Source organism: Canis aureus, chromosome 38 (genome assembly GCF_053574225.1).
Source record: "Canis aureus isolate CA01 chromosome 38, VMU_Caureus_v.1.0, whole genome shotgun sequence".
Taxonomy (NCBI): domain Eukaryota; kingdom Metazoa; phylum Chordata; class Mammalia; order Carnivora; family Canidae; genus Canis; species Canis aureus.
The window spans coordinates 6741624-6813712 of record NC_135648.1 but is presented as its reverse complement, the minus strand read 5'-3'; the positions used below and the strand labels follow the sequence as shown (position 1 = coordinate 6813712).

At 43.1% G+C, this 72089-nt stretch overlaps 2 long non-coding RNA genes across 2 annotated transcripts; one reads left to right on the top strand and one right to left on the bottom strand.

The window, feature by feature from the left end:
- The first annotated feature begins 16280 nt into the window (after positions 1-16280).
- LOC144307211 (uncharacterized) lies at positions 16281-33036 on the top strand. Its single transcript, XR_013374145.1, has 4 exons — positions 16281-16368; positions 22402-22444; positions 31511-31569; positions 31719-33036. It is a non-coding gene; the product is annotated as an uncharacterized LOC144307211 (long non-coding RNA).
- Positions 33037-60979: 27943 nt separating this feature from the next.
- LOC144307317 (uncharacterized) lies at positions 60980-66525 on the bottom strand. Its single transcript, XR_013374207.1, has 2 exons — positions 66195-66525; positions 60980-61220 (listed from the first exon to the last, which is right to left on the bottom strand). It is a non-coding gene; the product is annotated as an uncharacterized LOC144307317 (long non-coding RNA).
- Positions 66526-72089: the final 5564 nt, after the last annotated feature.

The window sequence follows — 72089 nt, the reverse complement described above, 5'->3', positions numbered from 1 at the left end:
AATAAAAAACAGTTTGGGTCAATCCTGTAAGTTTATGTTTTATTCCTGTTATTGCCCATTTCTTTCACATTTTATAGTACGTGAAAATATAAAATATAGTACTCTGGAATATTTTTAAGGGCCTTTCTACTGCTTTAAATTTTTTTATTGTAATATTTTTAATTTCTAGAAGCTCTTACTGCTTTTCTGTTCTTTTATCATAGCATCCTGTATTTGGCTTATGATTACAGTATCTTATCTTTATGAAAATATTCCGTGGTTTTGTTTGTTGAGGTCTTTCTGTTCCCTGGAGAACTATTTATTTTCTCCAGGAGGGTTCTTTCTCTCATTTGTATTTTTGCTGTTTCCTGCCGCTTCTTTTATGTTTAAAGCTTCCTTCAAATATCAATGATCTTTAATTTTATGTTCATATTTAATTTGGAGGTAGAAGTGATTGTCAACTGTTGAGTTTCTGCATAAGGTGACCAAGGGGTGAGGCAGGCTTTTCACTGGGGGACTTTCAAACGTTAGGATTTTCTCCCAAGAATTCTTCAATTTCCTGCCTAGGGACAGGGAGCAAAGGATAAAGCAGGGCTTAGTGTGTTCTGGGAAGGAAGAGTAAGTGATGCTGAGAGTTACAGGGTTCAATAGGCAGATTCACTCTTTCTCTCTTTGGCCTCCACCCCTCCCCTTGGGATCTCCCACTTCCTGGGAGAGGGGTAGTTTGCAAGGAGATATGTAGTCACCTGGCTGGTAAGGGTGGGAAGGGAATTTGGGGGAGGTCTAACCTGTCTGCAAAATAGCTCACAGCCATTGTCTTCTCTTAGGCATACTCTCTGGAGTATCTGTTGGGTGGATCGTTCCTCAGACTCCTCTCTGCAGATGCTGGAGTCTAACTTCTCCATTCTGCTTGGGCAATGAGTTCTCCTCCATCTATGAAAACTTGTTGATTTCTGCTCTTTTTATCCTTCCAGATTAATTCTTTTTTTTTTTTTTTAATTACCTCACAATCACTCTGGTGGACTTTCTGGAGGAAATAAAACAAATTCAGTCAATTTACCTGATTAATGTGAAGCATTGCTTTCTATCTTTGTTTCAAAATGAGCATATATGGTGTTTCTAATGGAGAAAATACCCTTTAATTATTTTGAGAGGAAAATTTAAAATCAATAAGGGAAAAGAAAGACCAACAACTACATAGAAAATGAACAAAAGAATTGACAGGAGGTTCACATTTAAAGTTTACAAGTGGTCCTTAAAAGTGAAAAGATGCCCAATTTTACTCATAACAGGAGAACTGCAATTAAAACTACACCTAGATACCATTTCCCCACCATTTTCTCACTGGAAACATCTCACCAACATATAAGAGAACAACTGTGGACAAGGATATGGATTAACAGGAACACTCATGTGTTGATAGTAGGGATGCAAAATTTATAAAATCTTATGAAATGCTTTGGTGGTCTCTTAAACAATGTTAAATATAAATGTGCCACAAGACCCGGTAATTCTACTCATAGGAACCTACCCAAGAGAAATAAAAATATACGACTATTCAACAACTTACATGTGAGTGCTCAAAGCAGCATTATTCATAATAGCCCAAAAGAGAACAAACCAAATGTCCATCAACCAGTGAGTGGATAAGCCAGATGCAATAGGTCCATGTGAAAGAATACTCTCATCAGAGAGTATAGGAACAATAAAAAGGAACAAAGTACTGGGGCACCTGGGTGGCTCAGTCAGTTAAGCTACAGCCTTCGGCTCAGATCGTGATCCCGGGGTCCTAGGATCAAGCCCAATGTGAGCTCCATATGAGCCCCACATCAGGCTTCCTGCTCAGCGGGGAGTCTGCTTCTCCCTCTCTCTGACTCTGGTCAATCTCTCTCTCTCTCTCCCTCTCTCTCCCTCTCTCTCTCTCTCTTTCTCTCTCTCTCAAATAAATAAATAAAATCTTTAGAAAAGAAAGGAACAAAGTACTGATAAATGCCACAATGTGGGCGGACATCAAAAATGTTATGCCAAGTGAAAGAATCCAGACACAATAAACCACATATTATATGATTCCATTTATGTGAAATTTCAAAAAAAAAAAAAAGGGCAAGTGTCTAGAGATAAAAGGTAGAGGAATATTTGGCTGTGGCTAGGAGTGCAAATGGAACCTGGCTGCACACAGGCACGCAGTTCCTTTTTGGGGTGATGGAAACGTTGTAAAATGAGGTTGTGGCAAGAGTTGCACAACACTGAAAACCTACTTAGGATCACTGAATCTTGCATATAAAACAGGTGCATTTTATGGTATGTAAATTAGATCTCAATAAAAGGATGAAAGGAAGAAAGGGAGGGAGGGAAGGAGGGTAAAAAAAAAAAAATCCCTGAATTTAGCACTCTAAAAAGCCAGGAATCCAACCACAAAAGTCACTGCAGATCTAAAGTTTCTGGCTTGAGAAGAAACAAAGAACTAAACAGAAAGAGAAAAAAGAAGTGTTAAATATGCATACTCCGGGGTTTCAGAGAGGAGAGAGGCCTGGGTTTCTCTTATTTTGGTCCCCAGGGAATGGATTTATTTAAAATAAAATATAATACAAAATCATGTTTGGCTAAATTATAGCAACACAGTAGAATATGCATAATTCAGATTAAACCAGCCCCAGTGTGAGTCAGATAACAAACCAGGGGAATTATTATGCTGGCAAATAAAAAAGATGAATGGTATAAGAAGCGTCCTTTTTATTCATTTTGAAATAGATCACAGACTAACTCCCAGGGAACTAAATGAAATTTTAGAGCTGATTATTGCAATCTATACATGTGGAAGGTACTGTGTAATCAGAGGCTGATTTGACTTTGCCCCCTCTTTGGGGGAGAGGTTTTGAGGAAACTGATAAGCCAACCTTGGCTTGAAATATTATAACAGAAAAAAAATGTAGGAAGTTACTTAGCAATCTAAAGGACGGAAAACCTTCTTGAAAGAATACACTTTGCAGAGAATCTGAGAGACTGGTTAGCACAATGATTGCTCTCTGATGCTTATCTCGGCACAACCAGAAGAAATCATCCTGCTGGCCAGCTCCCACTGCTTTTACGAGAGGTCCACATCATGACAGGGTCTCTCCTAGATCCCCGTTAGGAATGATGTCGCCATCTGATTTTCCTGTTCCGTTAAAACTAGAACTTTTTCTTGAGCTTCTCAAATCCACCAAACGGCATCAATAGTTAAGACCTGGGCCTCTCATGTCTGATGACTGGATTCTCATCCAGCTGCACTCCTTACGAGCTGCATGTCTTCAAGGCAGCTACTGACCTTCCAGTTTTTTCATCTATAACATGGGGAGGGACACAAAAGCACCTTCTCATTGGAGTCGGGGGATGGTTTTCGAGGTTAAATGAGAAAAAGCAGGCAAAGTATATAGACAGGCACCTGGCACCTAGTAGGGATTTGGCAGTATAGGCTAGGATTTCTCCCCAAAGAAAATCATTAGCGATGGCTAATATTTATCACTCACTACTGTGTGACAGGCATTGTGCTAGGCACACATCGGTCACTTAATCTGCCTGACGACCCACAGAGGTGTTTCAATCTCTGTTTTCAGAGGAGAAAACAGGATCAAGGAAGTTAAGTGATTCACCGTAGCTCACCAAGTGAGTACAGACAAGCGATTTGACCCCAGGTCTGTTTTAGACCAAGGGCTAGCACACCTCTTAAAGAGAGAATTAAAAATTTAGTCATTAGCAGCCAAACCTGACCTCACAGGACTCTCCAGTAGGAGAATGTAATCCAATAAGGTAGGATATTTTTGTGGAAGCCCTTTGATGAATCAAGCACCGGAAAATACAATGATGACCCGACATAGACCCGTGACCTCAATTCGGAGTATCTGAGTGGGTTGCAGGAAAGAGGCATGTAAACATATCATGTTTGGGGGAGGCAGAGCAGAAATATGTGCTAAAGAGAAGCGCGAGAAAGGGCCGTGGGAGCACAGAGGAGGAAGCAATTAATTCTGGCAGAGAGATAAGGGAGGACCTCAGGGAGAAGCTGCAAATGAGCCTTGCCAGGAAGCTTGCATGGATTTTGATTAGTGGAGGAAGTAACAGGCATTCTAGGCCAAACAAAGGTGAGGCATGAATGTCCTGGGTGTTTGGGGGATCTAGCAGGTGGTTGGTGAAGGAGACTACCAGAAACCTGGACCGATGTAATAGAAATCGAGGCCAGAAAACTGGCAGGGGTTAGGGTAACTCATGAGGTCCCCGAATGCCTGTTTAAAAGATTGAACTTTATTAAGAGGTCAACAGGGAGCCACTGAAAGTTTTATGAAGACAAGTCTACCATCGCTGCCTCGGAGGTGGTCGGTAAGGCAGATTGATGGAGGCAGGTGGGGGAGAGACTGCAAGGAAACAGCACACCTCGTGCTTCCAGGCAGCTCTGTGCTAAACAATCCCCAACACAAACATTCATGTGCATCGCAGACTAAACATTATTTTCCTGGCTTCCTCAACGGAAGCTGCTGGGGAGGGAGTGGAGATGTGGGTTGGAGTCTCTGTCCTTCCTAAAAGCCTCCAGGGCAGGGATCTTCTTGCCATTTTTTGCAGAGCGTGGCTGCTCCGCAGAGAGAAGGCCAGGTGGGGGCAGATCTGAGGTTCCTGCCCTTTCAACCAGAGCCACTGCCTTCGGTAGGACAGTGAGGACCGCTCAGGTCTGTGTCTTCCATTGACCGCTGTGTCCTCAACCCAACACAGTGTCTGGCACAACGGTAGGGGCTCCACATTTGTTCAATGAGTGAACAGATGGGTGGAATTGCTTCTGAGATTTTATTTCGAAACAAAGACTCAGTGGAAAGAGGAAGAAGGGGAGGAGACAGGAGAAGGTTTGAAATGCCTCTTCCAAATGAAAATATTTGCCAACTTTCCAGTGATCCCATGATAGTTTTTGATGAACCTGAGAGGAAGTCCTTTCTTGTATCTGACCTAAGTATTTTATTCCAGAGCATAAGCCCTTTCCCACCCCCTTTCCCTGCTCTTGGTAGAGACAAAGAAGAAATCATCACAATAATCTTTTGCTTAGTGGAGGCAAATTATAAACGTGTTTCTTGTCATTGTTATTGCTTTTGTCTTTATCAAACTACTCTAGTTTATCAAACTACCCAGAGCATGCATTGTATTCTACGAGCATGATCATTTCCTCCAGGAAAAGATGCTGGGAGAGTGGTGGGGTGGGAGGTACCATGAGGCCAACCTAATTAGAAATTAAGACAACATGGTGTATTGGAAAGAGTGCTGCCTGAGTAGCTGGTTCAGCCTGCAGTCCAGATCAGTCCATTCCACCTATCTGACCTTGACTAATTTACTTAACTTTCCTAAACATCTGTTTCCTCTACTATTAAATGAGAATACTAAATAACGCCTACTTTGTATGATTGTCTTGGAGAGTAAAGCTAAGGTACGTCAGGCACATAGAGGTTCTTACTAAATGGTAGTCATTCTTCTAGTGAGCACAGGACACCAGAATGGTCATATCTCTTCCCATCAAAATTAATTTAAAATATTAGTAAAATGTTATTGAAAAATAACAAGTGATTTAAAACAGGAACAATTGTCCTACACACGCGCACACACACACACACACACACATGATTTGTAAACTCAAAATTTGGAAGAAATTTTGGTTGTCTTAGAACACCTAAGAATCATTATTTGGTAGCACCCATGGAAACCTAGAAGGTAGGGATTGAAAATGAAAATGGAAATCCTATGGCAAGTGGGTTCCTAATTTTAGCCTCTGGAGATACACTACAGTAATTGCCTCATTACCCAAACTCTTAAAGGAGGGCCAAGGAATGTTGAAGTCATGGTAGCATTCATTCTCTCATTCATTCTTCTGAGTACTTACCCAGGGCCAGTCTGATGAACCACAATGTTCCTGAAAAGTGAGAGGCCCCCAGGAAGAAGAGAGCCCAACTACCAAGGGAGCTCTAACTATTTCAAATGAAGGAGAAACTGTAGAGGATGAAGAACCATCTAAAGCAGCCAACATTCTAGGTAAAATTGTAAAACTCTGGCAGTCAGTGTGCATTTCTGTTCCTGTTCTTTTTGTGGTACTCTGTGGCAGATTGAATAAGTGGCCCCAATCTCTACCCCTCCATGTGTCCATGGCACTTGTCAGTGTCCTCTCAATCAGACATAAGCATGGCAGAGACTTGAAAAGCACTTGCAAGCTAAGGCTTCCTATTGAAAGGTAAGAGAAGAAATGGCTCAGACTGGTCCCAAACCAGCCTGCTGGTCCCAGAAAGATGACACACGGCAGAGCAACATTGGCTCCAGCAGATACCCACTGTGAATTACAACCAACCAAATTTGGCATAGTCATCCAGACCAGTGCAGCCTAGATCGGCCAACATGCAGGTCAATGAGGACAGATGACTGTTGTCCTATAAATTTGAGGGCAATTAGTTATACACTGTGGTTTGTGGCAATTGTTGACATGTACACACGACCATTCACTTAAGAGAAATTCTGCTCTGCAGAAAAATCTCTGCAATGCATTCAAATTCCAGCTTGAAACATGTCTGCTAAAGCTTAAAAAATACCCCACATAAAAGCTACACATTTAAACTGGGATCAATGAATTTAGTTAGAGCAGTGACTTTCTTTACGTGTATGTGTGTGTGTGTGTGTGTGTGTGTGTGTGTGTGTGTGTGAAGGATGCCAGGAGGGGTACGCAGCACAGAACCCTCTCCTTTCTTTAAAAAAAAAAAAGTAAATATATATATATATATATATATATATATATATATATATATATATTCATGAGACACACACACACACAGAGGGAGAGACACAGGCAGAGGGAGAAGTAGGCTCCATGCAGGGAGCCTGATGTGGGACTTGATCCCGGGACTCCAGGATCACACCCTGAGCCAAAGGCAGACACTTACCCGCTGAGCCATCCAGGTATCCCCAGAACCCTCTCCTTAAAGGGATTCTTCCCTAGAACCTCAATGTGAAAAACTGATTTTAAAAATACCAGAAATTTGCTTGAAGATGAGATATCCTCCCCAGGCCCCTGAGGTACAGTCTCCAAACTCTAGAGCAGTATGAGGATAGTTGTAAAAGCATAAGCCTAAGTGAGATTTTTATTTGAATTTTTAATGGTAGAAGAATCATCAGCTCTGATTGGGTTGATGCAGAATGAGGCTTTAGAGGGTTTTGAGATCTGAATCTGTTGGACATACCATCTGGACTGCAAGAAGCATGAAGGTGAGGCAGGGGGTGGGTTCTGGTTCTCAAGAGACCTGGCATAGTATATCTATAGTGATGGGTTGTTAATTAAAACAGAACTGGCGAGTTTCTATAGTTATAAGGAACAAGTTCGGTCTTCAGGCCACCTTATTCTATAACTGGTTAAGTGATTAAGTGAACAAGCCATTTCTTATAACAAATACGTTTTATAAGACTGTGTAACAAACTCCATTACTGAAGGTTATATCCCTCGTGGTTAAGCGAAAACTTTGTAGTTAAAACTTAGTGGCTGCTGTCCCTCTAACTCTTCCTCTTTGTTTTTATCCACCCCTGACCCTCTATTCAGTACTAATGCTCTGGATGCCACTCAATGGAGCAGAGCCAGGTAGGCATTCATGCTGGAGGGGCCTAAGGGTAGACTTCAGAAATCCAGAGTCAGATGTCAAATGTCAAACAGTGTGTCCATACAGGGAAGTGTCCTGGCATGAGGTGTGGAAGCCCAAGTAGGGGGAGAAGGACATTCATGCATGGGGATAGCCTGCCATGAGGTATCAGAACCCAAGGAGAAAGAGGATATCATCAATCCAGAAGGGCAGCGTCATGTGGAGTGGCAGGGCCACCCTGCTCGTGAGTATGGTGACAAGGGTATCAACACCTGGAGGAAGTTGAGTGTATGTAGGTTGTCAAGAAGTGGACTGGAGTAAAAGTTTAGAACCATTGAGAACAGTGTCCAGATACTTGGCTTAGGGATTCAGAAGCCATCCACATGAAAGGCAAGGAAACAGTCTAATGTTGAAATCCAGAGTCCAAGTGGTGAGGAGGTCAGTGTCCCCATGAGGTGGGGGAGGAGCCAGGATGAATCAGTCTGAGCAGGGTAAGGAGAGCCTCCAAGAAGAGGGACACCTGGCATGGCGTGTCAGAACCCAAAACAAGTAAGAAAAGCATTTATGCTTGGGGGCAGCCTCAGCAAAGGCAAGATGGTGTAGATATCCATGTAAGGAGGTGGCCTAGCATGGAGGGTCATAGCCCCCAAAGGGTGAGGAGGATGTCAAAGGGGATGTAGTCTAGCACAGGATTTCTGAATTCAAACTAAAGAGGACATCTTTATGGGAAAGATGAGTGGGATGAGGGGGGCAGCAGAGTGGGAAAAATAATACAAGAAGGGGAGTTGATGAAGGGCGCCTGGTGACGCAGTCCATCGAGTGTCCAACTCTTGGTTTCAGCTCAGGTCATGATCTCAGGATCATGGGATCAAGACCCACCTAGGGCTCTGCACTCAGTGTGAAGTCGGCTTGGGACTCTCCCTCTCCCTCTGTCCCTCTCCTCCGTGCACGCACACTTGCTCTCTCTCTAAAAAATAAATGAATAAATCTTGGGAAACAAAAGGGAGTTGATGAGAGAAGTAGCTATATTAAAGGTCATGGCAGCCAGGTTTCCATTGTTGATGGAGGGAGTTATAGGGTAGTGGAAGGAGGAAAAGTAAAAATCAACTCCATAGTGTATGATGGGATTTAGAGTTATTCAGATGCACAGAAGTATTTTAATAAATGAAAATAGTTATAGAAATAAGTATGAAAGAGAATGTGAGTAGAGATGTATATATTAACATACATATATCCCTTCTATCTGTCCTCAGAAGGGACCTGGGATCAGTGATACCCCAATTGCAATGAATACGTCTGGTACCCAGAACTTGATTTCTAAAAACTGTTCTCCACCAGAAGGAACCAGAACAATGAAAACATGACAAGAGGATGCAGAAGTGGGCTTGGAGGGATTTGCACCATCAAATTGAGGACAATTTGTACATTAAAATAAATATGGGTCTTGATGGATTACAACTGATTGAATATCATAGTCTTCCATGTACAGATATAAATAATCAGATCCTTTGAAAGATGATGAGAAATGAGATATTTACATGGTTTTGTAGTTTTCCCCTACTAAATGCTTAATAAGTTTAAAAGGGGGAAAGGATAACTTCTCAGTGGAGAAGTCTGGCAGACACTGCCTTAATCAATGATTAGAGTAACTCACTAGCAATGGAACAGATAAAAATCGTCTGCCACTGGATGAGAAAATGCTATATGAACACAGCATCACTTCTGTGATATTCATGCCAAAAATACATAATCTGAATCTAGGTGTGAAGGATCATCAGATCTAAATTGAAGGTTATGCTCCGATTGGCCTATTCCCTGGGTGGCTCAGTTGGTTAACGGTCTGCCTTCGGCTCAGGTCCTGATCCCGGGGTCCTGGGTTCAAGCCCCGTGTCAGGCTCCCTGCTCAGTGGGGAGTCTGCTTCTCCCTCTCTCTGAGCCCCTCCACCCTGCTTGTGCTCTCTTCATTCTCTCCCTGCCTCTCAAATAAATGAATAAAAATATTTTAGAGAAATTTAAGGATCTGAATGTCAGGAAAAGGCTAAGGAACTGTTCTAGACAGAAAGCTAAAAAAAAATCCATGATGATCAAATGCAGTGTGTAATTCTGAACTGGACGCTCTCACTGTAAATGACATTACTGAGCATCTGGGAAGCTGAGGGCTAGATGGTAATATATTAATGTTCATTTCCTTATTTGGCTGATTGAATTAAGGTTTTATAGAGTATGTTCATTTGTGGGAGATACTTGAGTAATTGGACGTGATGGGGCAACAGATTAGCGATTTCCTTTCAAACAGTTCAGGTAGGAAATGTCCTTTATTCTTTGTGTGATTAGTGTTCCAAAATAAGAAACATTGAACACAACTTCATGGTTAGGTATGATGGAGAATCTCCTACTGCGGGTCAGTAAAAGTTAAAGAGAGGAGTCAGAATCACCGAAACATCATTGAAAAGAAGACCCTCGCCCCCACTGGCTTTTGGCAAGAGTCTCTCAGGGCTTTTTGTTTTCTCTGCTTCCCCACTCACCAGACTGTAAATATCCTCCATCCTGCCCTTGTTCATATCACCAAGATAGCACTCGCTGTCTGTCTCCGTATCCCTAACAAACAAAACAAAACAGAAACAGACCCATAGATCCAGGAAACAAGCTGTCAGTTACCCAAGCGGGGAGTGGGGCGGGGGGGGGGGTGGCGCTTTGGGGTGGGCAAAAGAGGTGAAAGAGATTAAAAGGTGCAAACTTCCAGTGATAAAATAAAGAAGTTATGGGGGTGTAATGTGCAGCATAGGGGATAGAGTCAATAATATTGTTACAACTTTGCATGGCGACAGATGGTAACTAGACTTCCATGGGGATCGTTTCCTAATGGATGAAAATATCGAACGCTGTGATCTACACCTAACACTGATGGGATATTGTATATCAGTTACACTTCAATTTTTTAAAAAACGCATATATTTACCGACTCAGCCCTTAAAATTCTTATTTTTTTCCCCAAAGACTTATTTATTTATTTTAGAGGTGGAGGGAGGGACAGAAAGTCAAGCAGACTCTGTGCTGAGTGCGGAGCCTGATGCAGGACCCTGAGATTATACCCGAGCTAAAACCCAAAGGTCGGGCCTTAAGCCACTGAGCCACCCGTGGGTCCCTTAAAATTCTTTTTGTTGATGTTCCCTGACATAATGTGGATGTGGGGGAGGTGTGGGGAGTGGGCTGCTGAATTGTAAGGTCAGAGTCATTCCTGAGAAGCTTGGCACCAAATCTCAAGGGAGAAGAAAGACGGGTGAATAGTAAGGTGGGTGCCCTGGAGTTGGGAGAGAGGCATGGCAAAGCAGACAAGGGCAGGAGGTGAGTTCGGGCCTCTGCCCGTCACCACAGCTTAGCTGCACTCCCTCTCACAGAGTCAGGTGTGAGATGCAGACAGGGGCTGAGCTGCTTCAATGAGTCACATCGGGCCAAAGTGCTGTGTTGAAGATACATTTGAAAAAATAAAATGTCGAAATAACCATTTCTCTTGAACAGAAAGGACGACGTCATGTAGCCTAGTCCAGTTTGGTCTCAGCCTCCAGGAAGTCTGAATTCAGAGTTATAGCCAGTGGGCCCTCCCGTCACCTGGCCTCGACCTCTTCTTTACAGACGCAGAGAAAAGCCAGAGGACAAGCACTTCGAATCCTCCCCAGTTCCTGTTCCCCTCATCTCCACCCAGGAGATTTTCTTCATATGTGCCTCCTTCTTGGCTGCCCCCTCGTCGTCTAACATGAAGTCCTCCACCTGGGTTCGGAATCACCTCTACTTCAACTGTCGCCTCATTTCCTAGCAGCCTGTGTGTGGTCTGGTGGCCACTGCTTTTCCACATTTAAATTTCTCCCTTTTGCTAAACTGAATGAGTATTTTTTTTTCACTTGCCTTTTCTAGAGTTTTATATTATCATGTTCTCCTTGAATCTCTTTACCTTGACTTTTACCTGTCCTCACTACTCGATGGATGGTTTAGCTCCTTGTCCTAGAGCTCCTCCTCCTTACTCAAGGCTATATTCTCATCTTGTCTTGCTCCATCCAGATTCCATGCACATGCTTTGGTCCCTAAGGGATCTACAGTTGGACTCCAAGTGAGCTGTGTATCCCCTGAAAGTATATGTAGATATTTCTATATATATGCATTTTCTGATGAAGATGGCTTTTCTCGTAGTCTCTAAGGGGTCCATGAAAACACAAAGTTAAGAATTCTAGAATGTGCTAATGGCCCACCATTTAGATTTTCAGGTCAGACTCCTCACAGAGACCCATACATACATCCAGCAGGCATCTCTAAAGCAACATGCCCCAAATGGAACTCATTCGCTTCCTATCCAAAACCCTCCCAGGTCCCCTTATCTCAGTGAACAGCACTATCACCGACTCAGTTGTCCCAGTAAAACATCTTAGTGTCACTTTGGACTTTTCTCCCTCTCTCTCTCTCTCTCTCTCTCTCACCATTCCCACATCCAGTCGAGCTCCAGGGCTCAACGTTTCTTCCTCCTCAATACCTCTTCCATCAATCTGCTTCTCCTCATCCCTTGGACTTAAGTTCATGTCTCTCCTGATTCTGAGTCACTATAGCAGCCTCCTATTTGCTCCTGCCATCAGGTTTGTCCCTCTGAACAGTATCATACTACAACCAGAGTGACCTTTCTAAAATCCAAATGAGCTCATTTTCTTCCTGCTGTTTGCAACTCTTTCCCCTCCTTTTTTTCTAACTTCATTTATATATATATACATATATATATATATATGTATATATATATGACTTTGTGTGAGTTGAAGGTATACAACAAAATGATTGATACACATATATGTTGTAACATGATGACCCCAAATATGGTTAGTGTACCCATCCATCACTTCACACACTTGCCTTTAAGTGTCTCCGTGTGTGTGGTGAGAACATCCAAGATTTACCATCTTAGCAACTTTAAGTTATACAAGACAGTATTTTTTTTTACTTTTTTAAAATTTAAATTCAAGTTGCCAACTCATAGAATAACACCCAGTGTTCATCCCATCAAGTGTCTTCCTCAGTGCCCATCGCCCCATCCTCCTCCCACCTTCCCTTCCGCTAACCCTTTGTGTGTTTCCCAGAGTTAGGAGTCTCTCATGGTTTGTCTCCCTCTCTAATTTTTCCCACTCTGTTCCTCTCCTTTCCTTTACAATCCCTTTCATGATTCCTTATATTCCACGTATGAGTGAAACCATATGATGATTGCAACTCTTTAAAGTAGTACTTTCTCTGGGATCCTGAGTGGCTCAGTTGGTTAAGCATCTGCCTTTAGCTCAGATTATGATCCCAGGGTCCTGGGATTGGGCCCCACATCAGGCTCCCTGCTCAGTGAGGAGTCTGCTTCTCCCTCTGCCCCTGCTTGTGCTCTCTTGCTCGCTCACTTTCCCTCAAATAAATAAATACAATCTTTAAAAAAGATAAAGTAGTACTTTCTCATAAGATAATGTCTAAAGTTCCTACTGTGATAGACATCACAAAATAATGTGGCCCCAGGCATCATTTCATCTCCCATCCCTTCACCACCCTCACTCACCATTTTGGGCTCTATGGCCCAATCATGCTCAGCCATTTATAGATTCCCAAAAGATGCTGTCATGTTGCTAAATTCTGGGACTTCGCACACATTTTTGTTTAATGTCTTTATTTCATATTAGTTTTTTTTAAGTAGGCTCCATGCCCAACATGGGGCTCGAACTTGCGACCCTGACTGAGATCAAGAGTCACATACTCTACTGACTGAGCCAGCCTGGTGCCCCAATTCACACATATTAACCTCCCAGGACGTCCTGGACCTCTGCCTTCACACCCAGTGCCTAGCGCAGTGCCTAGAATGTTGATAGGCTGTGGTGGCTTAATACCGTGTCACCTTGGCTCAGCTGGAATGATCTTCCCCAGACTTCATCTCTGTATGGCTCCAGGTTAGAGTTGGACAAAAGAGAATTTACACATTTGTAAGGCAGAAGTGCAGCAGCAGCAGTTTTGCTCCAAAGGTTACCGTGAGATGCTGACTGTGAGGTGTGGACGGAGCCCAGTGTGCCCTGCTCTTCTCCTCACCACACACCACGCTCTTCCTCCCAACTTCCATCCTGCCGACCAATGGCAATCCAGGCCTACATCAGGCTGTGAGTTCACAGATACTAGAAGACAGCCTTCCAGAAACACCAGCTTCCTCTTATGGTCCCACTGCATGAGCGGGATGCGCCTCACATGGAGATTTCTCTGCAAGCTCTGACTTGCCCATTCACACAGGCACCCCAGGAGGGCGGATGAATAACTTCTCTCTGGACCTCCGAGTCTGCTTTTCTGACCTTTACTACCCCCCTCTCCCTCCACATGTGTGCAACAACTAATCCTCCAGTAAGTAAGTTCCTCATTCCTTAATGAGCTCCTTTGGCCCTGCTCCTTTGATTGGACCCACGATTTTGTTGAATAGTTAGCCTGGGTACATCCTGGAGTTTGTCCTCTCTGCCAAGAAGCTTCTCTCACTTGGCAACAGTAAGGGTCTCAGTGAGGACGAAGAATTCAGAGACTCTTCGTGGCTACCCCCTTGTGCTCACCCTATAAGGTGCACTCCTGCATCTCTGCCCCAAGTGAGGAAAACCTGTTCTGATTCTCAGTGTTCTTTATAAGGAGAGGATCTGCGTGGCCACCTGGACTCCTTACCATCTCCTGACTCTGCCCTGCAGATAGCTTGTCACTCCCTAGGAACTCCCCACACCTCTACCCTGCAGGCTGGGGAAAGAAGAGACATGGTTGTGCTGGAGACCATTTTCTTGTCTGAAACTACCCTGGGGAGATACCCTTCAGGTCCATGTGGGTTCCCAGAATATTGTTTTTGGGAAGATTTGGCCAGCACCCAACCTCCTTGTGGGTAAGACAAGGTATCCACTCGGAGCTGGGGATGGGTCCTGCCTTCAAGCCAAGATGAGATTCTTTAACCCTAGAGGCAAGCCTTAGGCATGCATGCCCTGCAGGAGTGGAAGGTTCTGCTGGCTCCCACCGCAGAGGCTCAGTTCTATGCCCTCTAACGCCCCAGTGCCAGCTCTGCTGAGGGAGTAAGTAACTCATCCTCCCCTCCAGAAGCATCTCTGCTTGCTTGTGAACCTCTCACCCCCACTCTGCCCATGGTAGCTTCCACAGATGGTACCCACTAGGCCACCATACTTATGAAGGCACTGTTAGAGATCGTGAGCTCCTTGAGGGCTGGGGCTATGCCTGAGGGCCCCTTGTTTTCCTCCCAGCTCTGGGGAGGAGATAAGGCAAAGATGCGAGAGAATAAAAACTGGTTGGAGATGCTGGAATAGAAACAGAATGGACAAAACAGCAGGGAATCCTAAAACCATTAAGTGATGTCTGGAGACATTTGAATGCACTATCTCTTGATGAAAGCAGATGTTCTGTATGATTTGGCGATCCACTGGGTGTTTTTGAAAATGAGTAATAGACTTCAAGAAGAAGTGTTTCTCAATTGGAAAAAAAGTCCAGCAGAGCTTTTGGGTTTTATCTGAACCCTACAGGGGTAAAGTGAATACAAACTGTCCCCTACCTCATCTTTCCCATCTCTAAAATAGGTTAATTCTTATCTATTGTCAATTAGCGCAGTGAGGCCATGATTTCAGTTTTATCATTTTAAACTAAGTTTGACAGCAGCATGCACACAAACCCTTTGTTTCCCCACCACAGCATTGTGATGCCTTCATTGTCTCTCACCACCAGCAACGAGCCTCTCAGGTTCGAGAATCCCAGAATAAGCTCAAAATTTTTTTTAAAGATTTTATTTATTTATTCATGAGAGAGAGAGAGAGAGAGAGAGAGAGAAGCAGACTCCGTGCAGGGAGCCTGACGTGGGACTCGATTCTGGGTCTCCAGGATCATACCCCGGACTGAAGGCAGTGCTAAACCGCTGGGCCACTGGGGCTGCCCAAGCTCAAAATTAACATTCAAGGTGGAATGCTCTAGTAAAAAGCATATTAATATTGAAACCAGAAGAATCCATTGAATAGAAAAAACTGGAAACAGTACTCTAAAATTCCATGCAGCCTTGTCTAAAAAAATGATGTGTCACAACATGGAAGTATATTCATGGTATTTGTTGAGCAAGAAAAAACAAAAATAAGCGGATAGAAAAAATAAAAAACAAGTCATGGAATACTATGTCTGGTACGAGCCCATCTTTGAAAAGAACGAAAAAAGAAAAGAAACAGAAAGCGCCATACATTACATAAATATAGAGAAAAGTTCAGAAGTTTACGTATTAAACTGTAAAGTGGGAGAGATTAGTTTTTAGTTTTACATTTTTTTGTATCTTCGAATTGTATAAAAATATGTACAATTTTTAAGCATATCATTAAAAATGAAAAAAAAATGAAGTTTTTGGGAAGGGGGTAGAAGGGCAGGCAAAGGCCACAGAATTTTGCAGGGCGGCAAGTTCAAAGAAGACAAAGTGCTTCCATCAAAGAGAAGGGCTGACAGCCGAGGCCGGTTTGCAAAGAATGGCAGCCCTTGAGGGACGACCAGCGACCAAGACCTTGTCCCCGGCTCCCAGGGTCCAATAATGAAAATCAGTAACGTGTTTTGAGTGCCGCCACATGCCAGGAACTGTGCTAAGTGCGTTTGAACATCATTTCATTCCGTTGTCATGGCAATCCTATAAGCTAACAATACTAGCCGAGGCCACACTTAGAAAGTGAAACCTGGTTGAAATCAATTAAAAGAAAGCTCGCTTTGGCAGAAGGTGAGCAAGAACTGGCTCCCTAAGAGATGATTTCCAGTGGAGCCTCGGCAAATACCTAAGTGCTATCAAGGTGCGGGGAGGGGGTGGTACTTGGGAGATGAGTGGGTTCCCACACACAGGGAGAGCCAAATCAGCAGTGGGGTAACCTGAGTGAAGGGTGTGGGCTGCATGACGACTGAAAAGGAGGGGTAGGCAGAGTGGGTTGCTCCAGTTCTAGCCGCAAGGTGGAAGGCCTAAAAGGGATAGTCACCTGTGATGTGGTCGCTCAGAGGAGCACTGTAAGGGGAGCAGTGAGAGATAGTAAAACTGTCTACATTATAGTTTTTATTTATGTAGGAATCACATTAACTATCATTGCATTTTCTGAACAATAAGAAACAATAAGGGCTACTCTAAGTTAGGCCCTGATTGATGCTAGAGGGCTTTTAACAGATTTTTACATTAAAAAAAAAGATTTATTTATTAGAATGAGAGAAGGAGAGAGAGCACACCCAAGTGTGGGGGAGAGGTAGAGGGAGAAACAGACACCCCACTAAGCAGGGAGCCGGACCCGGGGCTCAATCCCAGGACCTTGGGCTCATGACCTATGCCGAAGGCAGACGCTCAACTGAGCCACCAGGGTGCCCCAGATTTTTACATTTAACCTCTACAATAACCTTATGCTACAGGACTGTTACTATCCATATTTTATGATGGAAAAATCAGTCCCTAGAGAATTTTCTAAGCCAGCGGGTCTGGTGAATGAGGGATACAGGATTGGACGGCAGGCCTGTCTGCCTCGGGGGCCCTGGCCTGAGCTACTGCGCTCTCCCGCCTCCCTACCCTGCTCATCCGTCCGCAGATAGGAAATCAGCTGACTGTCCTTTCTCACCTGGCATAAATCTTACTCTCCTGGATGACTAGGAGATTGCTTTACTCAGCATGAGACACTGGCCTGCAGGATTTATAGACAGAGGTTGCTTCCCAGCTCTTGTCTGATTTTGTTGCCCCAGATATCCCCAGGTCAACCTCATTCTCATGTTTGTCTCCTCTGCAATTCTAACTCACACAGCTGGACGGACAGAAATGGCTCAGGATTCCAGTCCTGTATTAAAGTGTGCACAAGTGCCTGAAAATGAGCTTTAAGTGCGATACCAAGGCAGCCTATTATTCTGGAAGGAACCACCATTCCTCAGCCATCCGACAGCAGTGCTCATGAGCCACCTGCATACCCTGGAGCAAAAGGCTCATTTGCTGAACCTACAAAACCCTTAGACCTTCTAGTGCCCAAAGGAGTTACCAAAGAGACTGGCAGGTTCTTTGTGTGTAGTGGTGGTGGTGGTGGTGGTGGTGGTGATGGAGGGGCTCAGTTAGGAGCAGGGAGAGGGTCAGGAGATCCTGAATCCACACACAGCAAAGCAAGAAGGGCCTTGGGCAGTGTCTGAGCTGGGGGTTCTCAGTGGCAGGGACAGGCCTGCCTAGACTGAAATTACCAGGGGCCACCTGGGTGGCTTATTGGTTGAGCATCTGCCTTCCACTCAAGTTGTGATCCTGGGATCGAGTCCCCACATTGGACTCCTTGCAGGGAGCCTGCCTTCTCCCTCTGCCTATGTCTCTGCCTCTCTCTCTGTGTCTCTAGTGAATAAATAAATAAAATCTTAAAAAAAAAAAAAAGAAAAAGAAAAATCACCAAGCCACAGCTTAAAAAAGCCAGTTTGCTGGGCCCCTCCATCAGGGGAATTTGAATTAGTAGGTCTGGATAGGTCTCTGGAATCTGCATTTTTAACATGCCTCCCAGCCTCCTCTAATGTACAACCAGGTTTGGAAAATGCTGATCTAATCTAAATCTCCCTTATTACAAAGGAGTCTGCTGCCTGCAGAAGTGATGAGTATGACTTAGGAAAGTGAGAGATTAAGGAGCAGTTGTCCGATCAAAATATTACCCACAGCCAAGGCATTAGCATAAATATTCCCCACATCACCAGAAAAGAATGTTCACGTGACGGACAAATGGGGACAAATGGGGGAAGAAAAGCCAGCTGCCCCGAATTCATGCTCCCGCTACGTTTCAAGGCTCACAGCACAAGAGACGGAGGCTAGAAATCAAGTCTGTCAATTTGCAAGGGCAGAAATGAGTCCTGCCAATTTATTTAAATGTCCTCTGTCCTGAACCACAGGCTGTTTCTGTGTGCTCGTCAAACACCTCTAGCTCTTGTTTGGTACAAACGGGGGAAAGCCTTTTTGTGTTGCCATGGCACCACCACAATAAGCTGTTTTCAAGTGTTAGATGTTCTGAAATGACAGGCTCTGTTTCGAGAAACGAGAATGCTGAAGAGGTCAGTACAAATCGTCAACCTCCATGTATCAAGGGGCTGTCATGAATCAGACTGTCACTGCCCCAGGAATTTATTCCTGAGACATATGTTTTGACAACCCATCCCAAGCCTGGGTCCCGAGTACATGTGAGGACAGTTCTTTTTTGGCCAGGCACCTGCTGAGAGGCCTCAGCCACTCCTGACACTTACCCATGCCTGCTGCACACGAATCCTGCTTGTGTGTACTCTGGGATGGAGGGGGGATGTTCACGGGCTTGGGTCATGGAGGCAACGCTGGTCCAATGGAAAATAACCAAGCATGGATGTTCTTCCTTTGTTTATTTGTTTGCTTGCTTGGATGCATCTCCCCCTCTCTGAAATGGAACACAAATTAACCTCACACCTGCCCTTCCTGGGACAGGATGGACAAATCGCAGTTAAACTCTAACACCGGTGTTCTAGGCACAAACTCGAGGCAGGCTAGCTTTTCAGCCTCATTTTGGCTCATAGCCTTGACCTCTCATTAAGTGTGGGATGCCTGTGTGTGCCATCCTCTCTGTATTGTCAACTCAAGGACAGGGGTCATGATCTGTTCCTCTCTACATCTACCACGGTGTCTGGCACATACTAAGTATTCATTAATATTTGTTTGCTGTTCAAATACTAAATTAAAAAAAGAGGTGTGCATGTGCACACACGTGTGTGTGTGCACATGTGTGCTCTGGGTGATAGGAACCTTGCTTAGCAAGAGGACTGTGGGAATGGAAAAGAAGAGAAATCTTTTTTTTTTTTAAAGATTTTATTTATTTATTCATGAGAGACACACACACACACACAGAGGCAGAGACACAGGCAGAGGGAGAAGCAGGCTCCATGCAGAGAGCAGATGCAGGACTCCATCCAGGACCCCAGGATCATGCCCTGAGCCGAAAGCAGACAGTCAACCACTGAGCCACCCAGGCACCCAAGAAGGGAAATTTTAAAGCTGTTTTAGAGGTTTCTCCAAACCTAGTGTTAGCAAACTTAGAGTGACTTCATAAGCTCCTAAGAGTTCATTTAAACCACAGATTTCATGTCCCCATGCCTGGAATTTCTCATTCAGCTGGGCTGGCAAAAGACCCAGGGATCTTTTGAAGGCAGGTTCCTGGAGGCATTCTGATGCCCATGAAAGAGTCTAGTAGATTAAGATGGAAGCATGAAGGATGCCTAACCATTGTCTACCTGTAAGTAATTTAAAGCATGAGTCAGGAGCGCAAAGCTGCACTTACAAAACAATTAAGGACACAGTAGAAGAGAGTACACAGGAGGATGCAAAACAATCCACCCGATAACCCGATACCCAAATTTGAGAGTCAGATACTAAGTACTTGTGATTCTCAGATACCACCAGGGAAGATTTCAGGGCAGGGTAAGGCCTGAAATGGAAATGTGCATAGAAGAGCAGTTGGGGCTGTCCTGGCAGAGATGGAGGGGGCGCTGCAGGGCAGTGAGTTCCTCGTCACTACCATATTTTGAAATTCTGGAAGGTTCACGAGCAATATGGCAACCCAGTGAGGATACAGAATAGGTGGAGATGATATAAAGGATAGATGGACATGACATAGAATAGTTGTGGATGATACAGTTCTAGAATAAATGCAGATGATCTCGTTATAGGGTAGATGTAGATATTCAGCATCAAATGCAAAGAGAAGCACCCATCGTGTAGGCTCCCTATGTTCCCGTCTCTGTCCTTTAAAGTCACACTTGGGTATGAACACGAGGGTTCTTTTAAAACTAATGTCAGATGAATGGAAGCAGGAGCTTGAGAAAAATAGGAAAAAACCTGCATGGCTTTGCAAATAAAGCATCTGCTAGCAAGGGGTTAAGCAACCATTTGTACTTAGGAAAATCGAAAGGGAGCAAGGTAAGAATCTGCTGTGTCAGTAAAAGCTTACAAAGGAAGATAAGGATGGGGAGGGGGAGGCACCATGGCCAGGAGGGATTAGGAGAACAATAGGGTTTTTTGGTACACTTGCCCCAGCATAGAAGGAAAGAAGTGTGCAGAGGTAAGCTACTGAAAAATGGGAGGTGTGCAAAATAAACAATTCGTACAAAGTGATTCACACGCTAAGCTTCACTCACAGAGAAAAAGAAAGACAGGTAGCCCTAAGACAATTAAGAGCTACTGGGATAGGATCAGAGAGCTGTAGGGGGCAGTGGCTGCCAGAAAGGGGGCCGGGCTTGGGCAGCTGGGAGGCAGGCAGATTAACAGGGCCCTGAGTCCCAGAGAGCCCAGGAAATCAGTAATGAACTTGGACCTGCCTGGGCTGACTCATCAGGGGCAACAGCAGGGTGGGGTCCCAGGAGGTGCAGAGAGCAAAAGCGCAACTCCAAATTTCTCAGGAGGCCCCAGGAAATTAGTGGTCAGTGCCAGGAAATAATAGCATCAGTTCGTATCTATAGGAGGGCACAGTCCTTGGCAGATATATGTACGTACATTCCACCTGCACGTTAACGGCAGCCTAAAGCAAGGCTCATCTGTTTAAATTAAGCCACACGGAAACACATAGGTAGGATACAGCGCACCAGTCATTGTTGGTATATTTATATAATTAGAGTGATGACAAATATGAACAAGTCCTTTATCAGAACTCACGGGGCTATTATTATTATTACTAGGGTCCCTGAGAACAGTTACCTATAATTGATCACATCGCATATGCCAGATGCTAGTGCTAAGTATTTGACATAATATGCTCATTTAACCCTCAGAACATCCTGATGATGTAAGTTTGTTCTCATTTGACAAGTATGGAAACTGAAGCGCAAGGAGATTTAAATAGATGGTCCAAACTCACATCACTAGGGCGCGGGGAAGGAAGGACGACCCAGATCTGCCGGCTGCTTAGCGATCCCAGTGCCAGCAGCCAGGTCACGGTGGAGCCCGGACTAGCCCCTTCATCTCCTCTAGACTTGGGCTTTTCCTCTGTGCTGTCAGGTGGGGTGGGGTGTCACTGGACGTTGCTTCATGGTCGATGGGTGGCATCTATGGTAGAAAGAACGAAGGCTTAGAATTTGGATAGAGCTGAGTTTAGATGCCTCTAGCACCAGGATGCTGGATTACCTATCAGAGTCACATATAAATAAGGAAATTCACCCCTCGCTTCCGGGGCTACTGAGGGATTCAGTGAGTTACCCCAGTAGGTGCCCCGTCGCACTCATGGTCTGCAACTTTTTTCTACTTGTCAACCAACTTGACCATAATTACGTGAAAACCGAGAGATAAAACTGTCATTCCTGAAAGATTTCAGAAAAATCTTCTAAAAATTAATGTAATAAGTTAAATTTATTGAAAAATTATTAGTTTCTAAGTGTGTGAGATAGTGTGAGATGCTATAATAATAAGTTTGTTTAAAGGGCATGTTCAGTCTTTGATCTTCTGTAATTTAGAAAGAAAAGTTATGAGGGTTTTATTCCCTTAAGTCACTCAAAATTGAATTCTGAATCTAACAGCAGATTCTAGAGCCTCTGAGGATAATGAGGAAATTATCTTCTAAAGGGAATCTGTTTTCAATGAAGTTAGCTATCTCGTTACCCAGCCACTTCCAATAAAGGGAGTGAATTCATGTAATCGAAATATTTGGGGAAATTTATGCCATTTTATCCAAAGACAATGAATTTCTATTTTTTTCTAGCTGCAGAGCACGTTTAACTTTGTAACTTCTTTCCCCCCTCCCAATTTTAAATCCTTTATTAGTCATCTTTTACTTCAAGAGAGCAGATGAAGTCACAAATTGAATGTAAGTAGTTTTTGATGTCCTTTATTATCTTTGATTTGGTCCAAATCTGTCCTCCCTTCATCAGTTGTTGTGAAATCCTTGCAAGGAGACAAACAGGAAGTGCCAGGTGGCTGAATGGGAACAAAACCAGAACTTCATTCCCCCACCCAAAGCGTAGAAATGAAGGAAATGATAAAGGAGTCTTCAAGAATAATGATGGCGGCTGATAGTCACTGAGCATGTCATATGAAGGAGTTTTTCTAAGATTTAGGATTCAGAGTGCTCAAATGCATCAGCACATTTGATGCTCAGAACAACCCTGTGAAGGGCCTCTGGGTGGCTCAGAGGTTGAAGGGCCCCTGGGTGGCTCAGAGGTTGAGCTCAGAGGTTGAAGGGCCCTTGGGTAGCTCAGGTCCTGACCCCGGGGTCCTGGGATTGAGTTCCACCTCAGGCTCCCCACAGGGAGCATCCTTCTCCCTCTCCCTGTGTCGCTGCCATTCTCTCTCTGTGTCTCTCATGAATAAAATAAAATCTAAAAAAAAAAAAACCAACCCTGTGAAGCAAAGGGTAACTCTCATACTCATTTTATAGCTGCAGAGGTGGAAGCAGAGAGAGGTAAGTAGTTTCCTGGGCTTCAACAATCTGTGGCAGAGGAGGATTTTAACCCAGGCAGGCAGTCCTGCTCTGGAGCTCACACTTTCAACCACTGTGCCACACCTGGGCTACCTCCTGGGTGCTCGGGTTTAGCTCCCATCCTGGCGTGGCCATAGAGATACCGTGAGTCGTCATGGTAAAGGGCCTCTCCAAGATTTTAATTACCATTTTATCAAATGGTTTTATTAACAGTGCCAGTGCTCATATTTGTGTACCCTATTACTGCTCACAAGCATTTGACATACACCTTGGACCCTCAAGACATAAGCAGGGACAAACACGATGAATTTCAGATGAGGAACTAGGCTCAAGGAGATGAAATGACTTCCCAGCGTCACCCAGCTTAGCAGCGGCACAGAAAGGATTGAAATCCAGAAATTCTGACTCCCACTCCAGTGCTCCTTCTGCTATCATAGCCTTTCCTGGAGGGAAAAAAAAATCAAACCCTGGAATCTGGTGGTGGTTGTGTGGCCACCAGGAACCAGTACTTCATAGCGCTTCTGGGACAGCAAGACTGATAGATACTCACTGAGCACTTCTTTTGTGCCCGGAATAATGGAAAGCATTTTATTGTATTAATCTCTCTTTTTAAAAAGATTTTATTTATCTATTTGAGATAGAGATAGAGAGAGCACTAGCAGAGTCAGGGACTGAGGGACAAGCAGACATCCCGCCGATGCAGGACTCAACATGGGGCTCGATGCCAGGACCCCGAGATTGTGACCTGAGCAGAAGGCAGACGCACAACTGACTGAGCCACCCAGGCGCCCCATTTTATTAATCTCTTTTAAGCCTTCTGCTCACCAATAGAATATGAGTCCAGTTAACACTCATATTTAAAAATTGAAAAAACCAAAGCTCAAGTAGATTAAGCAACTCATCCTGGGCCACACAGCTCCTGATTGACCTAACAGCCTCATAACTCAAGGTGGGCCTGGTACCTGAACACACATCTATTTGATTGCAAAATTAATGTTCTTCAACACAAAACCATGAGCCTCATGTGGTGCTCTTCTAGAGCCTACAGAACTGCTGGCCGTGGTCTGTTTCTAACACAGACTGGACATGCTGTATTAGTTATCTACTGATGTGTGACAATACCACAACAAACTCAGTAGCTAAAGCAACACACGTTTTTTGTCTCAGTTTCTGTGGGTCAGAAATCTGGATACAGATCAACTGGGTTCTTAGCAAGGTTGTACTGAAGATGTCTGCCAGGACTGTGGTCTCATCTCAACGCCTGATTAAGGAAAGAGTCATTTTTCTTTTTCTTTTTATAGCTCCAAGGTTTATTCATTTATTTAACTTAAAAAAATTAAATTCAATTAATTAACATATAATGTATTATTAGCTTCAGAGGTAGAAGTCAGTGATTCATCATTTCTTATATGATACCCAGTGCTCATGACATCACATGCCCACCTTAATGCCCATCACCCAGTTACCCTCTCCCACCACCCCCCTGACAACTCTCAGCTTTTTTCCTGTGATTAAGAGTCTCTTATGGTTTGTCTCCCTCTCTGATTTCATCTTGTTTTATTTTTCCCTCTCTTCCCCTATGATTGTGTTTTGTTTCTTAAATTCCACATATGAGTAAGATCATATGATAAATGTCTTTCTCTGATTGATTTATTTCACCTAGCATAATACCCTCTAGTTCCATCCACATCATTGTACATGGCAAGATAGCATTTTTTTGATAGCCGAATAACGTTCCATTGTATATATGTACACCACATCTTTTTTATTCTTCATCTGTCAGTGGACTTCTAGGATCTTTCCATAGTTTGGCTATTGGGGATATTGCTACTATAAACATTGGGGTGCAGGTGCCCCTTCGGATCACTACACTCGTATCTTTGGGGTAAATCCCTAGTTGTGCAATTGCTGGTCATAGGGTAGCTCTATTTTAAAATTTTTTAAGTTGAAAATACTCTTCCAGAGCAGCTGCACCAGCTTGCATTCCCACCAACAGTGTATGAGAGTTCCCTTTTCTCTGTATTCTAGCCAACATTTCTCATTTCCTGACTTGGTAATTTTAGCCTTTCTGATTGGTGTGAGGTGGTATCTCACTGTGGTTTTGATTTGTATTTCCCTGATGCCAAGTGATGTTGAGCATTTTTTCATGTGTCTGTTGGTCATTTGTATGTCTTCTTTGGAGAAATGTCCTTTCATGTCTTTTGAGGAAAGAGCCATTTTCAAGTTCACGTGGTTGCTGGCAGGATTCAGGTCCTTCTGGGTTATAGGACTGAGGGCTTCAGTTTCTTGCCAGCTATTGACCCAAGGCTACTCTCAGTTCCTAGATGCTTTTTGGCTAGAATCTGTTCTCAGTTCCTTGCCTCATGGGCCTCTAATGCATGGTCTCTTGCTTCATCAAGCACAGCAAGGGTCTCCTAGCATGATAGTTTATAATATTATGTAACATAATCTTGGAAATAACATCCTATCATCTCTGCCATATTATTTTTGTGAAAGCAAGTCATAGGTCATACCCTGATCAAAAAGGGAATTGCACAAAGTGCGAATACCAGAGGCAAAGATAATTGGGATCATCCCAGAGCCTGGCTAGGACCCATCCCTTCTGGAGGCCAAACACATAAGTCTGCTTTGAAGATCATTTCTGGCTTGAAGAGATCCCCTCTTCATAAGAAACCTTGAAAAAGCAAACAAGAGAGTTTCTGCCTCTTGGATGAAATTAGGAGATATAACCCAAATCACAAGATAGAGGAAAGTTCCCAAATTACAGGAAAGTTCTCACAAGGGTGTATGAAGGCCTGAGGGAAGATGCCCATGGCTTCAGAATTTTGGTAATGCCAGCAGAAAAGAGCTCTGAAAACATGGGTCCAGAATTAGGGGCAAACCACAGTGTGGCAGTAGGATTTTCCATAAATTCTTTTTGGTACAAAGGCTTGAGAAGTTGGAAAGGTGGAGCTAAATGAGGAATCACACAGGCATGCCATATTTGCAAGAAGTAGTATACCAGGATGGCAGGAGAAAAGAGAGAGTCTCTAAATTGGGAAGATCCTGCTGTGCCAACCTAGTTTGGCTGGAAGAAAGCGGTCACGCTGACACAGTGCTGTCAGAGGCAAGATTCCTGTGGCTTGGAGGGAGCTCTGGCCCTCTCGGCCACGAATCATCTGCCAACAGCTGGCCCAGAAAGGACCCCACTAATTCAAAGATGATTATTAACTTAAAGAAGTGATTACAAGACTGTAAGGAACTACAAGGGGGAGAAGGGGCAAATGCAATAGGAAAGGCAAAAGCAGTTGAAAACACTTGCACAAGAAAGCTGTTGTACTAGAACATATGAAAAATCTGACTGAAAATAATAACCAAGTGATTGCTTCTCTATAAACAAGCCTTTAGAGCAGAGGTGGAAAAGTCTGGAGGAGACACGGCAAGAAATAGAAGTGGATAAAATATGATTTGGTAAAGAAAAAAAAAGTAAGAACTATCACAAAAGGAAAACCAAATTGAAAGTATCACAAATGTGAAAAACCCTGTTGAAAACAGAGCAAGGACATGAGGAGCAGGACAGAGAAAGAGCAAACAAAAATGGAATGGAAATTTTTAAAAATGAAATCAGAGTACATGAAATACTTACAGAGGACCGGAGACGAAAAAATATGACAGATCCACCTAATTTGTGCTCCAAAAGAATATAATCCAAATAAAGGAACAAACACAGGTCTAGTTAAAGGTATAATTAATAAAACTTTATAATAATTAGAGAAATTTGACTCCCCTTATTGAGAAGGCAGACTGTCCCATAACCAACAGCAGAGATAATCTGATAAAATTATAAGCCTTTAAAAATAAGGAATATTTTGGGCAGCTAGACAAGAAGATTGTATCACGAAACAGAATAAAACTGGTTGCGTAGAGAGCAGACTAAGCAGTAAACGGTCTAAGCAATAGAAAAGCAAGCAAACAAAACAGGTGCTCAATAAATACTTTTGAAGTCCTTGAGGAATAATGTGACCTGAGAATTTTATACCCTGATAAAATAAGTTCAACTGTAAAGCCAGAAGGAAAATCTGCTAGAACTCAGAAAATGCTTACCTTGAACCTGCTAGCACTCAGAAAATACTTACCTTGAGTCCTTCTTGAGGAACATATGAGAAATTCAGAAACAAATGGAAAAACTGGCCCAAAAGCCAATCATGAGCAATGAATCTTTACCTTTAAGCCAGAGTCCTAACTAGATGTGGACAGCAGAGTTACAGAGCAGACTGAAATGTCCCAAACCCTTACAGCGCAGGCACAAAACAACCAGGAATGAGGCTCAGGGAGGACACGTGGTATGAGATAATGTAAGAATTGATTACCTTGTCTTTTGCAGTTAGGTTAAAAAAAATAAAAAGTTATTTAAAGCTGCCAAACCAAGCCATAGCCATATAAATATTTGAAAAATAGGAAGTTAAACACAAAGAAAAGCTATATAGTCAATGGAAATTGGATGATGTGGAAGAGGTAGGGAAAGAGAAGAAAGAGGAAGTACTCTAATGCAATTTGCTCATTGAAGATCATCAAGATACTACATATAGACATAGAAGATTGGTGTATTATATGAAGACGTGGATATAAAAGTGACTACTAGAATAAAATATATAAAACTCTAATACACACAGTTATATATACTATATATATATTTGTGATGATTACTTTTATGTGTCAACCTGGCTGGGCCACAGTGCCCGATATGTGGTCAAAAATTATTCTGGATAGGGATCCCTGGGTGGTGCAGCGGTTTGGCGTTGCCTTTGGCCCAGGGCGTGATCCTGGGGACCCGGGATCGAGTCCCACATCGGGCTCCTGGTGCATGGAGCCTGCTTCTCCCTCTGCCTGTGTCTCTGCGCCTCTCTCTTTCTCGTGACTATCATAAAAAAAAAAAAAATTATTCTGGATGTTTCTGTAAAGGTATTTTTCGGATGAGATTACCATTTAAATCAGTTGACTCTGAGGAAAGCAGATTACCTCCAAAATGTGGGTGGGTCTCATCCAATTAGCTGAAGGCCTCGATAGACAAAAACTGACCTCCCCTGACCAAAAAGGAATCCGGCCAGCAGGCAGTCCTGGGACCCAGGCTGGGACTCTTGTATGGTCTCCAGCCTGCCCCCTGCCCTGCAGATTTGGGACTTGCCAAACCTCCACAATCACATGAGCTGATTCCTTAAAATAAGTCTCTCTTTCTTTGTTTCCCTGGAGAGCCCTGACTAAAATAATAGTGTGTGTGTGTGTATCTCTGTGTGTGTGTGTGTGTGTGTGTGTGTGTGTGTAAATTTTTAGAGTTATATGAGTCATATATAGTACAGAATTCTAACATATGTACAACTTGGTGAAAACTGAGACTGTATTTTTGTTCAAGATCCCAAGAAATGTTTTTAAAAGTCAACTATTTGTTAAGCCCAAAGAAAGTCTCCAAATATTCCAAAATGTGGATGAGTATAGTCAATATTTTCTGATTACAATGCAATGGACTAGAAGTCAATTAGCAAAATTGGAAAAAAAAAAAGTCTTCCTCTTATACAATTCTTAGTTCAGAGAAGAAAAGTGAAATCACATTTCATCAGCAAAATAACAATAATTAAAACATTGTCAGAATCTATGAGTAGTACTCAGCAAATGTACATTTATCATAATAAACGAAGAAAATTGGGCCTATATAATAGTTTAATAGAGAAACAAGGAAATGTACTTTAAAAGTGATGTTAATAAATATGAAATAAAAAAAATAAATATGAAATAATAAAAGTAAAGTAAATCAAGAAGGCATAGAAAGGGGGCACCTGGGTGGCTTAAGTGGTTAAGCATCTGCCTTTAGATCAGGTCATGATCTCAGGGTCCTGGGATTGAGCCCTGAGCCCCACAGCGGCTTCCTGCTCAGTGGCCCCTCCCCCTTCTCAACCTTTCTCTCAAGCAACTAAATAAGATCTTTTTAAAAATCTAAAAATTTTAAAAATTTAAAACGAAGGTTAAGGGGGATCCCTGGATGGCTCAGTGGTGGCTCAGCGCCTGCCTTTGGCCCAAGGCATGATCCTGGATTTCCGGGATCGAGTCCTGCATTGGGCTCCCTGCATGGAGCCTGCCTCTCCCTCTGCCTGTGTCTCTGCCTCTCTCTGTGTTTCTCTCATGAATAAATAAATAAAATCTAAAAAAAAAGAAGATACTATAAATATTAATAATTTAGATTAATAATTTAGAAAATGAATTGCTTGGCCTGATTCATAAAAGAATTGAAAATTGAAACAATAATGTTTTTCTTTTTTAACAACTAGATGATATAAGGTCAGAATGTTTGAAAACATTAAATTGGCAACAATGTAGAGTAGCAGGTACAACAATGCAGAGTAGCAGTACAGAGCTGGTGAGAATGTAAATTCTGGTGAAAATCTCTATTGAAACCACTTGGGCAAAGTCTAACAAAATGATAAAGCATATACCTTTTTATGCAGCAATTCTCCTTTTAGAACTTTATCCCACATACGTACCAGCACTTGCATGAGTGATGCGTACACAGTTATTCCTGGAAGCATTGTTTGTAAAAGCAACCTGTCGGAATCTATTTATGCAGACTTTTAAAGGAATTATGATGCATTTTTATAATTCAGGACTTCATGGGGGCGGCTGAGTGGCTCAGTTGGTTAAGCATCTGACTCTTGATTTTGGCTCAAGTCATGATCTCAAGGTCACTGAGCGGGGAGGCTGCTTGGGACTCTCTCCTCTCTCTTTCTGCCTTCCCTCACCCCCAACCGCCTCACCCCCATGCCCCACCCTCCATGGCCACTCATGGTCTCTGTTTCTCTAAAAATAATAATTAGGGATCCCTGGGTGGCGCAGCGGTTTGGCGCCTGCCTTTGGCCCAGGGCACGATCCTGGAGACCCGGGATCGAGTCCCACATCGGGCTCCTGGTGCACAGAGCCTGCTTCTCCCTCTGCCTGTGTCTCTGCCTCTTTCTTTCTCTCTATCATAAATAAATAAAAATTAAAAAAAATAAAAATAAAAATAATAATTAATTAGTTAATTAATTAATTTAAAAATCGTACTGTATGGCTAGTAAAGAAAGCCCTGAGACTGCTCTGTGTGGATTGACATGAACTAATCTCCAGGATACTGTATACTGTTAAATGAAGAAGATCAGAGTGTAAAAGAGTCTGATCTTTTGCACTTTTAGAGAATAAGAAGCATATACACATGTTTTTGCCTATGCATAGATAATGACCAGCAGGACCCACGGGGAAAGGGTCACACCCATCACCTCGGGAGAAGGAAAGTAGGCAGGGGCTGCAAGAATGGGAGACAATCTCACCTTTTACCATCAGCCTTTTTGAATATTTTTACTTTTGTGCCATTCATATATTATTTGCTTAAAAATAAATGCCCAAGGGGGCTCCTGGGTGGCTCAGTTGGTTAGGCCTGGGACTCTTGATCTTAGTTCAGGTGTTAATCTCTGGGTTGTGGGTTCAAGCTCCACAGGGGGCTCTGTGCTGGGCATGGAGTCTACTTTAAAAAAATTTTTGATAGATAGATAGATAGATAGATAGATAGATAGATAGATGCCAAAGTGTTAAGAAGAAGGAAACTGATCTGAGTGCTGGCAAAGGGATTTGAGTTCTAAGCGTGATGCCCAACTTACTTCCCACCACACCTCCTCGCCCCAGCCGTCTTGCCCCCACTGCTGCAGATCAACAGCCACTGCCCTGATTCTTGAGGATTTAAAAATCAGCCCAGTGTAGCTTTGGGATATGCCAGTTGGTCAGCTCTGCGGGTATTTAACTTAAGCCCCATCAGTTCTGAGGCCAGTAGGGTATTACCGACCCGGTTAATACCAAGGATCTATGGAAATAAGGACACACCATTGAGCAGCTGAGGAGAGGATATGGAGAATGGGGAGGTCTGAGGATGTGCGGCAGATAGGTTTTCTTGAGAGACTGCTTAGCAGCCTGCCCCACCCTCGCAGGAGAAGGGGATGCCTCCCATTTCTCACCCCTCCCACTGAGCTCAACCACCCTGAAACAGATGGAAGTAAGCAGGTCCGAATACAAGGACTAAGGCAACGTCCTTTCTCCAGGGCAGTAAACATCATTTATTTGAGTTTTCCCTGTTCCAAGATGCATTGTCTCCTGAAATCCAATTTGCCATGTGCCCTAAACTTATTTGGGGCTCGATGGAACACAAATTAGTGCAAGGTTGCAGAATCTCCACGCAGGCCCAAACAGGAGATGAGTCAATCTTAATAACCTCACTCATGATGAGAAGGAGCAAGCTTAGTGTGCAGGAGAACAGACAGCCTGGTTGGGAATGGGGGGAAACATCCCTCTGCTTTTTTTTTCTCACGTTATTAGCAGCCAGTGCTTTTTTTTTTTTCTTCTTCTTCTTTTTGATGGAATTTAAACCCGTGACTGTTAACCTTTTTTATCCTTTTCTTTCAGAGGCTGCCATCAGCTCCGATAAAGGGAACATGATTTCCACAGAGCAGAGAGACTTGCAGGTACAGGGAGAGAACAGTTCAAGTGGGCGGGAGGGAATGCGGCAAGGTCTCCATCAGATTCTAGGATCCTAATCTCTGGGTCAGAACAACTTGGTTGGCTAGGAATAAGTTTTCCCATATAAACTGTGTTTTGTTTGCCTGTTCCTCAGGGCCAGGAGAAGGTATACCCCTGAGCTGGTGTTGCAGAAAATGTAAAAGAAGTTCAATCTTCCTTCTTCCTGCATAGAATACTTACTAAACACATATTGAGCACAGGCAAGTGAAAGAGAGGAGGCCTCTGGCACAAAATAAATGAGAAGCTCATCCCTGCCCACCAAGAATTTACAGTCTTATTGGCAAGATATAAAGAACACACATAAAAAGAACCCGGGAAGATATGAATTTGCACTTGATTCTTAATTGACTTCACACATCCACCTTCAAAGGCTGACAGGTTTCTGAGCCTTCAGAGCTCTGCTGGAAGGGTCTCTAGAAGTCTGGGGCCGAGGGGACCGTTCCAAAAGCATGACCTTCCTTATCCAGGCTGCAACATAGTTTTCAAAAGAGCTTGAGTTCCCTTGAAACCCAGAGAGAAAGGGGAAACTAAGAGCTCAGAGCAGTGGCTTGTTTGTCAGCGTGCTGGGTGTCGGCTAGTACCTACTGTCCAGAGGGGGGCAAGTTAATTTCAGGTCAGGGTGTCAAGAATGGGGAAAATGATGGTCAAGCACAGTCTCTACTTACCTTCACTGTTGCTTTGGATTTCTGATAACTGAAACCTGCAATGATGTGCTTTTGAGCTTTCTTTCTGCATAATACAAACTGTAAGACTCCCCACTTCTGGAGGCAAAGCAGAGATATGGTGGAGAAAAAAGCCGGGCTGGGCTGGGGTCTCTGTGGAAGACTGTCTGGCAAGGGGTGGGGGTGTGAGCTGAATCCAGAAGCTAAAAGGAGAGGCCTGGGAAGGACGCTGATGACAAGCTAGTGGTGTGACCCAGCCTCTGGAGGCTGGCAGGTACCTGACCTAGGAGGAAAGTCCAAGAGGGTCCGAGGCAGCTATTTGTCCCGGAGAGTGCCTTGAGAGGTCTCCTCAGTTAGAGGCCAATTCTGGAGCCACCCTTGGGGCTCCTGCGCTGTCTTTAGTTACAAAGCTCATTTCCATCTTGAATTCTGAATGTGGCAGTGGCCTGCAGCCATTAGGAACCATCTGGAACCCAAGGCTCAAGTCACACAGAGCGGAGTCAAAATTTTCTACAGCACTTCTGGCCCTGTGTTGTTGACAAGTTACCCAGTTCTTCTCTGGTCTTTATTTTTTTAAGATTTTATTTTTAAGTGGGGTGCCTGGTGGCCTAGTCAGTTGAGCAGCTGCCTCTGGATTTCAGCTCAAGGCATGACCTTGAGGTCATGAGATGGAGCCCCATGTTGGACTCTGTTCAACAGGGAGTCTGCTTGAGATTTTCTCCCTCTGCCTCTCTCCCTGCTTGTACTCTCTCCCTCTCTTTCTCAATCTCAAATAAATAAATAAATAATAAACAAAGAAATCTTAAAATTTTTTATAATTTTTTTAAATCTTATTTTTAAGTAATCTCTGCCCAGTGTGGGGCTCAAACTCACAACCCTGAGATGAAGGGTCACATGTTCCACCAACTGAGCCAGCCAAGCGCCCCTTTTCTGGTCTTTAAAATAAAAATGTTAGTGATACTTTGCAGCATTTTTGTATTATTTAGATATAATTTATGGAATGGGTATGACACCCAGCAGGAGCCCCAAAATGGGAGTCACTAGTAGTACATCAGGTTAATGCACTTTTCAAGAAAAGCTAGAGGAAGAAAGCAGACTCTCCATATGCCAACAGGCGCTGCTCATAGAAGTAAGGAGACCAATGCCTAGTACGTGCCTCGGTGTCTGATATTCAAATACTGGATTAATAAGTAGGCTCTACTTGCCGGTTTGGTCTACTTCTCACATGATTTTATTATCATCTTAAAGGTCATTATTAAATTATAAGATTGTCTTTTAGGGCTTAAATTACATACATTTTAAAATTTAAATTCATGCAAATGAGGAAGAAAATCCTATATTGGAATTTGTAACTTGATTTTTGCTTTGAATGGTGGTCAGTTTACTCATAACCCTGGTTTCTCCAACATAGACGAATCAGAGTTTCTAATGGCTCCTGCCGGCAGAATGTTGCTGGCTTCCAAAAGCCTCAGAGTGTGGTTGCTGAAGGCCAGGAACCCATGCTTAGAGCCAGAGGGGAAACCTTCTGAAACCCGCAGGTGCAAGATGTTCCTCGCAAGTGACAGGTGTCCCCAGCCCAGAGGCTGGTGGCCTGCAAAGTTGGCCTTGGGCCTTGCTAGCTTTAGCTTAGGACAAAAGAAATGTAACCCTTTAGTTTCTGTGTCCCTAAAGGTTTATTTAAGAGCACTTCTAAATTACAAACTAACCCAACTAGGCACACTTGTCATCATGGGCACTTCCTCCATAAAAAAAATCATCTTAAATTATATTCTATGTGTTGGTATAAAGATTAATATATTAATACTGTATATTAAAATATTTTCTTTGACCTAAGAGTTCTTTTATCCTGAGTTTTAGAAAAGATTTAATTTATTTATTTTAGAGAGAGAAAGTGTGTGTGCATCCTCAAGAGTGGGGAGGGGCAGGGAGAAAGGCAGCCAGAATCCCAAGCAGGGTTTGCATTGAGTGCAGAGCCTGACACAGGGCTCAATCTTATAAACCTGAGATCATGACCAAAGCTGAAATCAAGAGTTGGATGCTAAATCGACTAAGTCACCCAGGCACCTCTCTCTTTTTTCTGATTTTTTTAGAAGATTTTATTTATTTATTCATGAGAGACACAGAAAGAGGCAGAGACATAGGCAGAGGGAGAAGTAGGCTCCCTGTAGGGACTTGATCCCAGGACCCCAGGATCACGACCTGAGCCGAAGGCAGATGCCTAACCACTGAGCCACCCAGGTATCCCTTTTTTTCTGATTTTAAAATAAATTAAAACAGTTCTGTGAGACTTAGGCACTGTGCCTGCCTGTACTTACCAGGTAATTTGACCCTGATGGGGTTAAGAATTAAATTAAAAGGTGCTGGTGGGGAAGAAAGAATTGGAAATATGAAAAAAAAAAATCACTAAGGACCACAGAGTGGTAAGATAAAGCAGCAAATAAGGAGCCATATTTTGTCAAGGTCCCCAGATAGTTTCTCTTTTCAGAGGTTAAAGTCTCCAGGTCTTAGAATTCACTCATTTTACATTCAGGCTGATTACAGTTTAATGCAAAGCACCAGGGTGATCACTTTTCAGGAGCAATGTTTTTCTGATTACTTTGCATTTGTGTATCTAAAACTGGTATTTCGTGAATGCTAACTGCAGCAATTTGAGTTTCTGATTGAATTGTCAAGTAGTGACTTTGTTCTCTCACTTGTAAACTTCCATGTAATGTTCTTAGTTTCTTCAGCATTTCTCCTTTCCAGTAATCTTGAAGTATGTTAGGAAGCTGTCATTCCCTGCCAGCAGACCTGAAAAGGGCTCCACAAAGCCCTGGGAGAATTATGGAAAAACTCATATAGCGCTGTCAGAAATTTCACTCTTAACCTGTTTTTAGACCTATGTTCTCCAGGCCTGAGATGTGAATACAAGCGACACACTTGGCAGACAGAGCCACTTGGACCTCCCTGGAAATAGTCAGTAAACCCACAGTGTAGGCACCCAATCACTCAGCCACTCCAAGGTAGGAGGAGGGCTACCATTTGAGATACTCCTTGTCACTGGGATGTAAAGGTAAATTATTTTTCTAATGATCTCAATATGCAACAGCCCCCTCCACCACCACATGCTTCCTACAGGGAAGGAAGGCACGCTTCCAACATACATTAGTGCCATAGTTTCTGCCTCATATGAAACGGTGCTCCTGCCCTGTGCTATTTACTTCAATGTCAGGGCACCTGCTCTGAATTGTTTTCCCATTTGTGGAAACAAAGTTACATTGATTTATCCCCTATCTTTTAACCAGTTAGCACTTCAGTCACATATTGCTTTGGGATTGTTTTCCTCTAAGGAGAAGGATTGATATTTATTCAGCACTTATTATTTGCTTAGCTTGGTTCTTTCCAGTGCCTCCTCTCATTTAACCGTCACACCTCTTGGAGGTAGAAGTAATAGTCCTTGATAGATGAGGAAATTGAGGCTCAGAGAGGCAAAGATATTGATAGAACTCAATCATGAAAATGAGAGGAAACAAAAGTATGAAAGACAAAATGCACCAGACAATTAAGGATATGATTTTATTCAGGCTATTGGAATAAGGACAATGTTTATTAATGAGGAACAACTGAAAGAAAAGGGAAGGGACCTAGGGTTTATAGAAACATAATAAAGAGTCATCTATGAGACTTACAGGATTTCTGAGGGAGGATGGAGATGGATCTTGACATATGCAAGGGCAGGGTGGTTCTTTGTGGTTAGCTGCTCCTGGGACACAGAATGATGGTAGATTTCTTAACTGTCACAACTTCCTGGAAGCACAGGCTCAGAAATAGTTCAACATTGTCAGTTCCCCTCATTTGTTCAAGACAAATAGCATTCATTTCTGAATAACTCAAAGGTGATCATAAACCTCCTGAGAAGGTGAGATGAGGTCTAAGAAAGTCTCATGAGGAGTCTTGTTAGTGTTGTTCTTATAAAACCCATTGAATTGCCTGGTGAGAAGTGGTGACAAAGATCAGTTGTTTGGGGGTTCCAGAGACTAGGTATCTCAAAACAAGAATTCCTAAAATTAAAAGGGAAATATTAACATTACGTAAAGAACCAGAAGCTGAATTCTGAAGATAAGCAGTTCAATGCATCCCAAGAAGTTGGTGGAGAAAGTTCATGGTCATTCAGCACTACTCTGAGTTTCTTGAAGCTCTCCAGTTTAGACACTGATGTTCTTGCTGATGTCACTCACTATGTTGGTTACCTCTTGAACAGGAGTATGTATGACCCAGCATTTCACTGGACTCCTTTAGTGGTGCAGATGCAGAATTCTGGCCCATGAATTGTTGGCTGTAGTGGTGAGCCTTCGGAGGCTTATATCAAGTTTCTGGGATCCAGTTTGCAGGGCTTTTTCAGATCCTACCAGAAGGGGCCAGTGGCAAGGCAACCTTGAGTCTTGATAGGGATCTGGGCAGCCAGGTTTTAGCTCTGAGTGATGTCAAATCAGGTGGGAGGGAGAAAAATTGGAAAAGTTTGTTTGGAATTATAGCCAGATATTGAAGATAACTAAAAGGATTAAAAATTTTGGTAAAGATTGACAATTTACTCAAGGTAACAGGATTCAGTCTATTTTTGGTACAAGCAACAGGGGTTTTTCCAGGAGAGTGTTGAGGGGCAATTAAATCTCTAACCAGATAAGACAAAGTTTGCATATTTGCCACTTACTTGTGACTTTCAAAAGTAAAATACTTCATAAGTGTTCATGTAGGCATAACACAAGTGACAATGGAGTTTGTTTCTGTGCAAAACAAGATAAAATATCTATGAATATGATGATTAACCTTATTTTCAATTTGAGGATATTATGTATAATTTATAAACATGGAAGAACACAATCTTTACAAAGAGAAAACATCATACTTAACATATTATAATTCTAGGACATAATATACCACAAAGATTTCAAACATACAGGTAGAAAACATCAAGAATACATCATCGAGTTTTATTAAGGTATAGAGTTAATAAAACTCCATAGGTAACTGATGTTAATAAAACTCCATAGATAGTAAAACTCCACTTGAAAACTACAGTCCTGGAAGATGCTAGATTTAAATTAAAGAAATAAACTCGCAACACAGGTAACATTAAAACAATTCTAAGATATGACTTATGCTGAACTTTGTCTAATATTAGGCAAAGAATAGCCAGGACTTTCATAAATCTGTCATATTGTAAACAGTGAGGGCATGACAAATTTGTAGGTACTTCCCACATGACCTGCAGTTCTGAAATATTTGTATTAATAACATTACCCACAGCAATTTAACCCAGGGAAAGCTAAACATCTCTTTTGATTTGACAATTCTTTGCTTGCAATTAATCAATAATAACATATCAAATAAACATTATTTCTAGCACCTTCTCTCCTTTTACAAAGTGAAAGAAATGAATCCTCTTTGATTTTCCAGGGACCCTCTGGGAAATCTCAAAGATGGTTTTAGGTGCAAAAAGCATCACTTAAAATTGGATTTTGGGGAAAAAAAAGCAAGTGTTGTTAGGAGATCTGAACATCTAAGTTAGGAATTGGATCATGGGTACTTACAGCACACATTTTACTTTCTATTTCAAAGCAACAATAAGGCATAAAAATAAACATAGAAGGTAATATGATTTTAATTAATCTTAGCTCGTTCCTAAGTGAGAAGCTTTTGTTTTCTTAAACCATCAAGGACATAATAAAAACCAACATAAAAACATAGAAGGTGACTTTGTTAAAACACAGAATCTTTGCTATCTTGGCAGATTACACAGAAGGTAAAGAATAACATTTTTAAAACCTCATATTAAGAGCAGAGTAATGATCTGAGAAAATTTTGTCATTTTAACAAAGATAAAAGCAAATTCTAGTTTTGCATCAGCATAATATCTGATACTAAAGTCCTTTTCATAGTCTAATAAATAAGCTCACCAAATCTTAGTGAGCTTTGACCACAACAAATAAAAGTGCCTTTCCACAAATCTTCCGTAAGATTTTATATCCACTTAGATTTGGTCCTCCTCTTCCTTCTTTCTTATTTTGCAACCATCAGTCATTTTAGCTTAGGACAAAACTACTCTCATTCTTCATTAGCAAAAACACATCCTGTCCACCTTGCACACAAAATTGTTTCTCTCTGTCATCTCATTCACATATACTGATAATAACTTTAACCACAGTAACTTATATTCCATAGAAAAATATTAGAAGGCTGATAACTGCAAACAATCTGTCACATACCAGCCTTTGCAGCAGATTAGCAAGGCTCACAACTTCCTATAGCCATACACATTCTTTATAGTACAGTGTCTCAAAGTGGCAAAAAAAATGAACACATTCATTAACAAAGCCAAAATATATAGCTTCCCTGCAGCGTATATAAATAAGGGATAAATGTATATAAAGCTAAAATTATGAGTAGTAATTAATGTTTCAGTACTCATCTTACTTAGACATGATGTATGTATCCAATGAATATTCATTAATTAACTCAATTTAGTAGAAGTCCAAGGTTTTATGTTACCTAAAGATCCTGGAAATTATCTTCAAGCTTATACTCTACAAAACATAATTATTGTTGAAATAAAGTTTCAGAATAATGATTTACTTTGGCTGCATGAAATTTTATATTTTTCATAATCTTTAACATTAAGTAGAAATAATGTGACTTATTTGATAAGTAAACCTGTATAAGTTTAGGAACCTATACTCAAGTAGAATAAAAATGTTGTGCTTTCATTACACTTAATGTTAATTACTCAGAGAAAACATAGCTGTTTTTATTAAACTAAAGTTATTAAACTAGTCTTATTTGTCAACAATTTACATAAATTACGTAAACTTGAATTCTTAAAACATTTCTGAGTTATTTTATATTAACAATACCTCTTTTTTAACATTGGAACTAAAGTTTAATTTTCTTAATTTCTGGGAATTCTGGGAATATTTAGTTTATATAAGCACTTGTTTACCACTAAGTCCATCAGAATTGAGCCTCTATAGGAGATTTTATAATCTAATTTGTTCATACACCCAGAGGTAGGAAGATATTCCAAACTCACACAATGAGAGGTAAAAGTTTTTTGGACTACAGATATATAAACATGTAGACACACACAAAGAAAAACTTACAGCTTCAAGTCCAAAACTTTAGCTATGTATCAAGCATAAACACAAAAATAGAAAACTTACCAGTCCCTATTAAGGAACCAATCCCTTTCTAGTGGATGCAAACTCTTAGTTGACTTGAGCTCAAATAGACAAACAGAAAAGACCAACAAATCAAACTCTGTCCTATTTCATCCAATAGAGAAAAGATTTATTTCATGACATTACATCTGTTACATTTACATTAACCGGTTTACAAAGAACACCAATTTGTCAGACAATAAAATCAAGAGAAGCCAGTACCGGAAGTCAAATGAGTGCTCAAAAAGAATCAATGGCAAATACTTACTGTGTTACCAATGGACAAGAATCCAGAGCACAGAACCAGGGGCTGGACCCACCAATGGGTCCCCCTCGATCAAAAGTCAGGAAGACAGCACAATGGGCAGAAGAGCCTCGGTATGTGGATGGAATAAATAAGGATTCAAAGGTGAGGTCCAATTCTGTTTGAATCACATCAAAACTGTGTAAGACAAAATGTGCTGGACAATGAAGGAGATGTTTTAATTCATGTTGCTGCAATAGGGAGAATGTTCATTAATGAGAAATGTCTCAAGGAAAAAGAAGGTGACCTGAGATTTATAGAGGCAGGTAACCAAGGGAGTCATCGTGAGTTTTAATGAGGGTCATGAGGAAGGATGGAGACAGATCTCATATCAGACTATGCAAGGGCAGAAAGGCCCTTTGCAGTTAATCATTCCAGGAACCAAAAATTTGGGGGATTTTTTCACTGTAGCTGCTTTGCAGGAGCACAGGGCTCAGGCAAAGTCCAACATTGTTAAAAGCCTTGTTCTTTTAAAGGTGAAATCCTTTCTAGGCTTTTTTCTTCATTCCATTAACCTCACTGGTGCTGGTTTTAATAATTGCTTATGAGATAACTTTAATTGAATCTGGTGGAAGCTCTACCTACCAGAGAGGGCTCGGGAAGATTGAAAGGGCCCACTGTATCCAGAAGAAGTGGACGCAGCCCAGTCTGAAAGTGTCCATAATGAATAAATCCATAATCAGAGTGGACACTTTTCAAAGGTTTAAATTCATCTCTGTCAGTAGGTAAGTTAAATAACCTTCCAGAGACTCACTGTTTTCATATCTAGAATGGAAACACAACATAGGGGGATCCCTGGGTGGCTCAGTGGTTTAGCGCCTGCCTTTGGCCCAGGGCGTGATCCTGGAGTCCTGGGATCGAGTCCCACGTCAGGCTTCCGGGATGGAGCCTGCTTCTTCCTCCTCCTGTGTCTCTGCCCCTCTCTTTCTCTCTCTCTCTATCATAAATAAATAAATCTTAAAAAAAAAAACTTTAGGAAACACAACATAGACTTTTCCAAACGTTTGGTAATATAATAACATAAAACAACTGTTACACATTAGGCACTTAGCATTTTGTCCCTTCTCCCCACTCCCACTGCTACAATATTTCCAGAGCACTTTCCTCATTACTCAGTTACAGCTCAGCCTCACTGCACCGGCATCTCTCATACTGGACTATGTGCTCCGTCTGGGCAAGGAGCATAGACAACTTACCTTTGAATCATCTTTGTACGTTGAGCATAGGAAGTGCTTGGTAAATTCCAATTTCAGCATCACATAGTCACAGGCTGGGCTGCTGTAAAGAGCCCCTAAGGTAAAGTGACTGAAAAATACATAAATTCATTTTTTTGGTCATGAATTAGTTTTGAAGGCAGCATTTTGGGCTGACAGGATGGCTCTGTGTGACTCTTTGGGGATCCAGTTCCTGCTATCTGTGGCTTTGACTTAAGCTGGTAAGGCAGGGTCAGCTAACTGAAGTCTGTGAGCAGACCACCTGTTTTTATGTAAACACAACCATGCCCATTTGTTTACACATTGCTCATAGGTGATTTTGTGCTACAACCACAGAGTTGAATAGTTTGCTACAGAGGCTGTACAGCCTATGAGCTTAGAGTACCTATTAGCTATTCCTTAGCCAGGGGTTTGCTGGCCCTGCTCTAAGGCACGGTCCTCAACTGCATCACTGGAGCTGGGTGGCTGCAAGGTCTATGTTATAGGATGGGGGGAAAGATAGATGTTCAGTACAAGTGGTTTGTGTTTTCATTAGAGATGACTCAGACCTTGCATGTATCATTTCTGCTCTCATTGGCTCAAAGTTGGTCATGTGGCTATGCCAATATGCAAGAGAAGCTGGAGAGTTGTCCTAGCCAAGTGTCTGGCGTAAGCCCAAGGTCTTTTAATGACCTTCAGTTATTGAAAGAAAGACTGAAAACCACATATCAGATGAAAGGCCAGTATTTAGGACATATAAAGAACTCTCAAAACTCAGTAAATTAGTTTTGATTGTTTCCCAAATGAACAATCCAAGTGGGAAATGGGCAAAAGACATGAACAGACATTTCACTGAAGAAAATATACAGGTAAGTAAGCACTATGAAATGATGTACCATATCATTAGCCATTAGGAAAATATAAATTAAAACCACAAGGAGCTATTAGTACATACCTATCAGAGTGGCTAAAACAAATAAACAAAAAAAAAGTGACAGTGCCAAAAGCCAGAGGGTGTGGAAAAATTGGATCACTTGTACATTGTTGGTAGGAATATAAAATAGTAGCGGCATTTTTGGCAATTGCTTATAAAGTTAAACATGCATCTATCGTACAACCTAGCAATTGCACTCTTGGGCATTTATCCCAGAAAAATGAAATGTATGTTCATGCAAAAACCTATACGTGGATGTTCATAGCCCAAACTGGAAACAATTAGATAATCTTTGACAAGGGAATGATTAAACAATCTGTGGTATACCCATACCATGGGATACTACTCAACAATAAAAAACAGGGCAGCCCCGGTGGCGCAGCGGTTTAGCGCTGCCTACAGCCCGGGGTGTGATCCTGGAGACCCAGGATCGAGTCCCACATCGGGCTTCCTGCATGGAGCCTGCTTCTCCCTCTGCCTGTGTCTCTGCCTCTCTCTTCGCTCTCTCTGAATAAATAAATAAATAAATCTTTAAAAAAAACAATAAAAAACAAATTATTAATGCACAAAACAACTTGGATAAATCTCAAGGGAATTATGCTGAATTTTAAAAAGGCCAGTCTCAATATTTACTATTATTCCATTTATATACATCTTTGAAATGCCAAAATCATAGACAGGGAAGAGATAGTGTTTCCAGAGATTAGGGGCAGTAGTGGGGAGAAGGAGACAGGCAGGAGGTGGGGAAGGTTATAAAATGGCAGCACCAGAGACCCTGTGATAATAGAGCTGTTCTGCATCTTGATGGTGGTGGTGGTGGACACACAAGCCTACACGGGTAGTCAAGTTACATAGAGCTAAATACAAGCACACAAATAGTACAAGCAAAACTCAAAAAATATGTATAAGGAAACGAAGTGGAGGGAGGTGAATGCTTCCAGCCAGCAGTCTCTACCATGACCATGTCATTGTTCTGGGGCAAGGATTATAGAGATAGGGGAATATTCTTATCACTCTGACCTCACTTCTGTCCATTTCTTCTGGGATTTGCTACAGAGTCTAATACTAAAATGTGATGGACAGGATCTCTTCCTTCCACCCTCCCAAAACAGGAGAGAAGATGAGAGCAGGAGCTGTTTCTCTGCTAGTTAAATAAGGAATTTTATTATACTATAGAAAATCCCCATGGAAAGGGTTAGAGAATTAGAGATAAACTCCCCCTTTTTACCAGATAACAAAATAATAAGCTGAACACTTGAGGGCTTTAACAGAGCAAATAACAATGAGGTTGTTTTCCTCTTTGTAAAACTTGGGTACATGAATCATTTAAATTGCAAGAGGGATTCCTGGAAGTAGAAAATATAAACCCTTTTAATCATCTGAGCTTTCCGAGGTGACAGGAATCACATAATAATGTGTGGTATGGAAAGAATTAAGGTCTGGATGGCCAGACTGAAAAAATACTTTGTGTTCTTGGAATGTGGACTGTAACAGTTAGCCCCAGGGCCACCTTCACTGCCCAAAAAGGGTCATTCAACTGCCCATCTGTCGGTTGTGCACATTAACATGGATTGTTTCCTTTTTAATTCCAATATGGCATAGAGGGCTGCAGGAGTTTATGTCCAAGCTTCCCTACGGGGGACAGCAGTTGAGGTTATTGACTGATCGAGCACAGGTGCCAGACCCACTCTGGCAGCCTAAATTGGAGCCAAAGCAGGCAGAGATGGGCTCTACGGGCTCTTGAATGGTACTTTCTTCTGTTTTGTGTCTTCTTTCTGAATGTCAAGGCACTCTTCACTGTGTACCACATTTCTGATGTCCAGAAAGATGCCTTTGGAAGAGCCAGACTAGAGAACTGTCCTCTCTCTCTTAATGAAGGTTGATTTATCCCTGAGTGGACCTGGGAGGAGAACCCCAACCGCAGGACCCAAACAAGGAGGTTCCCTCTTAAATGATTATTTCATTCATGTAACCCACAAATATTTATTGAACATCAACTAAGTGGCATGCTTTGTGAGGATGGGACTGGGCAGGAGCTAAATCTCAGGGTGGCTTTGATACCCTAATGTCACAGATTCTCTGACCTTCGTGTCACCAGGACCTGTGGAAGCCCCTATTGGACCAGCTGTATTATTTGGTAGTTGTTAGGTGCCGATATCTGCCTCCTTTCAGACCTCATTGTCTCTCCGCTTGATCATGTCAACAACCCATTCCATCCCTTGTGGAACCGCTCTGTAGTTAAAAATGCCACATCCAAACTTCTTAGTCTGGCATTCAAGGCTCTTTGTGGCTTCGCCTTGATCTCCTCTCCAGCTTCAGCTCCTGTCTTTCTCCATTGTGTACTCTATAGTCCAGTTCCTTAAATATCTTAGTAGTTTCTGAGGGTGAGGCCTTCCATGTCATATCCCCTCTGCTTATAAAATTGCAGAACTTCTGCTCATCCTTCAGGGCCCAGACCAAACGCCCTTGTCCTCATCCTATAACTCTGTAATAGGCTGAATAATGACCCCCAAAGATACCTAGGTCCTAATTCCTGGAACCTGAAACCGTGTGACCTTATACAGCAAAAAGGAAGTTTGTCAATGTGATTGAGTTAAGGATCTTGAGGTGGGGAGATTATCTTAGATTAGGTGGGCCCTAAATGTGATTATAAGACTTCTCACAAGAAGGAGCCTGAGGGGGATGTGACTACAGAAGGAGAGGCAGGAGATATGATGACAGAAGAGGTTGTAGTGATACAGCGAAGAGGTCCCTAGCCAGGGAATGCAGGTGGCCTATAAAGGCTGGAAAAAGCAAGGAAGCCAATGTCCTTTGGAGCTTCCAGAAGGAACCAGCTCTGCTAGCATTTTGACTTTAGACCAATGACACTGATTTCAGACTTCTGGTCCCTGGAGCTACAAGAGAATTAATTTGTGATGTTTTAAGCCACTACGTGTGTAGTAATTTGTTACAGCAACCATGTAAAACTAATAGAAAACTCCTTAGCAGTTTGCTCCTCGGAGACCTTTATTCATGTTTTTGTTTGAGGACCAACCAAATATTCTATGGCTGCCTTTCCCCACTAGCCTGTGAATTTCTCAAGCATGGGCATTGAGTCATTCGTCTTTGTATTCTCAATGCCCCACACTGGGTTTGGACATTGTAAGCCCACATTAATTGTTTGAGGAAAGAAAGGGATGGAAAGAAGGAGTCAAAATTTTAAAAAATCTCCACTAGGCATCTCTTCACCATGTTTGTACCCCTAGCACCCTCTGCTCGTGCCTTTCTACGAGGTTTTGCAGCTTCTTTCCAGTTCGCGACACTTCAACCAGCCCACACTTAAACTGCTGTGTGAGGAACTAAGGTGGGGATAAGAGAAAACATGGCCAAGAAGATGCTCTACTCTTTCCAAGGCTAAAACTTACTCTTCGGGGGAACTAGAGGATATAGTTAATTGCCAAATGTCCCCATGGAGAAAAACATTCCCCATATGAGAACAACTGTGCAAGATCTACACCAAAATAGAACTTTTCTGAGGACCCACATCCTTGTTGCTGCTTGATATGGTACCTACATTTTTTGTTTGGGTGATATTTGCCAGTACAGTTCCTTTTTCCCAGGTCTAGTGCAGCCTGGTCATTTTGCCAAATCACTCTTACCAAAGGATGATTAAACAACTTCCCTGCAGTGAAGTCCAAGCCTAAGGACACATCACAGCTACACTTGAAGATTTTCTGAACCTGCATCAGCAGCATGTTGACAAAGCACTTTTTAGGGCTGGCCCTCTCTGGCATGGCCAAGTGTATCCACTGTTTGCTGAGTCTTCCTGGTCTGTTGCTTGGATGCTGACCTCATCTGCCACATTCTTGAGGCAACTCACTGCAGACTCCAATGTTCTGTTCCTGAGTTGAACCTGACCAGAGAAGGCTTCAGAATGACAAATGTAGACAAGTCTGCCAGGAACAATTTAGGCAGAGTTTTCGGTATCCACTCTTGGGTGTAAGGTGTGAGGTCTCATGTTGCTAAGTGTGCTCAATTATAAGCACTACTTATTTTTTTTATAGGTGAATACAGAGATATTGGGAAGACATGCTTTGTCCTTGCCTTTCTTTGAAGGTGAAGCAAGTTCACAGGAGGTGAGTTGTGGAGTTAGTGAAGGAAGGAAGGCCCTGAGCATTTGGTTAGGATGGGCCCACAGGTGGGAAAGTGGTGAGCTTTGCAGAAAGATGCTGTGCTAAATAAAACTAGAGCTTTGCAAGCAAATGGATTCAATAGACTCCTGGACCAACAGGAAGAAGCAGTCTGTTGGGAAGTGGCCAAAGGCATTAAGAAATTGAGCAAAAGCCTCAGAATTTAGGAGCCAAAGCAGAGGGTGTGAGATGCCTCAGCTGACTTCGCAGACAAAGGAGACTGATACAAGGTCTGTATACAAATAGCGTGTAGCCTATTTCCAGAAGCACACAGTTATCCATTCTCCATAAATACCTAGTGCACAGGCATCAATATTTCTCTTCTATTCTTCCTTTTAGCTAGCATCATGCTGGGCACAAAGGTGTTCATAAACTGTTGGTAGATGCTTTGTAATCGAGTCCTGATGCAAACATAAAAGAGTAGTTACTTAGTAGATGAGGAAGCTTAGGCTCCCACTTGCTTACAGACCAAGGGTCAAAGCCAGGGCTCAACTCCAACCCTGGCCTTACGGCTGGAAGTCCATTTTTCCTCTCTGCACAAATTCATAGGAATCGCATGTATTCCTACAGCTACATTCTGGCTCTCCCTTTCAAATTATGCCATCCTAAATCATCTTACTGGAGCTAATAGCAAGTAATAAAATGAGCATATTTCACTTTATGTTCTTTCCTCCTCCCCCTAAGGAGAAGGCAAAGTCGTAGGTTAAAAAGGAATGAGGTAATAGACCACTGAATGTTCAAGGGCTGGATTTCCCCCAGAAGACCTACCAATTTACAAAACCGGGTCAATACACCCAGGTCCTAATTTAAAGAGCTCTCAGGTAAGCACCAGCACAAATCAGTCAAACAAAGCACAAGCCTGTGATGCTGGGTGTGAGCAGAGACAGCTAGCACCGTGTGAGGAGAATGGCCTTGAAAAAGTGAGATCTGAGTGTGACCCTGCTTCTGCCACTTCAAGCAATGTGGCCTTAGGCAAGTCCCTTCGCCTTCTCAGCCTATTTTCTTATCACTGAAACTAAGCTAACAACATCCACTTCATTTTTTTAAAGATTTTATGTATTTATTTGAGAGTGAGTGTGAGCAGAGGGAGGGGCAGAGGGAGAGAATCATTAAGCAGATTCCCCACTGAGCATGGAGCCCAATGAGGGGCTCAATCTCACCACCCTAAGATCATGACCTCAGCTGAAACTAAGAGTCAGACGCTTAACTGGCTGAGCCACCTAGGCACCCTACAACATCCACTTTTTATCCAGACTTGTGATGAAAAATACCTGAAAAAATAATAGGGACTTCCAGTTTATTGCCTGGTATAGAAGGAGCTTGGAGGTAGTTGTGTGGTCCTAACGAATAAATAAAAAGTTCAACAAAAAACTTTTTTTAAAAAAAAGTCAACAACTCCTCTTACATTCGTCAGAGATGTGATGTCAGAAAGCAAACCACTGCCCCACAATTGGAGGGACAGAGACACAGTTACAGGAAACCACAACTCACCAGTGCAGAAACCCACAAGCAGACACCTCTGTAGAAACTCATACCTCGGCAGGATATCTAAACTGAGATTGACAGACTGCTGATGCCTTGGTGTGGACAAATCTGAGAATGAAAACCTCCACAAAGGTCCCTTCATATGGGAGCCCCACACTTTGTGAGCTTTTCCTCCAAGAACACTATCTAATCCTCACAATGAAGATGAGAGAAAACACTCCTCCTGCTTTTGGCAGAAGAGGCAACGTCCCTAAAGACCTATTTATTACAGTTTCTTTGACTCTATACATCACGTCCATTTATCAAGAAAAAAATTACAAGTCATTCTAAAAGGCAAAAATCACAATGTGAAGAGACTGAACAAGCATCAGAACCAGATATGGCAGGAATGTTGGAATAATCAGACCAGGAATGTAAAACAATCTAGTTAATATGTCAAGGAATCTGATGGAAAAAGTATACAGCATGCAAAAACAGATGAGTAATGTGAGCAGAGAGATGGAAGTTATAATTAAGAATAAAAAAGAAATGCCAGAAATCAAAAACATTGTCACAGAAACGAATGCCTTTGATGGACTCATTGGTAGACGACACAGCAGAGGAAAGATTCTCTGAGTCTGAGGACAGACACATCAGTGGAAACTTCCAAAACTGAAAAGCAAAGAGGAAAGACTGGAGGAAAAAAAAAAAAGAAAGGAACAGAATATCCAAGAACTTCAATACAACTACAAAAGATATAACATATGTGCAATAGGATATGAGAAGACAAAAGAGAGAGAAAAGAGCAGAAGCAATGTTTGAAGGTATAATGATAGAGTATTACCCAAATTAATGTCAGAGATTGAACCACAGATTCAGGAAGCTCAGAAAATAATAAGCAGGATAAACGCCCAAACAAAAAACCCACTACCACCAAAACCAAATCAAACCAAACCAAATCAAAACACCTGGACATACATTCGGATCGTAGAAAATCAGATAAACAACAAATCTTGAAATAAGCTAGCAGGGGCAGGGCTCCTTATTTATAGTGGAGCAATGTCTCCACTATCTGAGCAAGAAGAGAGTGGAGTGAAATATTTATAGTATTGAGAGAAAAAACCCTCCAACCTAGAAATCTGCATTCTGCAAAAGAATTCTCCAAAAGTGAAGAAATAAAGACTTTCTTGAATGAAAAAAAAATGAAGAGAATTTGTTGCCAGTAGATCTGCTTTGAAGATTTGAGTAAATTATTGAACCAGTTTGAATCTCAGTTTTCCTTTCAATAAAATGAGCATAATACAGGTCTTCCTTGACTTATGATGGAGTTACATCCCAGTAAACCCACTATAAGTTGAAAATATCATCTCAAAAATACATTTAACATGTTTAACCTACTGAGCATAGTAGTGTAAGCCAGCCTACCTTGACATGTAACGTAACTCTTACATTAGCCTGGAGTTGGAAAAAAATCACCTGACACAGAATCTGTTCTATAATAAAATGTTGATGATCTCATGTCATTTATTGAATACTGTCCAGAAAGTGAGACAGGACGTTGTGTGGGTACAGGACAGTTGTAAGTGCATTGGTTGTTTACCTTCGTGATTGGATGACCGGGAGCGACATCTCCCTGCTGCTACCCAGCATCAAGAGACAGGATCATATTGCATGCTACTAGCCCAGGGAAAAGAGGAAAATTCAAAATTCTACTAAATAGTATTGCTCTTGCACCCTCATAAAGTCAACAACTCATAATTTGCACCATCATAAGTCAGGGACCGTCAGTAATGAGGACAACAGTCCCTAATGCCAGGGCGTGTTCTGTGTACTGATTTAGGTACTGGCTAAAAAACAATCAGCACAGTGTCAGATACAAAATAGTTGCTTAAGAAGGGATACTTGTGGGGCACGTGGGTGGCTCAGTTGGTTAAGTGGCTGACTCTTGATTTTGGCTCAGGTCGTGATCTCAGGGTTGTGGGATCATCCAGTGTGTTGGGCTCCACAATGTGTGTGTGTGGCCTGCTTAAGATTCTCCCTCTCTCCCTCTACCTAAAAACAGGGGGGATACCTGTAAGGATTATTAGCTAACTCTCTTCCCACAGCTCAATTTTGGATCTTGCAAGTGTTAGACAACAAGGGGAGGACTTCTTCACAGGGCTGGGACCACTGCTAGATTCCCCATTTCTTCCTGTGGTTCTTTGGGTCTCAGCTTCTATTCACCAGTGGCCACACCAAGAGAGGGCCATTCCTTTCATATTTTTCCTTTCCATCTCCTTTCCCCGATGAACTTCCTTCCCATTTTCCTGAGGAAACAGAAGCCACCAGAAAAGCACACCCACATGCTTCCACCCACCCATCTACCTGTACGTGTGCCAGTGTGTTCTTTGTCTCTTGTGACCATGGGCAGTTTGTCCATCCTACTATCCAAGGTCACTCCCTCTTCCAGGTCCCATGTCCTCCCGCCCACTCCAGGAAATGACCATTCTCTCCCTCATGCCATCTGTGTTTTCCTCTCTACTTCCTTGTTCTCACCAGCTGTCCTCTCAACATGCTGTCTGATCTTAAAAAAAAACTCTTGCCTACACAGCCTCCCCTCTCCCCCCAACCCTGGTATTTCTCTCCTTCTTCCTAAGTGGTCTGGACTGACTGCTGCCTCCAAATCCTCTTTTCCTATTTTCTGTTGAAATTCTCCAATCAGGATGTTGTTCCCACAACATAGAAACCAGGGACCTACAAATTGTTACATCCAATGGTTAACCATTCAGTTTCATCTTACGTCCCCCATGAGCAACATTGGACACAGAAGAACAAGTCCTCACCTCCAAACACTTTCTTAGAACATTACCCTCTCCTGACTGTCCCCCTGCTTCACCAGCTGCTCATTGTCACATTCCAGGCTGGTTCCTGCTCCTCTGACTGTGAAGTGCCTCAGGACCCATCCCTCAGCTCTCTTGTATCCTGCGTCGATGTTTACTCCCACGTAGAACTCATTCAGTCTCTATTTTCAGCTGAAAACTATCAAAGTTGTCTATACCCATACGGACAGCTGCCACGTTTTTAACTACCTTCTGAGTTTCCTTCTACGTTCCTACCTGTCCTTCAAACTCCCAGGGAGGCCCGACCTGACCACCCTGATTTAAAGCTGCCTCCACTCCACTGGGCCACTCTCTATCCCTCTTCCCTACTTTCTTTTCCTTCATAAATTTTTTTTTACCTTCTAATTAATATACAGGATAATCTATTAACTGAGCTTATTTTGTGCTTCCCAATTTTGGAATGTAAGCTGCATGAGAGCAGGAATTTTGTCTGTTCTGCAGTATGGTTTTCTCAATACTTCAAATAGTTCCAGGCACATAGTAGGTGCTCAATAAATACTTGTGAAAATGGATGGATGGATGGATGGATGTCCTTACAGCAGTGATTCTAAAATTAAGGGACAGAAAATCAAAACAGAAAACACCCATTTTAACACCAATGGGTGGTCTTGATTTCTAACACATCTGTTTATTCTTACCTTGCAAACAGATCTTAGTCCTTACGGCTGCCTGGTGTTGTCAGCTTCCAAAGCACCATAACAGTGTTGCCTCCAGAATCCTATGAGCCAGGTATCTGAGCCCCACAAGGTTGAGGGGGATACTAAGTATGATAGAATGCATCCCCTAAAGTCCACATCCTAATTCCCAGAACCTGAAAATATACTATAATACATGGCAGAAGGGACTTTGCTGATGTAATGAAGGTTACAAATCTTAAGATAGGGAAGTTAGCCTGGATGATCCAAGTGGAACCAATCTAACCCCATGAGCACTTAAAAGCAGAGAACTTTCTCTACTGGAAGCAGGAGAGATGTGGCTGAAAGGTCAAAGAGTCCAAATGGGAGAATGAGTCTGCCCTTGCCATTGCTGGCTCCCCTCTCCTCCACCCCAGCTTTATTCAGGAGGATACAGGATATTATCAGAAAGATATTACCTAAATCAGTGCTAGAAAGAAAAGAATAGAGGCTGTTAATAAATTAGTCTTTTCTGAAAATGCCTGGAATATTCATGAGTTGGTAGCCCAAGTCTTAGCAGTCATACTTTCAAGCAACTCTGGGCTTCCCCTCACCCAGCTTTATTGAGGCATAATTGACATGTAGCATTGTGTAAGTTTAAGGTGTACCATGTATTGATTTGACACACTTATGTATTGCAAAATGATTACCACTGTAGAGTTAATGTTAATTAACATTAACACTGGTACTACCACTGTCACATTGCATAATTACCATTTCTTCTTTGTGGTAAGAACATTTAGGACCTACCCTCTTAGTGGCTTTCAAGTATATAGTTCTTGGCTATAATCAGTATTCTGTGCATTAAATCCCCAGAACCGTCTTCTAACTAGAAGTTTAGACCCTTTAACCAACATTGCCCCATTTCCCCCACTCCCAGCCCCCGGTAACCACTCCTCTACTCTCTGTTTCTATGAGTTCAACTTTCAAAAATTCCATATGTAAGAGAGACCACAACAGTATTTGTTTTTCTCTGTCTGGCTTATTATAATATTTGGATATGCATGTATAATATTATATATACAGTCATATCTATATCCATTCATGCCTTGATGGACACTTAGGCTGTTTCCATGCTTTAGCTATTGTGAATAATGCTGCAGCAGACCTGGGGGTGCATATATCATGAGCCAGGGAATGCAGGTAGCCTCGAAAAGTGACAACCTCTGTCCAAGAGCCAGCAAAGACACTGGGACCTCAGTTCTACTGCTGCAAGGAACTTAATTCTGCCAACAACCTGAAGGAGCCTGGAAGCAGATTCACCCCCAGAGCCTCTGGATCAGAGCCCAGCCTGGTCAACACCTTGATTTTGGCACTGTGAGCCCATGGGTGGAGAATCCACCTGTGCCCACTTGGGCTTCTGCCTAAACTGCGAGATGACAAATGGGTGTTATTTTAAGCCACTAAGGTTGCGATAATTTGTTACGACAGCAATGGAAAACTAGTACACTTGTGTAGCTATTCATCACTGAGTGATCAGGAACCCTGAAATATTTGTGACAGGAGAGCTTTCTTCCACCCAAGAATCAGGCCTACTTTGAGAGATCTGGCCTTCTCTCAGCTTCCCAAAGATGTCAAACTGATGCTTTGAACATTATTAAAACCCCACTTTCTTTTTGATTCCCCCAGTGTCAGAAATTTAAATGAACCAACATAATGGAGGTTGTCCTTTATTTTTTTTCAGGTTGTGGGGGAAACATTTTAGAGACTTTCCCTCCACATGGGCTGTGCTGGGTTTAACTAATGGTCTGATATTCTATAAAGCTTCAGGAGAACTAAGAAATGGCTGCTTTTATAGAATTAGTAAATGCCACCAAAACTAAAGGTCAAGCCTAGTTGACATTAAATACAGTATTTCCAGTGGGACAATGCAGGTGTTTGAAAGAGTGGATCCCACAAGCCCCTGCCATGCCTATCTTCTGAGCTTATTTTGAGTGCTAATGGAATCCAGTTAAACTCTTTGTCAGTCCCCGGCCTTTCCCACCTGCGACCTATATTAGCCACAATAAGTCTGTTTTCACAGACAAAGCCCCCTTGGTGACCTATGTGGAGAAAGGCAGTGTGGCGGGTTCCATGCTACAGATGGTACATTTGCTCATGCTGGCTTCTCAGGGGCCCCCAGCCCTGCCAGCTTGCAGCGTCACTGTGAGCTGGAGCTTGTTTATCTTCTCATGTGGCTTTGGGGGACAGAGAAACAAAGGAGGATGGACACAGGGTAGATTGCAGCTGAGCTGAGTTTGCACAGGAAACTGAAGCTTGAAATAAGGGCCTGGTAATCTGGGGGCTTGAAGAAGTAGAGAAGGCAGGCATTTAGGGGGACTATGCTCAGAGTTGTGAACCAGGCTATTGTAAGTGTGAATTCCAGCTCTACCATTTCTTAGGTGTGCATCCTTTGGAATGGCTTTGACTTTTCTGAGCCTCAATTCCCTCATTTGTACAACAGGGATAGTATTAGATTAAAAATAAGATAAATGAAGTAACATACCCTCATTACAGTGTCTTCTGTTACCCACACCCTGCTTTATTTTTATCCAAGGAACTGACCACCATCTGACATTAACACATTTACATGTTCATTGTTTAACATCTTCTCCCCATCCACCAGAACGTAAGCCCCATGAGGGCAGGGACTTTGCTCGTTCACCGCTGTATCTATGGTGCTGAGAGACAATGAGAGGCAGGAGAGTCTTGTGGTTAAGAGCAAAAGCTCCAGAGCTGGATTGTTGGGTTCTGATACACACCTGAAAACCACTAGCTGTGTGAACCTGGGAAAATCATTTAACTTCTCAGTGCTTAATAACAGTACCTCCTTCATAGGGTTGTCCCACAGATTAAGGCACTGATTCCTGAAAAGTGCTGAGGAGCGTGCCAGGCCCACAGTAAGTACTCAATAAATGTTAGCTAACAATAATAATGATGATTAACAACAAGAATAATACCTGGCATATTGTATGCAGTGCATTACGACTGGCCAAATGAATGGTAAATATTTACAATATTTACGCTCTTGGAACTAAGCGTAACGCATAGTAAGTCCTCAATAAATGAGAACTCTACACAGTGGCACACCAGTGTTTGTTTAACAAACTGGTTCTGAGGGCTGATGTGGGGTGTCTGCTGAGGTGAGCTACCAGCCTGACACCACTGAGCGATTGGGGAGAGATGCCCAGTGACACCCCATAATAGACAATTTCTACCATATAGATGAGGACATAGACAATAGCAAAATAATTAGGAAATGATGATTTTATGTATGTCACCTTTGTTTTAATATAATTTAATTGTAAGTTTGTATAATGTAATTTTCTTAATTGCTGAGCTCATCTAATTTTCAGTAACAGGTTGTCTAGTTTCCTGAAAATTGAACAGTTGGCTCCCCAGAGCCCAGTACAAGCTAACTCCCACACACAACTGGCTGGATGCTTTTGCTACTCTTCTGGGCATCAATAGATGCCCTTTCCGTGCTTCCGAAAAAGTGAATAAAGAATAGCATAAATGCGTGTGCAGCCATGTGAGGCAGACCTCTCTCCCAGGCAAAGCCTGGAGTCAGATCCCTAAGAGGAAATAAACTGATCCAACTTGAAAACACTTGGCCAAACCAGGTGAAACAGCTCAAGTCCTAGGCCAATTCCCCTCGAAGGGACAGCCTAGATTCCTTGACTGTGCTAGAATTTCATTGTCTCTGGAAGTGCTGCAAATAAATGAGTCATTAAACTAATCTTAGGTATCTCTGGACCACATGGTCATTTAGGAGACAAGACTTCAGGGATTTGTCTGGAGGCATGAGCAGAGAGGATGATTGAGAGTGTCACCAATGTTGGTAATCACTGTGACAGTTTCCTCTACCCGTAGCTCTATATTCAGGAAAAGAAAAGTATGAGATTCAGGGAAAATCCAGTCTAGCCTGGTAATCTTTTTTTTTTTTCCCCACTCCACTGATGACAATCCCAAAATAAGTTTAATTCCTCTGGGCCAGGGCGCGATCCTGGGGACCCGGGATCGAGTCCCACGTCAGGCTCCCGGTGCATGGAGCCTGCTTCTCCCTCTGCCTGTGTCTCTGCCTCTCTCTCTCTCTCTCTCTTTGTGTGTGACTATCATAAAAAAAAAAATTTCCTCTGGGCCATTTCTTGGAGTGGGGGCATTGTGGACCTGCATATGTCCTGTTAGTAGAGGGACCCACTATCCTGTTTCTCTACTTTCCCAGTTGTAGCACTGAAAGTCCAGAGCCTCAGGAAACCCCCTAGTCCTGAGCAACCAGGCCAGTTGCTCACCCTAACTCTTGGCCCTGTAGGCCCAGATTCCTATACCTTTCAGGAGAGTCTTAGACAATTATTCTAGAAAGTCCTTCAGATGAAGGCTGTGGAGTAGCAGCATGCATAGATAGACCTAAGAGGCCAAGAATTAAAAGTGAGGGCATCTTGGTTTGGGCTGCTATAACAGCATATCACAGACTGGGTGGCTTAAACAATAAATATTTATTTCTCATAATTCTGGAAGCTGGAAGTCCAAGAACAAGGCACCAACAGACCTGGCGTCTAGTGAGAACCTGCATCCTGATTTGCAGATGGCCATCTTCTAGTTGTATTCTCACGTGGCAGAGAACACACACACACAGAGACAAAGCAAGTTCTCTTGTGTTTCTTCTTATAGGAGCACTAATCTCATTCATGAGGGCTCTACCTTCGTGGCCTTTTTACCTCCCAAAGTCACCACCTCCTACTTCCAACACCTTGCGGGCTTAGGATTTCAACATATGAATTTGAGGGGCACATCCACGTTTAGTTCATTGACAGAGACATCACTGCGAATCTTCATCATGGCCAGGGGATGCTCAGAAGTGGTGCATAAAAGTTGACAGTGGTACCATGGAATGGAAAAGGACATCTTCATTTGGACAGAAGCACAGCCTCGTTGTGCCATTTCTGCTTTGTCTTCCCACTTGGATCAGTCCTGCCTATGAAAGTGGCAATCTGGCATATTTGGAGCAGAGGAGAAATGTCTCTGTTTCGAGCTATAACACTCAAGATGCCTGCAGGGGCTCTCCCCACCCACACCACGTAGGGGTTGAGGACCAACACTCACCTGCATCAGAATGAGGAGCCAATAGAGTTTGGGATGATTTTCTAGCCCCTACCAGAGAGCAGATAAGACAAGTGGCCTGCCATAGGAACAGAGCCAAATCCCAAGCACTGGCCTCCAGAGCAATTGTTTTCTGAAATGATTCCTCCATCATTCCAGGCCTTGTCTTCATTCTCTACAGCCGGCAGGCCCCCATGGTTCTCTGTCACTTCTCTTCCTTAGGCTCCTTCAAGAGCCACAAAAACTCCCTTCCCTTGCTCCTGCCTCATCATGATCTACTTACTCAACCAGTGCCTCAGAGGCGAACTCCTCCAAAAAACTTTTGGCACAAGAATTTGTCACTGTGGTTTTCATTTCTTGAAATTCTGTTTGGTTCCTTTTTAAACCCATCTATTCTTTCTCATTCTGACCACTTCTTGTCTTATGGTTCCTATTTCTCCTGTCAGCTGAGTGTGGTATGTAATCATGGTGTGATACAGGGTATGGCTGCCTGCCAAGTAATCAATATGGAATCGATCATCAACGAACACTACTAGTTTTCGAAAGTGACTAAAGCAGGAATACAGACAAAATGTTAATTCTGAAGCTCAAGGGAAATAGAAAGGTATTTCTCTTTCATGTAATCATCTAGGTCAGTGGGTGATTCTGATCCATACATGTAGTCACTGGAGAACCAAGATTCCTTCTACCTTACTTTTAGTCATTCTGAGGGCATTGTCCTCTTGGGCATGGTTGAAGCTGTGGCAACATGCCTGAGTTGCAGTCACATGGAAGGGAAGGTGGCATGGAGGAGAAATCCCTACTGTTGTCAGGTGCCAGCTGGGAAGTGGCACTGACTTCTGCTTGTATTCCACTGGAAGGAACTGAGCAAGTCACATGGCCACATCTAACTATGCAAAAGGCCAGGAAATGTAGGGTAGTGAGGCAGTCATATGCTCCTCTCTGAGTCCATCATTCTGGAGGAAGGTGGCCATGGATTTGGCCAGACAGCTTCAGTCTCTGTCATAGTAGTTAGAAGGTAAGTACTGCAGTGGGTCTGCTGTTTCAAATCTAGCTCCATCATTTCCCAACTGTGTGGTCTTGGCTAACCAATCCGTACCTTGGTTTCCTCTTCTCTATAGTGTGTACAGTGTTAGTCTCTGATTCAATGGCCTGGGGGGAAGGGTACCACATGGAAAGTGCTCACAACAGTGCTTGGCATAGAGTAAGTATTTAGAATTGTCATAATCTGAAAGATTCATATTTTATAGTCCTTTCAACTTTATTTGATTTTTCTCTAATTTTTAGGGTATTAATTTTGTTATTTCCTCCCTTGAGCACTTTTTCCTCATGAAACTTATTTCCTGGTGTGGGCCAAAGATTTTTTTTTAATTTTTTTTTTTTAAATTTAATCTTACCAGCAGCAGAGATCATTTCTTTTGGGTCCTCATATGCCCAGGATTGTGGATTTATCCCTAGAGAGGATCTCATTGGTTGGATCAGTTATCATTTCCATTTCTCAATTGGCAAACTGGCATTCTGCACCATCCAGGTAATTTTGACTGAATATTCAAGCATGATTCATACTTAGAATTGTGATTTCTCTAAGGTTACGTTATTTCTGTAGAGGGTCTCAAAGATGATGGGAAGCTCCTCAGACTATCAGGGGAGCTTTCTAGTGTTCCCTTCAGGAAAGGGATGGCCTTTGAGGTTCCTTGTCAGAGGTAGGGGGTTCCCTTTCATATCCTCACCTTGCACAGGCCTGAGGCTTCATTTCTTCTTTCCAAGTGGGCAATAAAATCCCCAACCTGGGTCCTCTCCCCTCTGCTCTTTCCCCTCTGTCCAGCCCCCACTTTCTAACATTAGCTCCCCATCCACTGCTCAAGTTTTCTGATGCTCTTTTTTTTTTTTTTTTGGCACCTAAGAATTTTCTTCTCTTTCTTTCAGATATAGCTTTTTAAAATACATAACTCAGTTACATATTTAAATAAATTTTTAAAACTGTTTTACTGAGCATTTCTGTGTGCTAAAAGTGGGAGGGGTCTTCTACATCTGCTCTGTCTGCCACATTCTTCGCCAGTGTGTTCTACGCCATGAGACAGAGAAAGAATCCCTTTTGGGGAGAGCACTGTGTGTGTTTGAAAGGACTACATTAATTAGCCGCTTCCTGGGGTGGGACAAGGGAGAAGAAAGGTAACCCTGACCACCTACCACCCATTCGTGTGCTCTTACACTGTGATTCCAAAGTCTGGGCCCTCCCTGTCCTCCAGGAAGATAAACCGCATCACTCTTCCACTTTCTGGGTCCTGCCAGATGGATCAACCAGCCCCACTACAGACAGAAAAAGGTTTAATGAATATTTTTGTGTTGAAGGCCCTGAAATCACAGGAACTGGACCAGAAGAGAAACAAAGAAAGGGAAGCAAGGGGCTTCAGTGTCTGGGCTGAACAGAGAGGGACTGTGGCCCTAAAGTGGCAAAGGGAGTGATCAGAGAGGCACCGAATGACACACTCAGCATGAGGCCTTGGGCAACATCAGGGCAGGTACCTCGCCCTGCCTGGGCTTTGGAGCCTTGCTCCCTGGCTCCAGCACCAGCACCTGCACTCCATCCCACGGCACCCCACAACCGCTGTGCTCTAGGACTCCCCGCTGAACTTCAGGGCCACAGGCTGGAAAGGGCTGAGGGGATACCCTCCTACACTTCATTAATAATAACCATTACAACTCAAATAGCATTTTGCAATGCAAAAAACCACAGTATTTCAACAAGTATTTTACAACAATCCTGTGGAGTGAGTATTAGTTTTATTTTGCTAACTGCATCAAATTTGACACAACTCCACTGGGAAAGAAGTAAGGGGTGAAAAACAATTTGTATTTTTATAAAGCTCTATTATTTCCTTGTACCCATCCTTACTAGGTATAGTTTTACATGATTAAACATATTAAAATCCCAGGCTAAACTCTTTGTGTTTAGATTATTTCACAAACTTCAGAGTGAATCTTTAAAAAAAATTAAAAAGAACAGCTGCTTGACTTACTTTCACCTAAACAAAAAGAGGACTCACTCAAGCTGTTTCTTCAGAACCAGGACTCAGCCTTAAAGGCCACCTTGGCCTCTTGGGTTAAAGGAAGCAAAATGCCAGTAGCCTTAGAACAACTCTTTTGTCTATTTCAAGCCAAGAGAGTTCCAGAATTTTGATGTGCCATCTCAAAGCACCTCACTACACGCTGAAGAGTTGTAAAAAGTACAAAGTGCTGGACAATGATGCAATTCCCTTATTTTATTATAGTTTTCATTTTACAATCGGAGAAACTGAAATTCAAAAGGGTTCATTTCATTACTGAGCTTTGGCAAGGCTGCATTTTACAAATGGGTAAATAAGGCCCAGAGAGATGAAATAACTCCCGGAGGTCACACACAAAGTGAGTGGGAATGTCTGCACCTGAGCCCAGTCAGACCTTTTGATCAATCACTGAGAGCTAATTCTATAGCAGGTCAAAGGATGGCTTCAAGGACCATGTGTGTTTGATGGGCCCATTTCTTCTTGAACCAAGCCCATCATTGTGAATTTTCAAATACTAGTTCATACATACACAAAAATAAAGGCTTGGGGTGGCCAGTTGTAGGAACAGAGAAGTGTTCTCTGCTCTAAGGTTGCAAACCACACTCAAAACCACCAACTCAAAAAGCTCATGCTGTACTCCCCTCTCAGGTTCCAGACCCAGGTTTGTGGCTTTGGCTTGTGGCTCCGGTTTATGACTGAGGGAGCCCAAGTCTGGCAGGTGTGTTACCTTGACCAGGTCAAAGTGACCTGGGACATAACATGGCTTGCTTCCCAGCACCTCCGAGGAAACAACCAGTCCCTGATCCAACACATACTGAGTCCTGTTTATGCACCATCCCTATGCTAGACTCCGGGGTGGGGGTGGGAGGATCAGCAGTCAGAGAGAAAGGCAGGGAAAACAAAGATGAAAGAAGTGAACAGGACACTGTATCTTTGTTTGGAAAAAAGCAAAACAAAACTTGCTTTTCAAGTTTTGAGGAGAGAAGATAGCTCCATAGGGATATTTAACAAGACAAAATGTAGAAGGAAAGTCCCAAAAGAATGTACATAATGGGTGAGGGTTGTCAAGGTAGTTCAAAGGATGACAAATGGCAGCAGGGAGTAGTGAAGCAGACATCCTGGTTATGAGATTGGTCCAAGATTTGTTACAATCTTGCTACAAGAAACATAGCCTCCAGGAGACCCATCCAGAGATTCCCTCTTGGTAGGAAAACCCTAGAGGAGGAGAGAACGGATGGATAATCATCATTAGACTAGATAGCAAAAGAATGTTCATTTGAAGGTCATTAGACATTTAGCTGACAGTCAGCTCGGTGGGTGGGTGAGTGGGTGGTTAGTTTTCTCAGAGAAGTCTCAATCCCACTATACTTTCCAGAAAAGAGGTTAAGCATTTTATCAGAAATGCTAATGTCTTCCCACAACTAGATTCTAAAATTCATCTCATCTCACAAAAAAATTCTGTCCTAGTCTACATTTAGGACAATTTTCCTTTACCCCATGACCTCTGTGTCTTTCATGGCTGGGTCGACCCCTGCAAGGCAACAATGACCACGAAACTCAATTAATATTGTGTTGGTGTGCTGTCAGAGGCTAGCTCTAGACTTGGATATATACCCTCTGAAGGAGAAAGATGACCCCAATTAGCTTATTCTTAGGGGAGACACACATAGGGGTGGACCCAGGTGTAGTTGTGCCTCAAACTTGTACTGTTTGGGGGATATTCTTTAAGAAGAAAAAAATACAAAATCACAAATATATAATGAGGCATAAAAAGGCGTTTTTATTTGGGGGAAGAAAAGAAATCATGACAATTCTTGGATGCTTGGAGAGTCAGGTCCCATTTTCACAAACCTTCCCAGAAATGGGTCCAACTGCATCTCCACCTGCCACCAGGATGCTGAAGTTTTAAAATTCATTTATCCCTTCTGTAGGTTCACTTAGAGCCTTTTCTTCCTCCAGGCAGTCAGTACCCTGCCATTCAGCCCTCAGTGACTAAAACTGACAAAGAAAACCAAGGGATTAATCTGTGCATGGATTCAACAAATAATCGTTGACCACCTTTATGTGCCAGACATGAGCGCAGCTGGAAACATGCTTTCCATGAACTGAACATGACATCTAAGGATATTTGGAGCAAGTGGATTGTGTCACTTCATTTCCTTGACAGTTTACTGAGACTTGCCTGTACATGGGGCCTGAGCCAAACAACAACCACACGAGATAGTCACAATGGTTACTCCCATTTTGTAGGTGACAAAAACCATGGTTCAGAGAAATTAAGTAAATTAAGAAGTTAAGTGGATGGTGGAAACTGGAGGTTAAGCTTAAGTCTGTCTTCAGAATCAGAGGCCTTATCCACATTCTAGGTGTTTAGCATCTAGGAGAGCCATCTGTTTGTAATGCACAGATGCCCATGCACACATATAATAGATAATATGTACCTATTCTGTGCCATTTATAAAGCATTTTCACATATACTGCATCAGCCATCTTTCCAGCAGTTCTGTGAAGAATATGAGAGAAGACTGGGGAGATCCCTAGGCCATCATCCTATTTTCTAGCTGTGGGACCTCAGATAAATCACACCCAACAGTCATGTAAGGAGCTGGATGTAGTCCTTTCTGTAACTCAAGAGCTCTGGCATCCTTTGATCTACGACTTCCAACCCTGACCTACATCCCTCCCCACAGGCCCTTGCTGATCCAGCTGTGAGAAAACCCGGAGCACTCTGGCCAAATGCCCCCAGGGCTGAGGAAGTCACTAGAAGCTGGAATTCATCCCTGCTCAATAGTTGCCCAGTAGTGGCTTTCTGAGGCCTGTCTTTATGACTCAAGTGCCTAAGGGGCAGAAGGCTCATGGTAGGACATGCAAGAGTCCAGCCAAAAGAAAGGCTTTATTCCCACAACACTTCCTGCCTCACTTTCTTCCCTTCCCAGTGGCTAAAATTAATTCTTCTGCCTGTGATAGCTGGAGCTCATTGGCAACTCCTGGCTGGGCCACATTCCAGACTCTACTCTTCGAGTGACTGGGGACACAGGGGGCAAGGGGTTCTACAAGCAAAGGCCAGGCTGCCTGTGATAACCCTGAGGGACAGGGAGGGCTCCAGGATTCCTGAGCTACATTTTAAGGAAAAGGAGAAACTAATTCTTAAAATAATTACTTTCTTTAAAAAGTTCTTTGTGTTCATTTTACTGTTTCTTGCTTTAAGATTCTATCCCACTTTCTCCTTTCTAAAAAAAATATTTTCTGTTCAATTCATCTCCATTCCTTGGTGCTTCAGGTTTCTCATCTGGGCTAATAAAGAACTTCGGGAGATGGGCAGTCCCCTAAGATTGAGATCAGATTGTCAAAGACAGTCGTGATCCTGAAAAATTATGAGGGGTGGTAGGGCCACCGTGCTGAGACAAGAGCAAAGAGTTTTAAAAGCCTATGGGTCGACGATGTAGGGCAGGTACATCAAGAGCCTTTCTTCTGAGATCATAAGCAACTGTTTCAATTAGAAGATGTCCTCTTATAAAAATGGACTTATGCGCTTGTGAGGTCAAAAGAGGCAATGCTGGTTTAAAATCCTTGAGATAATTAAATTGGGAAGAGGAATATCAGTAAATTAATTAGTTGTAAATTTCCTATGCACAAAGCTCCAGGTCTGCAGTTAGTCTAGACACTTGTCATTGGGAATGATTTAGCTACAGCAACTCTGAGCAATCACCCCACCCTCCTCTTGGACTCATGGTTGCCATCATAGGCCCCATTCAATCAGTTTTGGAATCCAAGGACCTTGGGATTCTGAGTTTTATTCACTCTCTGGAGCTTGCAGAAGGATCTAGTTTCTAGGGGTCTTTCCCCCCTACAATTCACTGGCACGTTTCTGCCAGTAACTCCTTGTAAAATAATATTTAATTCTAACATTCAGAAGACTTCACTACTCCCCCTTACGTACAGAATGAAAAACCAATTCTTCATCCTTTTTTTCCCAATCCCTTGGATTTTTCAATCCAAATTTCTTCTTTCCTGCTGTCCCTTCATGAACTTCTCTCCAGTCAACTTGCCCCATTCATTGTCCCTCAAATCCACCAAACACATCCCATGCCCACATCTTTGGCCATCTCCCTTCCTGCAGAGCCTTGCCTCATCTTCTGAAACTCTGGTTCCCACTTGGGCCTCCTCAGGTTCCTTCCCTCTTCCATGAGTCTCTCCTGGAGCCATCCCAGTTTCCATGGCTCCTCTGTCTGACATCTTTTTTTTTTTTAATTTTTATTTATTTATGATAGTCACAGAGAGAGAGAGAGGCTCAGAGACACAGGCAGAGGGAGAAGCAGGCTCCATGCACCGGGAGCCGGATGTGGGATTCGATCCCGGGTCTCCAGGATCACGCCCTGGGCCAAAGGCAGGCGCCAAACCGCTGCGCCACCCAGGGATCCCTCTGTCTGACATCTTGACTATACCCTGCTCATCTCTTATATACCTGTCTTGTGTTCTAGTTTCATTGGCTTTGTGATGTCTTTCCACCCTTGGATGCAATTAGAGTTCCTTGGGGACAGGGGTTTGTGTTTAGCCATTCTGAAATCCCTGCCATGCTAGATGCGGTGTTATGATCTTGTAGGAACTCAGTATTTATCGAGAACTTAGCACAGACTGCCTGGATCAAAATCCTCAGTCCACTGTTTAATGACCACGTGTCCTTGAGTTATTTGGCTCTCTAAAGCTTCTGTGTCTTCACTTGTAAATGGAAATTACAGTAGCACCCACTGCAAAGTGGAGTAGTGAGGATTGTGTGAGATAAAGCATGCACGGTGCTCAGTGCAGGTGAGCTACTGTTATCCTCAACACCACCACAAGTGATGTTACCAGAATCTAAACATGTGAAAATTCATGTAATCCTGAGAAGTGTTGGGCTATCCCTTACGTGAAGATGGCCTCTTTGAACCAGCACAGCAGTGAGGCAGCCCTCTCTAACACACATAGAATAGGGACCAACTGTGACTTCAACCTTGCTGATGTCTGCATGGAAATTTCAGATAAAATGACAACTGAGCAAACCAGAACTAGATTACTAAGGCTGCCTCAAACCAATGGTCTGCAACCAATAAGTTGTCACTTTTGAGTAGCCAAGAGAGATTGACCTCCGCTCTCCAAAATCTATGGAGATCTCCATGACATTGGCATAATGTGTCTTCTCTGTGGCCCTTCCAATACTTTCAGTTCCCAATCAACCTTTCAGTCCCCACACAACCTGTGTCCACCTCATCCTCCTGAAACCACTGTCCCCATCCGTGAGAGTAAGACTTTGAGAATATAGGGGTGCCTAGGTAGCTCGGTCAGGTAAGTGTCTGTCTCTTGATGTCGGCTCAGATCATGATCTCAGGGTCATGAGATGGAGCCCTGTGTTGGAGTCTCTGCTTATCTAGGAGTCTGCTTGAGATTCTCTCTGCCCCTCCTGTTTGTGCTCTTTCTTTCAAATCAATAAAGAAGAATAATACAAGAAGGAAGAAATAAAGGATGAGAGAAAAGAAGAAAGAAAGAAAGAAAGAAAGAAAGAAAGAAAGAAAGAAAGAAAGAAAGAAAGAAAGAAAGAAATACTTTGAGAAAATAAAAATATCTTCTAATTAGAAAGCCTTGGGGACTCTGTATTAGGGTCAGAGCCCAGAGCTGCACCCATTAGTACACCCTAACCCCTAACTGTTAGTGTCCTGGGAAGTGGTTACTGCTTTTCTGTTCTCTTGTATTCCTCTTAGCTCCTGTCCTGCAGTTGTAGACAACAGGAGTAGCATATCTAACTGCAGTGAAACGTCACTGTGGAACCTACTTGCTGTGCCCCCACCCTTGTCCTGTGATGACCACTACTCTCATGGAGTGAAGGAGTGGGTCCTGCACCACCTTTAAAAGGAAAAAAAATATGTATTTATTTATTTGTTTGTTTATTATTTATTTATTTATGAGAGAGACAGACAGACAGACACAGAGAGAATGGGGGATCAGGGGCAGAGAGAGAAGGAGAGAGCATCCCCAAGCAGACTCCCCACTGAGCACAGAGCCTGATGCAGGGCTCAATCCCAGGACCCTGAGATCGAGACCTGAGCTGAATCCAAGAGTTGGCCACTCAACCAACTGAGCCACTCAGGTGCACTGCCCCTGCCCCCTGTCCCTACACCACCTTTTAATGTGTCCTCAATGCACTATCTTCCATGCTGGGAGGAGACCTTGCCAAGATGGACATCATGCTTGTTAATAAATTAAACCAGCATGTGTCTGGCTCTGCCCTAAGTACTGGGAAGCAAGTGATAAATAAGACATGTTTTCTGAGGCTTGCTTGGCCCATCTTCTAGGCATTGAGTGGCAGAGAGCTTTTCTGAAACCTAAACCGCTTTTGTCACTGCGCTGCCCCCTGCCTCTCCCCACTCAGCCAGAGCATCTCTTCAGCTCCATCTCCAGGTTATCAGAAACACACAAGCAGAGTGGGAAAGATGTAGGATGTGTGGTTTAGAATGTGAACCGTTGTTCCCACTCCGGGAGAACATCTCTAAGTGCAGCAATTGCTCACTGGCGTCTGCAGAAGTCAGGCGAAGAGAGCCATCACCATCCACACTCAGTTCTCCACGGGGAGGCAAAGGGCCCCTTGGGGGCCATGTGGAACACACTTACACCCTGACGGTGCTTCATCAGAATGTGCATGTCCTGACTTCGCCCAGCCAGAGACTCTTTTCCTTGTCCCCAGGTGCATCTTCCTAGAGGCGATCACTCCTCCTCCCAGGATTGCACAGCCCTGAAAGTGATTTGGCTTGCTAGGAGCCTTGTAAAGACCCTCAGTAATCTGTATCCCCCTGGTGTGGTTTGCCTCCTTTTCACCAACTATGGTTCTTTCATTACTCCCAAAATCGGGCCCCAAGGTCACTCCCTCCAGGAAACCTTCCCAAACTTAAACATCCCCACCACCACCACCACGACCATCTCTAATCATTTATTTGCTCTCACCTTCCAGCAGTCAAACGGTTTTGTGTTCCGGTTGGATTGTGTCATTCTCCACCTGTTGGCACATTGTGAAGACTGCAGATTGTTTATCCTTTATCTGAAAACTGTGGAGTTGAATGTGTTTCAGAATTCAGAACTTTCCAGATCTTAGAAAGATAATAGAGGTCCTAGGGTAGCACCCATAACCAAACACATTCATAGTTGTTCAATAAAACATGAATAGGCACGTGAAGTGGGATACATTAAGGTTATAATCAGCTGCTGATCCATCAGTTTGGGTTGGGTTTTCCATGCATGTGTTCAGTATTTCCAAAGCGTGGATCTGGGCTGCTAATAAGAGCCACCACCACCGAACCTCCCCCTGTGCCAAGCACTCTGCTCTCGTGTTATCTCATCCGGCCCCACAGTACTGTCACAGGAAGGAGGTGTTATTTTCCACATGTGAGACACGAGGAGAGCAGAGCTCAGAGGGAGTGTAATTTGCCCAAGGTCAAACCTCTAAAAAACAGAGGAACCAGCGTTCAAACCCAAGCCTGCCTTGGGTCAGACAGCTTGATGCTTGATGGCCAGACAGTTTTCATACCAAATGTGCTTCCTCTCACATCTCCAATTACAGTGTTCCATATGCAAGATGGAATATATAAATGCTTGCCAACGATGAAAACAAACAGAGGAGCATTTAATTTTTTTTATTTAGTAATTCACAAGTTATGCTTGCCTTCTTCCAAAAAGACTGTGCCGCACTTAAAACGTCAGTCAGCGCTGGGAGGCAAGCACGAAGTCTCTGGCAGCCCAGATGTGACCAGGATGGATGAAGACACCAACGAATAATGTCAGCTGATAGGTCACAATCAGGCAGTGCATGGGCCATGCTGACGGCCACGTGTGTTCAGCTCACGTGGAGTTAATGGTCAACATTTAGAGCTCAGGAGGTTTCAACTAAAAGCCAAAATAGTTTTTCTTTATAAATGTCAAAAACACTATTTCAATTGTTCATAGAATTCCCTCTCTTGAGAAAATTAGATATTCCTACAATGCAGTGTTTTCAATCCTTTGTAGCTGTGGTCAGCCAATGCTGGGTAGCAGCAGCCTCAGGTGGAGTAAGCCATAGCTCCTCCACTCCTCCCACCTGGATTCTGAGGGAATCTGAATCTGGGAGCCCTGCATCTGATAGAGAGGACCTGTGTCTGATATCTTGCCCTGCCATGCTCCCTGCAGGCCGGCAGTCTGTTTACTGATGTGAGTGAGGCAGATGGCTTGTGTAGCTCTTCTATTACTAATCAAGGACTTGCAGCAGCGTGACTCTAGAAGATCATATTTTCAGCACCATCCTGGTCACCAACTTGCAGCAAGGACAGAGAGAGACATAGACCAACAGGCAGCATTTGTGTGTCCCAGGAACAAAAGAAATCTGAGGGGGCTAAGCACAGCCATCGGGCCCGGGATGCAGAAAGAGGCAGAGGTGACTCTAATATCAGCTCCTAAAAGGGAAAGCTTCTGATGTGCGACAAAACCACCAGAACCCAGGCTCCACCACCCTTAAAAGGAAGCTGAGAAAAGAACGCTACAACAAACATTGCTTGGGGCCTTGGCTTACTTCAAGTTCCATGAACAAAGGGCCTACAAGAAACAGTGTCACAGCAGGATGAGGTTCCAGCCACCTGCTGGCTCCCTGGATTTTCCCAATTCCCAAGATGACCACCCAAAACCCAAGTTTACCAGCTTCATGACCTTCCTCAAGTTGAGCAGACACCTTATGGAAGGCCCAGCAGAGTTCACATTGGAATCAGAATGTGAAGAGAGGCAGGTTTTCCTTTTCCCCCATGTTGGGAAGCCAGATGTTTGCCAGTTGTGATCTGAAACCCACTGTACAAGAAGCATGTGCCTTCGGAACCATCAATTCCCAACACCGAGTCCCTCACAGGGGACCTCTTTGTGTCCAGAACTATGGGGAGGCTCTTGGGAAGAAATAGAAAGGTAGCAGTAAAATCCAGACAACCCATCATGCCAAAACTTGTCAAGGGCACTGTGGGCAGAAGGACCTTGAACAGATTGGTCCACCTGCCGTCTTGGAAGGAGTGACACAGTGATGGCTCTACCTCTTGCCACCAGCTCCACTTGCTGTCAGACGCACTTGGAAATCTGGTGATTGGCTTCCAAGTAAGCATGCCCTCCCATCAGTATTGTAAATGGAATGGAGGCAACTATTTTGCTAGTCTTCTGAAAATTTATAAATTTTCCAGATCAGATCAGTTTGTTGGGCCTGGGACAGAAAGCCCAGTGGGCTGTGTGTCCCGGCATCCTGGGAGATGAAGTGCTGGCCAAGTGCAACTCTCTGGGAGCCAGAAATGTAAAAGCAGACATGGTAAATGCATCATTGTTTGGTTTGGACCTGAGAGGCGAACATCCAATTTGAGATCAAATAAATTGATCCTGGGCCTGAGTAAGCTTTTTAAATAGGACTTACTTTAGAGCAGTTTAAAAATTAGAAGGAAGTGCCAGGGAAATGCTGCCCACACTTCTTGGGCTAAAAAAGAGACCCCCCACCCACCCAGGAGGGGACCCATCTATACCAGATGCTGTTTTATATTTACAGAAGTACTGCAACAGGCTTAGGCACTAGGGAAGGAGCTTAAATAATTTTGATTCAAATGACGATAAACAGAATCTAAATATCCAGCACCGATGATTCCAAAATAAAGGCAAGTAACATTTCTTGAGTGCTTACTATATGCTTGACACAGTTTCAAGTACTTAATAATCACACAATATTACCCATTTACTATTTCTATAATAATAATAATAATAACAACAACAACAACAACAACCCCACCAAAGCTATGAAGTAGGTATCATTACTTATCCCCAACTTACAGATGAGAAAGCTGAGTAATAGCTCGTGTGTACTGGTGCCAAGATTCAAACCTAGCGTGTCTGACTCTAAAGCCCATCTGCTTAACTAAACCTATCTAGAAGGTGTTCTGTTCTTACAATATATTACTCCAGAACCAATTCCAGTATCTAAGCACCTCACCTGCCATGTAGCACAAACCAGCCTCGTCTATTCCCAGCGGTTCCCAGCCTCCTCTTTATAGAATTTCACATTGTTTGAAAGGCAGCAACTCAAAGCAAAAGGGATCCTGTCTCAGACCTTGGAGGTGAACTGTCATTGATCTGAGCAACACAGAGTAACCTCCTTTCTCTTTGCTGGGGATTGGTAGACATGTGACACCAATCTCGCTTTATAAAAACCGATGAAACGTTGCAGGAGGTGTCTGGAAAGGATTTTGCTCCATGATAAACAGATACACTGAGCTAGTCCACTGCAATTTTTTTCTTTTTGAATGTGTGTAGAGCATGATGCTTGGAGTCGAGACAACCATTTTAGGTTTGTCAGCCTATGGACAAAAAGCCAATATGCTGAGGATAGCAGAGCTGAAAGATTTTTAAAAGCTGGGGTCTCCAATGACAGACTGAGCCAACACATCAAACTTGGACCCCCGTATCTCCAGACTTCTCGTCTTGCTACATAGGATAATTACATATCTTTGTTGCTTAAGCCATTGTTAGGCATTATGTCACTTTGTATGCAAACGTATCTGGACTTAACGCTTGTATCCTTTGCCTACCTGTAGACACATGTTGTGTCTCTACATTTTTCACCTTTCTTTATTCTAGTGAATTTATAGCTACTTGACCAGATAAAACCAGGCAGTCAAGAAAGGAAAGGCAACGAATTTGAACACCAGTTTATCAACACTATTCTGGAAAACAAAAATTCAAGACCGTTGTATTATCATGTACCATTCCCCAACTCCAAATCATGCTCAGATGCACTCACCAGGAGGCTATGACTCAGCAGTAAACAAAATAAAATACATCCCCAGTTTCCTCGTTAGTAAAATAAGCAATCTGAACCAGGCAATCCCTAGGTAGATTCCAGCACTGATATGTCATGCTTCGTGCTCTATCTGTTAAGAAGGGCTGTATTGTAATAATTTCTAGACATGCCCTATAGCTAATGACCACATCTTTAAACACTGAAAAAAAAATAGTAACAATTTGTTAATAGTGCTCAGTCCTTCCCCTCTGCAGGCCTCAGTTCTTTATCAGTAAAGTGTGGAAAATGAAATCCATGGTCTACAGGGCACTTTCCAGCTCAGACACTTTTGAATCTGGCCAGATTCTTAAATGTGTGCTTTTGCTCCATACAGACTCCTCTTCAGAGCTTCTGTAGCCAGGTACCTGGCAGTGTCTGAATCACACATAAGACCTTTCTGGAACCTGTACTTATGGTAAAAGTTAAGTAACCCACTCAAACTGGGAGCTCCTCATCAGCCTGCATCCTCAACACCTAGTGCTATAGATGCAGTGGCGTAGTGGGTCAGTCATGGCTGGTAATCCAAAGATAGCCACATTTTTTTTTTTAAATATCTACTATTTGACAGACATTTTAAATAGGCTACCTCAAATCCTTGCCACAGTCCTGCTTGGGCAGTATTTTTACATTTATAACCTGAATGAAACTGGGCTGCCTGTAGGCCAGTCTCAGCATGGTGTGACATCTAAACACACACACACACACACACACACACACACACACACACGAAAGCCAAAAACCCCAACAACGCTGCAAACTAATGTAGGTCTTCAGAGAAGTCTTAGAAGATGAGGCAAAAAGGCCAGTCCCACTTCAAATATCCAGAAACTCCTTTCTTTACCCATCCTTCTTCCTAACATCCTCTCAAGCACCACAAAGACTCGCAATCGCTGTCTTCCCCAAATGCCCTCCTGCCTTCTCCCCAATGCGGTTCACCCCCTTGGGATCTATTCTGTCCTGTGGAGAGTTCCAGAAGCCCTTGACTTGCCAAGTCCTCTGTGGGAGGACCGGAGCCGCATTCTTACGGTGCCCTCCTGGGCTGCGGAGCCCCTGCAGGCCCACAGCACTGTGCTCTGTTCACACCAAGTTGTTCTCTTCCAACCAGAAACCCGCTGACCAGCGGCTGCCTCAAAAGCACCCAAAGACCTGGGCAAAAGTGCAAATGTCTGATCCCACCCCGGTCCTTCTGATTCAAAATATCTTAGCATGAGACCCAAGATTCCACATTTTTAACAAGCCTCCCAGGTGAGTGTGAGGCATAGTTGGGATTTGAAGCCCTGCTCTCTACCACAAAGGCTTCAGAACTGAGCCTCAGAGTAGCTCGCACCCGCAGGAACAGAAACATTCCCCTAAATCCCTTTTCAACGTTTGATCTTCCCTCCAACGTGGTGCTCTTCCATGACGCACCCTGTGGGGTTCAGAGAGGCCTTCGTCGGGCAGTGATGGGTCATGCAAAGCACATGCCCACCAAAGAAACACTGGCTGCAGATCCCTGCGGACCTGGAGAGTGCTCAGGGCCCCACATGTCTTCTCGAAGGGCTTTTGAGACCATGGACATCATGGAGTCCCCACTGGGGCTTCTAGGAACAATTTTTCCCTGAGGTCAGGCAACTGGAGCCTGACCCTGCCTGTCCACCTTTCTGGGGGACCAGTGACAGAGAAAGCAGGCTGTTCTGGTAGCCACTGGGGCGGAGGTCATAAAGGGAACCTTCCACAGAACCTCCAGGAGGTGAGCTCTCAATGAGGAGGGAATGGACGAAGCAGGGTTTTTAGAAGGAGGGCCTCACCCTTTGGAGCAGGGGCTTCTTTCACGGTGTCAAGACTCTAAACTGGACCTGACAAGGCACCTTGGAGGAGAGGCATTTCTCAGGCAGCAGTAGCCAGGGCTCCCTCCAGCATCAGGAGGCCAGGACAGCCTGGCCAAACCCAAGGGCAAGCCTTTATCAAGCAAGCACTCACTGCAGTGGGTTCCCTTTCCTGAGTCTTCCTTGAAGCCCCGCTTTCTAGAACAGACCTCA